The 67,453-nt window shown below is 40.9% G+C and overlaps 1 protein-coding gene across 1 annotated transcript; it reads left to right on the forward strand.

Moving 5' to 3' along the window:
• Positions 1-10,015: 10,015 nt before the first annotated feature.
• COL1A2 (collagen type I alpha 2 chain) lies at positions 10,016-46,588 on the forward strand (the record flags this gene model as incomplete). Its single annotated transcript, XM_084282734.1, has 50 exons — positions 10,016-10,105; positions 13,230-13,265; positions 14,800-14,883; positions 16,227-16,283; positions 18,417-18,461; positions 18,554-18,607; positions 18,926-18,979; positions 19,351-19,404; positions 19,956-20,009; positions 20,288-20,341; positions 21,952-21,996; positions 22,224-22,277; positions 22,389-22,433; positions 24,605-24,658; positions 26,304-26,402; positions 26,485-26,529; positions 26,646-26,744; positions 27,261-27,314; positions 27,416-27,523; positions 28,367-28,420; positions 28,522-28,620; positions 29,441-29,494; positions 29,884-29,982; positions 30,718-30,771; positions 31,470-31,523; positions 31,651-31,704; positions 31,815-31,868; positions 32,666-32,710; positions 33,677-33,775; positions 34,499-34,606; positions 35,502-35,555; positions 36,118-36,171; positions 36,686-36,739; positions 36,830-36,883; positions 36,978-37,085; positions 37,832-37,885; positions 37,980-38,033; positions 38,911-39,072; positions 40,004-40,111; positions 40,537-40,644; positions 41,289-41,342; positions 41,446-41,553; positions 41,743-41,796; positions 42,147-42,254; positions 42,855-42,908; positions 43,037-43,144; positions 43,560-43,806; positions 44,230-44,420; positions 45,474-45,716; positions 46,277-46,588. The coding sequence occupies 50 exons, from the start codon at positions 10,016-10,018 to the stop codon at positions 46,421-46,423; spliced, it is 4,083 nt and encodes a 1,360-aa protein (XP_084138860.1). The 3' UTR covers positions 46,424-46,588.
• Positions 46,589-67,453: the final 20,865 nt, after the last annotated feature.

The raw sequence follows: 67,453 nt of genomic DNA on the forward strand, positions 1-67,453 counted from the left end.
GTGTGGAAAGTGAAACAGCAAAATGAGTTGAAAACTAGAAACGGAAACTAATACGGCAGGGAGTGAATGTAAAGGTGCTCATTGCTTTAATCCGTCTAATTTTGGCAAGGATGTTAACAATGAGAACCAAAGTCCTGTCATTTTAGTAGTGTGGAGCTTGCACCAATGAAACTCTCTGGTGTGCAGTGATAGACTCCCCCAGACATAAATGCGATTGTTATTTAGTTCTGGATCTGTAATAAGTGAGCTTCTTCTCCTGCTCTTACCTTAGCAGCAATTGTTACTTTGGTGAAATAAGAACTGAGTACCTGAACCCTGTACAAATTGATATGCTTCCATATTTAATGAGTAACTTTGCAACTGTCAAATGCAATTCTGTATACAAACCAGTAATTAATGTAGAAGCCCTATATAGATATATATTTACCTAGAGAAAAAAGAATTGAGAAAATCGTGTTGTTGGAAGGAGGATTGTGGGTGCAGGAAAAGTGACTGGGGAGGGAAACAATTAAGCTATTAGGAGTAAAGATTATAAATAAAAATAATTTCAATCATCAGTCTTAGAAAAAGAAATTAGACTAGGTAGTCAGAGATAGTTATTTATTATAACATATTCCTGGTTTTCTAACAGATAAGGAAAACTACGTGCTACCTCCTTTCAGTGTCCTGATAGTTTTCACAGGCAAGTTAATGCTTGTCTGGCATCTTCACTGCCAGTCTTGGAAGAAAGGGTTTCCCACCTCACCACCTTTGAGCTACCCCCATCAGTCAATACAAAAACAAACACAGACAACTGCAGGACAGAATTGGACACCGAATATGTGATATACCTTGAATGGTGCTCCACATTTTGGCAGTTTCTTAACTTCTTAGAGTTTGCTATGAAGTTTTTGATCCATAACTCATTGGAACTTGGAATGTTTGAGGTCTGTCTAAGTATGCTCCTCCCCCTATTCTTGAGATGCTATTCCTGATAAAATAAGTAAATAAATAAATAGGTCTTAGTTAGAAGAGAAAGAGCAAAATTAAATGTTATGGACTTAAGAATAACAGTGAAAGGATAGATTTACAACAGGATTTTTTCTTTACCAAACAAAACATCAATGTCTTAATTCTTCCCAGACATTCCCCCTGTATTTTGGAGTAGAATATGAAAGGCTAGCTGCTCACCAAATTATGATGTCAAATCTTTTATGCTAGTTCATGGACAAACTTTCCTTGTAAAAGCCTGAAGCATTGCCCATGACCTCCTCCGATTCCCTTTTCCCCCAACTTCCCTAGTTGTCACTGGAAGAAGTCCACTGAGTGCACGGAGGCTGCAGGCACAGAGGCTCACAAGGGAAGGAAGACTCAAACTCATCTTTTGTAATTCTCATGAATGTACCAACAGATCAGACCTGGATCAGTATAGCTCAGTGTCCTTATCCAAAGTCAGTTTACTGGGGAGAAGTCTATAATCTAATCCCATGAATCTGGCCATGTGGTCTCTATCCCATAATACTAAACAAGAATGGCTTACATTTTCACTCTGTATGCTTACAAGTTAATACATTACCTGATACATGATGGATTTGTTAGTTATGTATTACATAAAGTTTATCCCTAATTCAGCGTATCTCCTATAGTAGACAAGAAATATTGTTGTTCTTGATACCATCAGCAAACGTCAATCAAAACCTCCTCCTAGAATAAATAAGCATACTATTTTTAACTAACTAAATATTTTTTTGTTTCTCTGTGTGTGTTTTATATCTAATAGTGGGTTGTCTTATGTTTCTGTATAACTCTTTCCTGCTGTGTTTCCTCAAATAGGAACGAGAGGAAACATTACACTGTTCTTTAAATCATCCCATTTTTAAGTCAAACTTGTGAACCATGATAATTTCTCATGAGCAAAATTAAACCATGAGCAAATTAACCCTTGCTAATCAAGCAGAAGGGTTTGGTTTCCACAAAGTTTTGCTGTGGAGTTAAAATAGAAGCAAGCTTACTTCTTTCCTATTTCTGATTAAGGAAATCCTGAGATACTATGAGTTCTGTGACAAAACTCACAGTCTTCACAGCTGATAATGCATAAACATCAAGGCTATGAGACTTTTCTGGGTACAAAAAAATTAAGAGAACATTCTTGTTTTCAGTTTGGATAATCTCTGATGTGATTGCAGCCTGTAGTCCCAGTCCTGTGACCAGCTGCAGGAGAGGTTGCGCAGCTGCTGAATCACATCTCTTGAGGCTATCCAGGCTACTCAGTTTGCAATCCCAAATTTTTCCAGGAAACATGCAGGGGCTGCTTAGGGAATCCATGCAGCTCATGCCCTTGAGCCTTGCACCATAGCATTCCCAACACATGCTCTTCTGTATGTTAGCTGTGGCCACCTCAGAGCAGGGCAGACTGCTCACTGGTGATTTATCCCCACTCATCACCACCTGTCCTACAGGGCAGCATGGCATCAAGTCCACCATGCCAGTTTTTCAACACCATGCCTATGACAAAACCTGTTGGCTTCCTGAGGTGAATACACTAAGATTTCCCAGTGTTTTAGGACTGCCAGTTTGCCCTTTTAAGAGATTCAGTAAGTCTGGTGATCTATTGCTTAACGTGTCAAATATCTTATTAAATTTTCACACATGAAGGTATCACCCTGTGAAAAGAGTTGAGTACACTGTTACAAAAAGGGTGCCTATATCTCACAAGGTTATGTATGACTATAACAACCCAAGGATTAACAACCATTTCAAGCAGGAGAAAGCCATATAGGAGAGAGAATGGAGAGTTACCACTCTTTCCCCATTAGCACTATTTAGTAGGAAGGACAGGTAATACTAAGAAGGTATTATGTGCTGAATAGTGTCAGAAACATTGGAACAGATACTAAAATTCTGCAGGTTTCATGAAACTGGTGGTAGGTTCATGGAACCACCTGATTGTTTTGTGTTCTTTTTTGTTCTTTTTTTCATTGCTATTACAATGAATGATGCCATTAATGCATTATATAAGCTTTTAACAAAGTACAAGCAGCTTTAAAAAGTCTTGTAGGGTGAGATGCCGTGCTGTATGCCACTCATTGATTCTACCACTTAAAAAAGGGAACACTGTGGTATACAAGAAAGATGGGATGTAGCAAGATACTGTGCTCAGATGAGGCTCACATGAGTGATTGCATCTGCAGAGGTTTTATATTTGCCGCTGTGACATGAGCATATGCCATCAGCCCTTGTATTCAGATGGTCTAAGATTTCTTCCTAGTCTGCAGCAAGAAATCTTGTTTGTGTTTTTTCATTGAATGGGGACTAGAAAGCTGTGGGAAGGACATCCGAAAGTGATCAGCACACCGATGATTTCCCCTGAATCTCTACTCTGGAATGAGTGTTTCTAACCCCACAAAAAGCAGAACTGACATCAGCCCATAGCTTTTGTAGGGTATGAAAGCATTTCAGGCCTCTGCAGGATTAAAATAAAAATAATTTATTTATTTATTTTTTTCTGTGGGATGACAAGGAGTAAAATGTTTTAAAGTCAAGAAAAAGCCTGGACTGACGGGGCAATTTTGTTCCTGAGTCTTACTAATATCTGGATGCTTCCTCATCTTTCAAAGTGGGATTTAACTGTCTTTGAAAACTACACCCACTGCCTGTGGGAATTTAGCTGCTTCAGAAGCTAGCTTTAGTGATGCGCGCTGTCTGAAACAAGCCTTCACTTGCACTGCTGCTTATGTTAGACTGTCAGCACGCATACCAAATGGTATCCATATAATGAAGGATCAGTTTGGAAGTGCTTCCTTCAGAGACATATTTCTTTCCTTTAAATCATCAGTTATGTATGCTTTCTTGTAGTGAGAATTTATTGCCTGCTACGGAAAACTAACATCTATTCATGTTCATTGAAACTCAGAATCTGAAAACAACAAAAAGACTGATTATTTTTTGACCAGCTATAAACAGTTCTGGTTGTATTTTTATTATTATTTATTTCCTTAACTGTGCAGTGAACTTTTTCAGTAGTTAATTTCAAGGCAAAGTACCATTATATGGCAGTCTCCTGTAATGTTGCATGTGTGATTTTGATTGCTGTAAAAAGCACATCAAGTAATAACTAGAGCTTTATATGATATTATCCAGAACCTTTTATGCAAATACATTTTCATAAAACCAAATACAGCCCATGATCATGTTTGCTTATGCTCAGTCACTCCACAGATACCTCTCTCTTACATTTACCAGTGCTCATTTTATTTGTGTACTTCTGTGTCCTTGACCTTATCACTTCCAAGCCTGTCAAGTATTTGAAGTCTCACACACATCTGCTACAAGCGATTTATTGCATTTTCTTTTTCTTTTCTCTGTCTATAATGAAAGTGAAATTCTGAAAGTCCCCACAAGTTGAGGTCTTTGTAGCTGTCACTACAGGGCTATGCCTCAAAGATGCAATAGAACTTTTACATTCTCTTATTTGATCTCCATTTCAACAATGTGCTGATTAACAGTGGTATAAGCTTTATTTTAGCATTATTTTAGGTTGCTTTTACTAGAATTCACTGAGGCCAATGACCATTTTGAATGGACCACCTGCCTCGATTTTATTTTGCCTTCTGTTTTTGATAAGAATTGTTCATGCCTTACGCCAAAATTCCAATGCTGGCAAATGGAATGGGCCAACAAAAGATAGTTAAAGCAAACAAAAAATGCCAAAATATTTATGATATGGCTTAGATGCTTGTGATATTTTCCAAGCTTGTGAGGTTTGCAACTGTAGTGAATAGTGGCCTGGCTCTGCTATTACTGAAATCAATGGGAATTTCCCTTCTATTATCTGAAGAAGAACAGAATCAGTGTGTAGGGCTCATTATAATACCTGTGCAGACTTATACTTTATTAAATGGAATGGAGGTGAAGACCAAACGGTCCTAAAAAAAATAGTTTTAAATTTAACTTTCAGATGCAAAATAATCTATTATTTTATTATTGTGTTACTTTTTTGGATGATCTTCAGTGTCATAGAGCAATAGATCAAGTTGATAATGATTTTAAAAGTAGTCTTTGTGTCCTGAATTTGCTTAAGCCTGATAAATAAGTTTGGCTATGGTAAAGACAAACTGGGTTTTCTATCAATATGTGGAATAATCCTTTTTTTTTTTTTTTTTTTTTTTACCTCTTCAATTACTAAATATGTAACCTTTGAGGAGCAACAAACAAAAAGACATATGTATATATATATTCTACATTAGACAGTATTCAGAGAGTGCAGTGACTGTGACTGCAGAAGTTTATCCCATCTGAGAAGGATACCTAGACATCTCAGTTTCAGTGAAACAGACTTGAGTAATCCTCTTTTTTTGTCTTAAGTATAACTGAGGAAATTTTTCCATTAAATTTTCCTACTGACCCCTTTAACAGCACTCCCACATGGAATGCAGAGCTGCAACTCTCTTCCCCATGCCTACCAGCAGCTTCTTCTTGAGAATCCATGACCATTGCTCCCACTAAGAGCAATGAATGATGATTTATTTCAAGTGTCCACAGCCCCCAGGGACAGCAACTAAAGGCAGCAGCTGCTATATCTGTTAATGTAAAACCTATTTGTTTCTCTTTAAAAGTCAGTTTTCTGGACTATCCTCAAAAGACATTTTAGATGATTCTGAAAGAACTGTCTTAGAATACCTGGGAAGTATCAAGAGTCAATGGCTATGACTCTTCCATACCTTTCAGTGACACTGTACAGACTCCTAAATGCTGGTCCATGGACCAGTACAGACTCTTTTTATGTACCTGTGCCATGCTCTTAGACTTCTGTATATCTCTAGTCCTACAAGGGAGTGGTGTCCTGACCACAGAGGCTTTGTGTACCTGGTCCTTCAACACAGTATGCAGAGAATTGGTGGAAGTTCTTTGCATTCTCTCATCTCTCCTCTGGCTGTTCCTATAAAGATTTAGCACAACTGTTTTACTTTGTTGTTGTTATTGTTGTTGTTGTTGTTTTTAACTAAGCAGTCAGGAATAAAAAAAGCAACATGAAACAACAAATTGCAGGGAGGGGGATGTGCTGTACCATTTCTGTGTTTTCTCCACTGACAGAGATTCTTTTCTCCTTGCTATTCAGAGCAAGATACTGTCTGCACATTGCTAAGATGTGAAGTACAGAGTCATAAGCACCTTCACTTGAGCTAGATCTCATTAAGCTAATATGTCTACAAAGCAGACACCAAGTAGAATCTATCCAGGGTTCAGCTTTGTGTTGCATTAATTTGTATAGGCACTCATATCTCCATATATCCTACAAAAGAAAGACCAGAGCACTGCACTAGAGCCAGATGGTGTCACTTAACCATCCCCACCACTAAAAGGAGTCCCACTGGGAAACTACTTCCCCTGTGTAGCTTTCTTGCTATATAGTTGGGCGTGTACCCATTATCTGAATGTGTGAAGCCTTGCATTGAAATAGATGCAGAGAAATCAATAATTATTTGCACCAATTACAAATACTTTGGCTGTCCCATTCATATCAGCCTGAGGAGAACTGGGTTCTGAGAGCATGCTAAACCCAGCTATCCACCTTGGGCTATGAGATTTGCCTAGAGCCTAAAAAGATGTAGATTCTTTCTCTGAGCTCTAGCATTGCTCCATGTGTTCTTGTACTATGGTACTGGCCAAAGACTATTGAACTCTTTGGATGGATGGATGGATGGATGGATGGATGGATGGATGGATGGATGGATGGATGGATGGATGATAAGTTTTAAAGGAGTAAGCAAGGCAAATGCTTCCCAGTGTATTAGAAACAGTTACAGCTTTTGGATTTTTATGTCTGCATTCTAATGAATTGTTCGAAATTACAAGAAATAAATCTGCTTTGACATCACCTGGAGAGTCATCTCTTTCAAAGCTTGACTTAACAGCAAATTTTCCAAAGGTTATTTTTTTTATTATCATTGGTTTCAGTTTAAATTGTGCCGTAGGCATTACTGGCTTCTGTGTGAAATATTTCCTTTAAATGAATACGATGCAAAGAGAAAATGAGTTCTCAGATGTGTCCTTGTTAAAATTGGCTGATCAAATCATTTCAGTTATGCTAATGGCTCCAAAAGCTGTCACGTTACTTCTGTTAATTTAGAGTTCTTGTACTAGTAAAGATACCTGCATGACAGCAAATATTTGCAGTAATTGCAGTTTGAGGAAAGATATTCTCCAAGTTCACACTATAGATCCAAATGCAGTGAGCACACTTTTATATATATATATAAAATATATAAAATATATATATATATGAAGTATATATATACTTCGATTTTTTCTCAGGTTTTGTAAGAAGACTTTTGCTTGCTTAGACAGAGTAGGTGAGCAATGCAACCTACCTTTACAATGGAAGCTGTGACAGTATATTTATGATAAAAATACCCAACTTAATAGGCCCTTGTCACTTACCCTGAACTCATTTAGTGTTGTTTGAATCAGTGCTGATGGTAGAGACAAAAAGATTATTATTTCTTCAAAAATATGGAAAAAGACAATGGATGTGTACTAGTGAACAAAGTGACCAAGGGCTCCACAGATTCTGAAGGTCAAGTATGCATCCAAGAAAGTTATGTCAAAGCTGCCAGTCCTAAAGAATTTCAGTTATGGGTGTTTCAGCATGGTGGGGTTTTGACAGAAACCCTTTGTCATGGGAAAAGTGCCATACCAATGAATTATTATTCTTTATAGGGGCTGGGAGCTTGTCTTTCCTGTGTAAAATTTGAGGGGAAGGAGGGAGGGAAATGATGGTTTAGTTCAGTTCGGTCAGGATATGTATCCACAGTGTTGCACCTCCAAGAGAAATCCTTTGGTAGAGAAGGGCTATCATTTCTTGAAAGCATGCATTTAAGTAGGCAAGCAATAGTTGCCTGACATTGTGTATATGCAATTAGAACAGATTTCATCACAAAATACTCTAAATATTATTATAAGCAGATGATGAATGTTCTGTTAGTGCAACAGAGACTAAATTAATATGAAGATGAAATGAAGAAAATCTCCTATAGAGTCGAAAGATTGATTTCAAGGGACAAGTTTTAAAAACCCTGCTATTCACCGGAAGCAGAGGTGTCAGGAAACATTCATTCTTGGACTCCAGCCTCAGCGCTTTGGGTCTAATTTCAATCATTATTTCAACTTGTTGGAAGCTCGGTGGGCAATTGTAGATTTGTGTCAGTACAAACTTTGAAGCAGTTAACTTTGCTGCCCAGCTCAGTTTCAAAACCTATTTAAATTGATGCCATGGATATGATACGATCTGAAAGAATATGTATGTGCTGTTTACGGGGTATAATTTTATTACAGCGTTGGTACTGTCATCTGTAGGGCTCCCGTTTTATGGGCAGACACACTTTGCTGGACCACCTTTTGCCGATGCCGTTTTTTAGCCCGAGACCAGGTTTAATTCCACGTTTGCCACCCATTTCACCAGCACTCGTGGCAGCTTTCACCCAGGTCCCCAGAGGCAACCTCAGCCCGGCCGGGGCCCCGTGGGCTCATCCCGGCCCCGGGCTGCGCCCCCGGAACAGAACCCCAGCGGGGTGCCCGTCAGACGGACGCCCCGAGCGGATCCCCCCCGCTCTTTGTAACCGAGGCAGCTTGCAGAGGAGGGCCGGGTACGCCCCGGCACCTCCCCGAGGCCAGGCCGAGGGAGAGCGGCCCCCTTCGCCCCGGCAGTGGGACCCGCCTGCTGGGCGAGGGGCCGGGGGAGGGAAGCGGAGCCCGCCCCGACGGAGGGGACCCGCTCCGTCGTCTCACAGCTCCCCATCACCCTCGCCTCGTCCCGGGACTCCCCTCAGCGAGCGGGGCGGGGGCTCGGAGGAGCCCCCCGGGCGGGGAGGCGGGCCGGGGGCGGGCGGGCTGGCTGCGGCTTGGCCCGGCCGGCGGCACCACGTCAGCTCCCCTCAGCCGCGGGGGCCGGCGGGGGGCGACCCCGGGTGACTGCAGCCCCCGGGGAAGGAGGACGGGGCTCCCTCACCCCCAGGGGCAAGGCGGGCGGCTCCTCTCAGCCGCCCCTTCCTCCCCGAGCGCTGTGGGGCGGTCGGGGCAGACCCCCTCCTTTCCCCCTCCCCACACACCCACACCCTCCGACGGCAGCAGCCCGCTGCGGGGCAGACGTGGCAAGCTGCGAGCCCTCCCTCCCTGCCCCGGCCCCGGAGAGCCGCTCTGGGGCTCCGTGCCCCGGCCGTGCCCCGGCTCCACGGCCCCCAAAGCGAGGCAGCCCTGGGGACAGCGGCTGCGGGGCACCCCGGGCTGCTCCCCTCACGGGGACCCCCGCACGGTGCCGGGGCGGCTGCGAAGCTGGGAGGGGGAACCCGGCGGAGACGGGGAAGGGAGGAAGAGCGAGGGGGCGGGGGGGGCTCCGCCGTGGCGCTGCGGGCGAGGGGATGCGGAGGGGGGGGCAAGCAGGGGCACGGCAGGTAGCCCACCCCCAGGGTGCTGGACAGCTCCCGCTTTGAAAGCCCTCGGAGCGCCCCCGGGGGCCGCGCAGCCCAAAAAAAATAATAATGATTAAAAAAAATCAGGGCGAGGGGCGGGGGACGGCATGAAAACTGTATATATATATATATAAATAAATAATAAAAAAATCAGACGGCGAGTCAGATTTTCCTTCCGAAAGCCTCAAAGTGTCCACGTCCTCAAAGCATGGAACCAATTTAGCGTGGCCGCCTCCCTCCCTCCCTCCCTCCCTCCCTCTTTGCCCTCCCTCCCTGCCTCCATCCCTGCCTGTCCCCCCCCCTCCCCGCCGACCCCTGGGCACGTGACGGCCCTGGGAGCCGCGCGGGGCCCGCGCCCGCCCCGCGCCCATTGGCGGCGCCGGGACCCTCCTGCGGTATAAGTAGGGCGGAGCGGGGCCGGGGTCACTGAGCGTGCCGGGCAGCGGGGGTGTGCACAGGTCGGGGAAGCACTTCTCGGGGTCTGTATGCCTGCGTCCCGCAGGGAATAGCTAGCCACCGACCGGGGGGGACTCTGCGGCACAAGGAGTCTGCATGTCTAGCGTCTAGACATGCTCAGCTTTGTGGATACGCGGATTGTGTTGCTGCTCGCAGTAACTTCGTGCCTAGCGACGAGCCAACGTAAGTTGCTTTTTCGGCGTGTTCGTGGCCGGGGTGGTGGCAGGGGGGCGGCTGGCCGGCCGGCTCTCCGCGCTCTGTGGCCGCCGTGCTCCCCGCCGACGGCAGCCCGCGGGGCTTTCGGCGCCCCGGAGAACAGTGCCACCTCCGTCCCAGGGCAGGGGCTAGGCTGGTTAGGGTGTTTTTTGTTTTTTTGTTTTTTCCTTCCAGAGTTAGGAAAGGATGGCAAAAGCACAAGGAGGTAAAATTAGCCCAAGGAGCCCCACCAAAAACAGAACAAAAAAAAAAAAAAAAAAAAGAGAGAGAGAAAAAAGAGAAAAAAAAAAAGAAAAAAGAAAGAAAAGGGAAGAAGAAAAAAAGGAAAGAAAATGGAGAAAAAAAAAAAAAAAAAGCATCCAAAGGAGAGCAGATGCTTAAAGCCCCGGCGAGACGGGAGCGGGGTCTCGGCTTCCCCCCCCGCGCCCTCCGCGGCTCCCCTCGGGCCGCCGCCGCCGCGCCCCCTGGAGGCGAAGCGGGGAGCGCCCCGAGCCGACGGGGGGCACCGCACGGCCCCCCCGGGGCTCCCCGCAGGCTTTAAGCCGCCCGACGAGGGGGGAAGGCGGCCCGCGGCAGGCAGGGAGGCTCCGTGTTGAGCTGAACGGGGCAGCAGAGCCGAGGGGGGACCCCGGCTGCCCCCTGCTGCCGGCCCCGAGGCTTCCGAAGCCCGAGGCGAGCACGGGGGGCCCCGTCTAAGGCCTGGCCCCCGGCCCTTGCCCTCTCCCCGTGCCGGGCGGCGGCAGCAGCGCCCTCGGCTGGCAGCTGCGGGCCGGCAGCGGGGGCTGAGAGGCTCGGGCGAGGAGCCCGACGTCCCCACAGCATCTGCCCTTTCCCCAAATAACAGCGCAGCCATCTGTGTCAGCAGCACCCGCAGGCAGCCGCTTTCTGAACTCTTATACTGAATTACCAAGGGTATTCTGCCCTCTGTTCTGGAGCTTGGTGATGTCCCGCACACCGCCTACTGTGTGAACCATCTGAATTCAGAGCCACCAAACACCCCCAAAGGGACACTTTTTTGGGGGGACGGGCACGCCACACCCAACAACCTGCTAGTAAAATGTCAGATTGTTGGCACTGAAGTGTGGTGAAAGACATTTTTTTACCATGGTAAGTTTCAGCCAAAACCAAATCACTCACTGCTTGAACTCTGGAAAACAGATTTTAAAAGTTGAGTTCTGTATCTGATTAACAAGAGCATACTTAGTAACATACAGTTACTAAGAATACATACAGAAACATAGTTTCTTGCTATTTGGTGGATAATAGCTTCAATCTATTCTGGTTACACAATGGCATTTTACATCTTGGAAATGGGTCCATTAGAGGAGAACCATTCCCCATAAGAAGTGCGAGGGGCCATCTATATTAAAACCTAAAGTTGTGGCTTCCAATTAGTGACTTGACACGTGTCATCATGCCCGGCTTTATTCATCTATTGCATGCACACATATGAGAAAATACATGTATTTCTTTCCAGGGAGATATTTTTAAGCACATTTACAACAGGCTTATAGAAAATAACTGTTTTGTTTTTTTTTTTTGTTTGTTTGTTTTTTTATGTATCAGCCAAATTACTTGTTTTATTTTATTAGCAACTCTGTTTTGACTTGGAAAGATATAGTGACCACACTTGTGAGTCCTTACAGTTTAAGATAATCACATTAAGAGAACGAAATTGCATTAAGAAAATGTTTTTTGCTTTTTAAAAATACATTCTTATTTAAAATACTGAAATGTCAACCTTTTAAACCACTGAATAAACAATCTAATTATCTCTTTTTTTTCCTTTCCCTTCTTCCTGCAGATGTGAGTGAGGTCAGTATGATTATTTTTCATCTTATATATAATATTCAACTTCAATTAATGGGCTAGGCTACCTTTTCAGGGCAATATTTACTAACCTTAATTCCCAAGGTGGCCATGGCAAGGTACCAAATAAATCCTGAAGGGACTGCATGGAAATGTACCCACCCCAATTTCTCAAGTGGGCTGGCCTTTTTAAGAGACTGCCTTCATAGGTGTAAAGATCATGAGGAGAAAATAACTGAGCAGTGGTGTTCGGACGTTATACCTGGCAGTTTGGATTGGAGATGACTATACTTTAAGGCCAGTCTTCCAGGCTAAATTGCGTTGCACAGAAGGATTATGAAAGAACTCAGGTGTGACTTCCATTTATGTTATATTTGTAGGCTTTAATAAGTATAAAATTGACAGTCTTCAATAGAATGTTCTTATGTAGGTGCATATATTTTCACTTGATAGTAAACTCTTAGCCTTCCTAGTAATTTAAAAAGCATAGGGTATACTTACATATATTGTACTGGTGTAAATTACAGAGTTGTAAGAAGATGAGCCTAAATTTGTACAGTAGTTTAGTTTAAAATATTGGGATAATTTGTATCTTTTTTTAATTTTCTGCTTTATCTCTTCCAGGCATCTGCAGGGCGAAGGGTAAGCACTTTCATTTTTCTTTTGTGGCAATGTAGATGACATCAAATATTCCCAGGTAGAGTAATATTTTGTGGAATGTTGGATGACAGAATATTGACTAAATCATTATTTCCAGTGTTCACTGAGATAAGTAGGACATAAAAAAGAGAGAACAGTGGGTGCAACAGGTTAACACCATGGAAAATTCAAATTTTGGTTTTAACCTGCTTTATCCAAGAGCAGAACTAAGCATACCAAGAACAAAACTGCCTCAAGGAAGGATTCTTGTTCCACAAGATTTCCTTTAGAAAGGTTTCATTAGTTGAACTGTACACTAATATCTATACTGGTCTAAAAGGCTAAATAGATTCCCTTGTATTTCTAAAAGTCACTATTGCTAAATTAGAGCAAGTTATTCAGACGAGAATAAAACAAACTGTGTAAGTACTTCTGTGGACTGTGCAGTGATGCTTTGACTGACATAGTGATGATAGTGACTAATCTATTTTCAATAGCGTATTGAAGAAAAACAATATACCATGGAAAATAGGTATAGGACCTCTATATGCAGTCCTCTTTCCCTTTTTTCATGTACACTACTTATTTTTAATGTATCTCTTTCTCTGTATTGTCCTGGAAAATTTCCATGGTAACTCATTAAGTTCTCTTTTCTTCCAGCAGGGCCCCAGAGGAGACAAAGGGCCACAGGGAGAAAGGGTAAGGAATTAGATTGACACATATTTATTTATGGTCTTTGAACAGTTGTTGGAAAATCAGTATGGAAAAAAACAACAGTGTAGGCATTAATGACAGATCCAATTATTATACATACAAGCTTCTACAGGTGCAATTTTGTTAAAAAAGAAATCAAGTTTTCTATGTACCAATGCTGCCACTGGCAATACCACTCCAACCTACTTATGATCATTGTACCTAATCAGATGTGATTTTGGTTCGGAGAACAGCCTAGCACTCCAGATGATGGTTGCAAGCCTTTTTTTTTTTTCTGACTGCTTGTACTGGACACAGTGCAGAAAAATGCAAAAGAGAAAGTTGTCACGTAAAGACAGTTTTTGAACGGGATGGTGTAAAGATAAGCTGTCAACATCAAACCCAAATAGACAAAGGTAGACTAGAGGATCATTCGATACCTGTACCTACAAAGGTGGCTTGAAAAAGCTCTCCTCTTGGCAGCTAGGCATCTGTCATCCACATCTTATCGGTCAAAGTGGACATTGTGTTGTTAAAGGCAATTTTGAATGTAACTGTAGATAGAGGCAGTTGGTATGATAATGTAATTATCATGTTATAATTAAATTGTATTTAATTGTAATGTTAATATTGTTATCTGCTTTTCTGGTTTGCTTCTGAATCACTGCTGCTTTTTATAGTGTTGTAGTCTGAAATTCACATCCTTAGTTGATATTTGCTTTAGGCTGCCAGTATCTACATCTGTTTAATGAAGTAAAATATATGCTTTATCCTGAAGACAAAAAGCCTAAACCTGTCCCTTTCAGAATCCTTAAGATTTTTTTATTATGAATTTTATTTAGACCAAATGAAATGCCTCACCTCAAATACTGTGATGGCAAACCTCGATCAGCTTTGTGTATTGGGGATGATAGAATGTAAGAGCAAATGTTCTGGACTGAACACATGTCCCTTCAAGCTGTTGTTGGAGTGGTTATGGCAGTGATAGCAAAGTGGCGGCACCGAAATGAACCAAAAACCTGTGGAAAATAATACTCTTTCATTGTCATCAAATTTCTGATTATAGCAGCAGATAATCCAGGTTGGTTAAAAACTGGCCTTTGACTTTTTCTGGTTATGTTAGTTCATAGCAGTGAGACTGACCTGCCAATCCTCAGCTTGTCAGGGAAATTTTTTGTCTCTCACAAACAGAATCTGTTGGGCTGTGTGGGTCTGCATGGGTAACCTGGGGTTCATGTCCAAGCTTTGGTTGCTTGAAATGAAACTTCTCAATCTGGAGGTTGTGCTTTGGTAGCATAGTTCAATATTACCCTAGTAATCTTCCCAAATATGAAACTACAGCATGTATCTGATTGAGGAGTGGCAAGGCAATGTAAATTCAGGCTATGCTTGTTTTCTGAAGTTGGACATACTTTGCAACTGCATGTACAGCAGTGCTGCAGTATGTGCTGTAGGTTCCCAGTTGTTAATATATTCATCACTTTAGAGATTTTATGAGTTACTTCTAATATTCACGTTATAATCCTCCTTTTGCCTGTAGGGTCCACCAGGTCCACCAGGCAGAGATGGTGAAGACGGTCTACCAGGTCCTCCAGGCCCCCCTGGTCCTCCAGGTCTTGGCGGAGTAAGGCATCCAAATTTTATGTTACTGAAACTGATAATCTGAGCTTCATGACATCCAAAGGCTAAATGTATATTTGCTGGAAAACACTGACATTCTGCTGGAGAGTAGAGGAAGCATACTCTGAAGAGAAGATCATGCCGACCACTAGAGTCTGCATGAAATTTGTGGTCCCAGTTCCAGTGAAGCACTCCTTAGGATTTCCTCAGGAACTTTGGATTCTATATTCAACAGGGACTTATGCAGAGGAGCAAATCAACCCCATTAATTAGCATTAGATTTGTGCTAACATAATATGTGGATTAGGAGTCAACTAAATGAAACCTGTACAGTTAAGTGGATGGACAAAAGAAATACAAGTTTGCTGTTGTGTTCAAGAGAAAGCAACTGTACTGGAATAAGCTTGAGGAAAACTACCCTTAAGCTAGAAGTCCATAATTAAACGTCAGTACCTCTCTTCCTTTAGAATTTTTCATCTATCCACATTAATGCTGCAGAACACAAGTGGACTGTCACATACACACTTTCTGCAGAAGTGTCCATCATGTATGCCCTGTCAAATGCTGATTTTAACTCTTTGACTTTAGCTTGGGCTGGGAGCATAAAGAAATTAAACAGTGGTTTTTTTAGGTAGTGTAGTAAATCATCTGCCATGGACTCTTGCCCTCAATATGTATAGCAATAATTTATTTTCCTATTAGCAAACAGAAAACTGTTTTTATTAGTTTCTATTATTTTAGTAGACTAAAGAAGCAAGCGAGAAAAGGATTTTTGATTGTGTTGTATAGAACTCTTCCATTTTAGTGAAGAGATAAAATATATGCCACAAAGCAAGAGGTGTATTTGTCTACAAGACTTTTATATAATAAAAGGTCAGAAATCCAGTGCAGTGTTTTTGAGGCTGCATACTCTGCAGATATTTTTGAAGCTGAAGGGCCCATCTCATCCAATAGTGCGTCGGGGCTGGGCCGTGAATTTTACTTAATGTGGTAAAAAATATGCATAACTTCTGTCATTAAGCAGAATGATTTGAGAGATACAGGAATGTTTTCAATTTTTAGTGGGCATCAAGTCTACATCTTTAATTTTCAGTTCAGGCAATTGCATTGTGTTTCTTACTACTGTGTACTGTTACACATTGGAGGCCAATGTGTAAAAGGGTCCTTCTGGAAAGAAGCAAATATGAATGTATTTGTAACAGGGCCACGTTTACCGAGTTTTAAGTATGTTGCTTTAACATATCATGTAACAAGTCAGATGACAGTTACATATAGAATGATAACTATCAATACTTTTTAAAGAAAAAAATGTTCATGCTTTTAATTTCAAATTTTTGTCACCCACAGAATTTCGCTGCTCAATATGATCCATCTAAAGCGGCTGACTTTGGCCCAGGACCTATGGTAAGTATAAGATTTAGCACTTGATAACTTGCATAAACATGTATTTCACATTTTCTTTTGAGTCTAATCCAGCTGCATTAATTCAAAACATAGTTTTAAAATCTGTGTTTTGATCATATATCAAGTAAGACTGTAAACTGATCCTTTAATATAGCACAATGTGAAGTGCTAGAAATAAGTCTTAGGACTGTATCTTCAGCTTGAATATAGCACAAGTAGGTCTTGTGCTTTAATTCTGTCTGTTGATAACATTTTCGTGAATCTGGTAATCCAATATGGAACATCTACTTTGATACAGTATTACTTTACCTGTGTTAAGACAGAAGAAGTTTGTATTGTAGGAAAGAGATCAATTGTAGAGATGCTCTCTAAAGCAGACACAGATCTAAAAAGTAACTCAATATCTCAGTCCCAGTCAGTGACCATTTTATCTCCCATGGCTGTACAACCCTTCTGGACAACCCTTTGGGCATCCTTGTATTGTACAGGTTTGGCAGAACACTGGCCACTACATTTGGTTCTGAGCAAGTGAAAGCTAGCACTTGCTGCTACAAAGTTACTCTGAGGAGGAATCTTTCCCAGTATACTATTTTCAAATGGACACTTAAGGAGTTGTCTGCCTCTCTACATGAATTTCTAAATATTCCTAATGTTAGCAGGTATTCTTCAGTACATGTAGATAGCAGATTATGGGTTAAATTCATTGCATGCATTGACATCACGGACAATGCATCTGATGGGTGAGCAGCAGGATGAAGACTGCCAAGGATTATTCTGGGTCGTATTCTGGGTCAAGTACTTTTTTCTGTTCCTGAAAGTAGTATATCATCAGATTAATTTTTGAAAATACATTGGCATCCATTAAAACTGGATTATTTTTAATCAAGTTTGGCCTTCAGTGTCTGACAATAAATTAGAAAATGTAGATGAGGATTTATATAGCATGTCACCATTTCTAAAAGCTCCAATTGTTGACTCAGTGAGGGTCCATTGACAGCAAAAGCAGTAAATTCTATCTCTTCTACGAGGTTCCATAAAGAAAATGTGAAAGATTAGGAAGACAAAAAAGCAGGAAAAAACAGTTATAGAATATAATTTGTGAAAAGATTCACAGGGTTTATGCAGCACATATGATTCAGGCTGTCCAGTAGCAGTTGTTTTTTCCTAGAACTAGTGCATACTGTTATAGCAATATGATTGCATTAGCTTCCATAGGTTAATGCCTATAATGAATATACATTTATTTCCCTTGAGAAAATTTATTCAGTCTCATTGGGATGGTATATAAGCCATTGAAAAACTGTTAGCCCCCTTGCAATGAGAAAAACCTAACAGGGTTCCCAATGAAATTTTAAAAGCAGGTAAAAGTATAATAGCTTCTGTTGAAATGTCTGGTGAAACATCCATTTGGACAATAGAAGATTAAATTAAATTTCAGTTTAAAGTTTTTTGCGTGCTTAGTAAACCTTAAGATAACTGTGAAGGAAGTGCACTAATCTATGGAAAAATCCCCTTTAGGAGTGATTTTTGACCAAATTTTTCAAGTTGTATGTAAATCTCTAAAATCAGCCAATGAGAGTATATTAGTGATTTATTTTGGAGGTGAAATGAAATAAGTCAAAAACAAGCAAATTAAGATAATTAGAGATAGATCATTATTTGAAATAGATATATGCTCAATATTTGTAAGAGGAAATCGATTTCTTTTCAAAATGACGTATGAACCTCCTAATTCATGGTAACACTTCCATTTGCCCAAAACACAACCTTTCTTAATGTGTTGTTATGACTGTCTTTAAACTCTGAAAGTTCATGCACAGGGAAGAAGTGGGTACATAGAGGAATAAGCCACTGTGTGAAAGCACTTGTTAGTGAGGCAGAATAGAATAAGATGCTTAATCAAAAGGTTCTCAGCCATAATGGTACATTCTTAAGTCATCTCACTGGCTTCAGATTTGTTTGTATTTGAACTGCCTATGCAGATCTCTTAATTTCCTCAACTTTTGTTTGGACATTGCACAATGAAAACTGTTACCTTTACCAGGATTTTAGGAATGCCAGGTACTGGTGTTATAGATGAGTTTATGAAATAGTGATTTTTAAACAAATAAAAAGAATGTTTTTCCTCCATAGGGTTTAATGGGACCTAGAGGCCCACCTGGAGCATCTGGACCCCCTGTAAGTACACTCAATGTATTAATCAGTAGTAGGATTTAGACATACCTATAAAATAGCCAGTTCAAACACTAACAATCTCCATTCTCTTCTAGGGTCCTCCTGGTTTTCAAGGTGTTCCCGGTGAGCCTGGTGAACCTGGTCAAACAGTAAGTACAGGTTTCATTACAGACACTTAGCGTTAGAAATAAGATGCAAAGATAGGCCTGTAATGCTTAGGCCTGTTAATCCTACCCATATGCTTGTTCTTGAATGTTAGAATTGCTTGATCCTGTTACAGAAACAGGAGCTGAGCATTCAGATTCAGACTCCTTCTGATTGGGAACTCATGAAGTACAAAGGCAATTAGGATGGAAGTACCTTGATTCAGTTCAGGCTCCAGCTATGCCCAAGCTCTGTTGAGAAACCAGGGAAGAGACCTACCTGAAGAAAGGTGCTCGAAGTAATACTCAATCTATTTTTAACAGGGTCCCCAAGGTCCTCGTGGTCCCCCTGGTCCTCCAGGAAAGGCTGGTGAAGATGTAAGTTGTTATTAAAACTTTTTAATCTCTTTGAGGGTTATGATTCAACTCTAACATTAGATTATTGTTAAACTAAACATTCTAATGGCCATCATTTCTATATTGTTCTTTATTATCAGAACAAATAAGCCCCTGAAAATTATTTAATAGTACAAAAGATGCTGTCTGTTGGAAATGTACAGAAAAATAGATAACTCTAAAATCTCTCCAAATACATTATTTAGCTTTCTGAAAATGGGAAAAGGAAAGCTAACAAGCTCTTGTCTACCAAAAAGGAGAAGCTTTGATAATGTCTTTTCTTATTAAAAAAAATATGATGGTCTTTTATAAAATGAGCTTTCTTCTCAGTGCATTTTTACCGCGTTTTTTAGGGTCACCCTGGCAAACCTGGAAGACCTGGTGAGAGGGGTGTTGCTGGCCCTCAAGTAAGTATTGATCTACTTTCTGTTATAAAACAGTGCTCTTAGCAAAGAAACCTAATGACATTTCTGAATTGCACCCCATAAACAATCCATCAATATTGCATATATGGATTAATCTCAATATCTCCGTTGTAGTTCTTACCTTCAGGGCTATCATGTAGTTATGTCTTTCTTTTGTTCCCTGTCCCCCACCTCCTTACCCCCATAGTAAAGCAGAAGTAATAGTAACAGGTAACATAATGAGGAGCTACATAGGTGGTGAGCAGGTACCTTGGCATAGAAACTTAAAATAGCTGTCTATCACAGGTTAATTTGTGTAATTTCTGGGATACAGAACTGGAAAATCAGGTTAATTGTTTTTAGTCTTTGAACAGGTCTGATCTTGGGAGGTTTGGGAGTGGACTGCGATCCTCATTGAAATGATTGTGGGTCCTCACTTGAATGATCATGACCCCAATCTACTCATTAATTTTAATGAAAGACTGATGCTTTTTGTTTCTTTTTAAATGCAATGTAAAACATGAGAGACAATCATGCATGTTCTGTGTTTTTAGGGTGCTCGTGGTTTCCCTGGAACTCCTGGTCTGCCTGGCTTTAAGGGAATTAGGGTGAGTCTACACATACCTTTTACCTGAATAGTTAAAACTGACAACACTTTAACATACTGAGAACACCTGGAAACCTCTTCAAAGTTGAGAGTATATATTCTAAATGCTTTAATATCTTTGAAGTTTTTCTCTTGGCAAAAGAGAATGCTTTAAAAAAATGTAAGATTATATTAGAAAATCATCTTGTATAGAAAGAATTTACCTCTTAAGACTATGAGTTTGTGTGTAGCAGTTACTGAGAAAATACATACTAAATATTTTTTTTCTACTCAATATAGGGACACAATGGTCTGGATGGTCAAAAAGGACAACCTGGTACTCCCGGCACTAAGGTAAAGATGAAATCTGAAAATGTTGTGTGCATTTTTAGCTTTTAACTCTTTCTAGGGAAATATATCTGAAGTCCTCTCCAATTGATCTTCCACGTTGTCATTGAACATTCCTCAGTTGCAATGATACAGAAGTCAACAGATCCATGTAAGACAAATACTTGCACCTCAACGTGAGAAATCATGTTGGGGCCTTATTCTGAAGCCCTTAGTCGAGAGATTACTTTAAATAAGTAAGAGCCACAGAACTGGGCTGCTAATAATTGGCTTTCTCTGCTTTTCTACAGAATGTAGTTGGGGTTTTTCTCTAAAGCACACTGAAATCAGAATATCTCATTTTTCTAGAAAAATCTGATATGTTGCTTTATTTTAAGGCTTTCTGCCATACCTTTGGATAAATGCAGTGCTCTTCTGAGTTAAGGATGCTTGATCTTCAGTCTTTTTTCCTTTTTACCTTCCTTAGTTTAGTGCATATTTGAATACTCGGATTAAGAAAGTGTTTTTAAACATGGTATAGAAACATGTTTGGCAAACTCTTCTCTCTTAATTTCATCTCTCCTATTCCACTTCAGTATCTAATAGCAGTGTTCTTAAACACTACTGCACAATCGGGTTGTAGGAAAAATTAATGCTGCTGATTTATTCATGGTAGATTTGTATTCAAAAACTTGTAACAGTGAAAAGGTCAAGTAGTAATTCTCATTATTGCTTGTTTCCAAAAGCTTAGAACTACTTGTTTATAGGGTTATTAATTGTATTGTAGCATTCTCCCGTATCAGTGCAACTTGTTAACCTTCAGAAAAAGTTTGGTAATGAGATAGCAAGCACTTCTCTGGTGTTGGAGATTAAAAGCAGATAAAGTAAATAAGTAAATAAAGGAACAGGTATTATTAAGAGTACTAATCTGACTGGAAAAAAATGAATCAAAGATACTCATAAGATTAAAGCAAAAATTTCAGGAGGTTGCAGCATTTAAGACTAGGTGCATTCAGATATGTTCAGGGTACCAGTGCTCTAGGACAAATCCTGTCATTATAGGCCAGTCTAGACCATCTGTGGGCTTGAGCGCTCAGTCCTAAAGGGAGATAAATCATATTTTAGTGGCTGCCACTTATATCAATAGTACTGGTCTTAAGGATCTACCTCAGATATTTCTGTTGTATTTCCAGATATGTGACAGCACAGGTTAGGAACCTAGTAGCCATAACCAAAGGCAAAAGAAAGTATCTTTCTCCTCTAGCTAAATAAAGCTGTCATTTGATTTGAATTATTAGTTGATTATTCAGGCCTTATCTCTTAGATGTGTGCTGCAGAGTAAATATTACAGAATAAAGGAAGGGGGTAAAGAAAGCAGAAATTGGAAAATGAAACAACTTGCTCTGGACCTCTTCTTCTAAGGTATTTCAACTGGCCCTGTTCCAGTATATAAAGGGACAGTCACTGTCTCTGCATCCTTAGGAGATGACATGCTGTTATTCTGTATGGTGGTGTGAGTGCTACAAAAGACAAGGACAGTAGAATACAGCAATTGAGTATCTCTTTAGATGGTGTTGTGCTGTCTGTCCAAGGAATCCTATGAGTAATTTAAGCCTGTGAACTTTCTTCTTTCTTAGGGAGAGCCTGGTGCCCCTGGTGAAAATGGTACCCCAGGACAACCTGTAAGTATCTAGTACTGTTTTCAAAAATTTGATAGGTATGGCTCAGCCAGTGTTTTGGCCAGTTACCATCAGTGACACTCAAGCTAGCTAGATGCTGTAATATAATAATCTATGAGTATATGGAATAGAATTGTCTGACTGCACCCTTCTTCGTATAGTGACTTAGCAGAAGAAAAAAATATATATCTTTAGTGAACAGGTGTAAATGAATTTAATTTTTCTTTCAGGGTGCTCGTGGTCTCCCTGGTGAGAGAGGAAGAGTAGGTGCCCCTGGACCAGCTGTAAGTGGCTTTCTATCCGTCTGTTTGTAGTCATGAACAGCTGCTTATTGTGGCTTTCTTTGATCTTTGAATCTCTTTCCAGTTTTTACTTACCATGTTTTCTGCTGACAGGGTGCTCGTGGAAGTGATGGCAGTGCTGGCCCCACTGGACCTGCTGTAAGTTCCAGTCTTGATCTTTAACAACCTGCTTCCATTAGGCCTTGTGTCCACTATTTCCTCTATATAGGACTTGAGAGGGAAGGCTCCAGAGAAGTTGATTCTGTGGATGTTTTTAACACGGGTCTCTTTCTCTGATGGTCTGATAAGCAACAGTATAAGTCCATTGCAGACAATATCCTCAGGTTTTATATTAAACACACCTTTGTCGAAGGGACAAAATACTCTCATTGACACCAGTGTATAGGGAAACAGCTGACGAACAGAATCCTCAGTTGCACCAGTGTAACAGAGCAATTCTCATCCCAGATCTAAAGAGACTGTGTACTTTTTAACAGGTAGATTCCATGCACATGTTGCAAAGGACTAATATTACATGTGTTCTGAAAGTATTTTATGCACACTGGGGCACAGCTTTGCACCTGCAATACTATTCCAGTAAGTGCTGATCCAGATACACCCCTTTTAACGGAGTTAGTGTTGCCATAGCGTACCACCAACTTCAGTAAACCTCATTTATTTCAGTGATGTAAATGTAGGCACAAGGGTAGAGTTTCAAAGCTTTAAAAAAATAAATCAGTAATAGCCCAGAATAGTTTTTCTTTCTTGCATTCAAAATATGGGTCAATGATGAAGTCATACTTGGTCCTGTCTACTTTGCCAGAAGTTGATTTTAATACTCCTCGTCACAGCAAATATCTTTCATGCTTCAGCAAAATAGAATGTTTGCAGAAGTATGAGTTTCACTTCAATTCCCCCCCACAGTATTTAAAAACATAAATCAGTAGGTATTTAAAACAGACAAATAGACAACCTGTAGTAGCAGGGGTTTGCATTGGGTCAATTTGTCTATGCCAGTGAAGTTATTTTACGTATACTTAAGTTACAGTGCTGCAAATACTCTGTAAAGCAATTATTTTTTTAAACTAGACAAAAATACCATGAAATTCTTATTCCTCTAGGAATTTAAAATGTCAAGAGTCACCATAATGGAAATTCAGAAAGTGTATATATTCATGCATATTTACAGGACAATTAGTCTCATTTTCTGTATGCAAAACCAGTGAGAATGCCAGGTTCACAGTTTATAATGACTGCAGTAGGTTATAGAATGTCAGAAGCCAGTTCCTATTTGCTATATAGGCTGACCCATTTGAATCTCTTGGAACTGAGGCAGTTTTATAATGGGTATTTATAATTCAAAGATATTAGCTCACAAAAGCAGATGTCAATCTCCAATAGCTATGAATGAGTTGGATATTTCATTAATAATCAAAGAAAAATTATCCCTTTGTATTTTTATACATTAAAGAATAACAGACTATGAATCCATCAGTGTATCTCCTCTTCTGGTGTCTGGCTACTGTATGCTAGGAAACTTGTCCTATCATAATCATAAATTTCGTAACAGTTGCTAGGTTAGGTAGAAGGTCCTTGGCAAGCTGACGTGAAAGGGCACTGTGGCTGTGCATACTTGCAGCCTGAAATTATTCTGTTTATGAATCAAGATTGCTAATCTGTTCTCACCTTAGAATCAACTCCTGCCCTCAGCAGCTGTTACGCTTGATCCAAATTCTAGTAAACATTTTTACTGACTTAATTGAAAGTTTGGTCAAGCACTGGCTTGTAAAGTGGTGCAGAGATCTCACCAATCTTCTTCCCATGTGTGAAGGACAAATGCTGTCAGCAACAAAGAGCTGTTGTGATAGGCCAGAACAGTTACTGCTGTGGAAGTGTACACAGTTGCCCTTGCACAGTAAATGTGTTGGAAACAGCCACCCAAGAACTGCAGTTGCAGGGTGCAGTGCTCTCCTTCATCCATCTTGGGACTGTACAGCAAGACATCGTGCCTCGCTGATGCCTGTTTCAGCCCATCCTCTGTTTTATTCTTTCTCAGGTGTTTGCCCTCAAGGCAAGGTTTTACAAGTCATTGCTTAACTCACACACTTTTAGCTTCACTACAAATGTTTTTCACCATTGACCTTGCTGTCAGCTGTTTGTAGTGAACCAAACCTGTCCATTTGGAGTTGCAAAAGGCAACCAATGTTCTGAAGTGGTAACGTGCAGAAATGTCTACGTAAATGTGCATTTTAAATCTGTTTACTTGAGCAAGCAAGGTATTTGTGCAATCACTGAATGCATTTACTCATATTCTTCCCTTGGTTTCACAGGGCCCTATTGGTGCTGCTGGTCCTCCAGGCTTCCCAGGTGCTCCTGGTGCTAAGGTATGAATATCTCCTTCTAGTGGTACAGTGAATATAAAGTACAGTTACTAGTATTGATAGGCAACAAAAATACACCCTCTCTGAAGTTGGAGTGCTGTCTTATCAAACTGTTACAGATCAGAATGAGCATGAATTCCTACAGTACTTGGAGAACTTGATATATGAAAGTTAATATCAAATACAGCTGTTAATTTCATAGCTGATAGTCACACATACTGAAGTGACTGTATTATCTTGTGTGACAGATGCAGTTCTACATCCAAAATACATGTAGAAAAAAGCTCAGGAGGTCTGTACAGCCAGCAAGTCGTGGCTGAGAGCTGCAGTTGCTAATGAGTTAGGTGGGAGCTGACTCAGAGGACTGGTGCTAGGCAGGTTCAGCAAGATGTATAACCAAATTTTTTCACTGCATCCTATGTGATGCTGCTGTTTTAAGCACCTTTGAAAGGTGATATGGATCATGACAAATAAGCAAAGTAGCAGTTCTTGTCACTTAACATAAGTGGAGAGCAAAGAAGCTGCAGTTGAGTTTCAGGCTCTTTCCAACCTGAGTTCTTGAAATTACAATGCAGAAACTGCATTTAAACTTTCCAGGTTTAGGGCAATGCCATTTTTCTCTTGTAGACTACATGATTCAGTTTATTGCTCGGATCTTAGCATTTTTACCTGGGTAAGGCTCATTATTTTGAATTTTACTGGAATTGCTCAGAAGACTTTAGGCAAGTGTCCATGCACTGCATTTACAAATTTCACTGACTATTTGTCAAGAAGAGCTGCATACACTCATATGTGGTGTGATACTATTTTTCATCCTTAACATGTGTACACAAATTCTATGTTGCAGTAGACAAAATTCTTACCTTGATCTCCTTTTATAGGAAGATAGAGTATTGTTTACTAGACCTCTCTATTAACTGCATGGAAGATGAGGAAAAACTGTTCTTCTGATGGTTATTCTGAAAAAACAAGATTTCTGGAAATCATGAAATCTGTTCTGATACAGATGTCAATGTGGTTACAGCAAATAATTTCAAGAGAAAACCTCTTACATATCCAGGGCGTGGACTCTGGATACTTAATACTTACAGAATTTCTCATTATAAGTTGTCATTATGTTCAGTTTAGGCTTTTATAATAGACTTAGTGAAAACAAAGTTCTGAGAGCGGTACCAAGAACCTTTACCCCTATCATTTACACCACTGTGAGCACTGTTCCACAATACTCTGATCAGCCATAATTTTGCACTTTGCATCAGTGCAAATTGAAGCTTAAGGTGCAAGATAATGGTCAGTTAGGTGTCAAACACTGTAAGGCATCTTCGGGCGCTGCTGGTGACAAATGGATGCAGATAAGACTGGAATCTTAATCCTAACTTTCTAGGCCAACCTTATGTATAATTCTTGATAATAACACAGATAATCTGATAATCTGTTGTTCACATTTTAACTATCAGCTTCAGTGTGGCCTACCTGGGATTCAGTGCCTTCAAAATTCAATGAAGGCTCTCAGTCCCTTGATTCCCTGGTCTCTGAAACAGGAACCTGTGTCTTACTGTTGTCTTAATGTCAGGCAAATAAAGGATTGCTTTGCTATTGCCCTAATGTTGTGCATGCTGATAGAGAGCTTTATCCTTTTCTCAAACAGGGTGAAATTGGACCTGCTGGTAATGTTGGCCCTACTGGTCCTGCTGGCCCAAGAGGAGAGATTGGACTTCCTGGTTCCAGCGGTCCCGTTGGCCCTCCAGTGAGTAGCTTGCTAGTCTTTATTGTTGAATGGTGCACGTGAGACTCTGAATTAACCAGTATCATATTTCCTGTCTTAATAGGGCAACCCTGGTGCTAATGGTCTTCCTGGAGCTAAAGGTGCAGCTGTAAGTAGAGCCATACTTCCACTTGTTTGCTTTAATTTAAAAAGTATAATAAAAATCAGTTAATGCAACAGAAAAGATAATGGGCTCACAATACATTTTCTTTCTCTCTTGGGCAGGGTCTTCCTGGTGTTGCTGGTGCTCCTGGTCTGCCTGGTCCCCGTGGGATTCCTGGTCCTCCTGGCCCCGCTGGTCCAAGTGGTGCTAGAGGACTTGTTGTAAGTGACTTTCTCTTGCATGTCTTCATTTGAAAGCTGGACAGTGTCCATCACTGTAAAAGATTTCCTCTAGATATATTTTTGCATTTAATGTAGACACTTGTTGCTTCACTATAATTAGGCTTTGTAGCTCATTTCTGTGTTACTGTTACTGAGGCTGAGGAGGTTGACTTTGTACTCCCTTTGAGTGCAAGAACTACTAAGCTCTGTCCATGTTGATGCTATCAAGAGACGTGACAACAGTCTCCCAGTCAGGCCCTCAGTGGGTATCCTCAGTGGAGGAACCAGCCCTTAATGCTTCATACTTCCATTACTGTCACTTCTAAACATCTTAACATGTTTGTTTTCGTGCCCATTAGGCCAAAAATACTTACATTTATTGACCATCTATCAGAATAGAGGCAGATGTGACATTGGATGATGAAATATATTTTTGATTCATGAAAGCTGTACAGGTAGAAAAGGATTCTTAGAATGGTATGTAATTCTGTAATCTCTTTTTATGTTGGACTCTAGGGTGAACCAGGCCCTGCTGGTGCCAAGGGAGAAAGTGGTAACAAGGGTGAGCCTGTAAGTATGGCAATGTGTGAGTGTTGTTTCAATGAATAAAGCCTCATAGTACCTGCAACGCAGCATCTGATTTCTTCTTTTCCTTTGTTTGGTTGAAATAGGGTGCTGCTGGCCCTCCCGGCCCTCCTGGTCCAAGTGGTGAGGAAGGCAAGAGAGGCAGCAATGGTGAACCTGGCTCTGCTGGTCCCCCTGGCCCTGCTGGTCTGAGAGTAAGTTCTCTTTTCATGTTCCAGAAGTAGAAACAAAAAGGAAAGAAGAAACCAAGCTAGACTTTGCTAGACAAAGACAATTTAAATTATTTGAAGTCATTAAATGTGTGTTATTGCAGCTAGGCAAAGCTCATTTGCCATTCTGAGCCTTTTGATTAGCTGGGAACAATCCTGTTTTTGCTTTGCATTAATGCTGTTTACTATCTTATCCCTGAATTAATTACAGGGTGCTTTGTATTATCCATTGTTTAATGTTTAGTGAATAATTATTGATTTCCCTATAAACTTTCATGATGGGATTTAACTGCTTGAAGGAGATAATTGGCTCACAAATAATGCGACAAAGGCTTCAATTCAGTGTCTTCATGGGTGTATAGCACCCTTTTTTCTGGGGGAGGAAACAATGCAGTGACTTTCAGGAGGCATGTGGCCTCATGCAGGAGCAGGAATTCAGTGGAAAAGGCTAGGAAATATAGGCAGTGTTTCCACCAGGTTTGATAGAGATCAGGATTCAGTATTGCACCTCATGTAGGTTGTACAGAGTCAGATGAGCTAGCAATGCTCTGCAGAGAAGTGAAGGTGAAACACTACCTGCCAGGTTGTGGAATCCTAGCTGTTGGCCACACCAACTGTTAAATTACACTGAAAATGCTCTCTTAAAGCAGGTTAAAGTGAGAGATTTCTTATGCTGCTCAGTACAAATGTATGTTCTAAATGCTTAGAGCTGCGCTTATGTTATATTCAGCATACCTGCTTGAAGACCTGAAATTTAATAAGCATTATCCACCATACCGGAATAGATTTCTCCTTCCCTTTCTTGATTTGTTTTGTGTTCACTTGCAGGGTGTGCCTGGATCTCGTGGTCTCCCTGGAGCTGATGGCAGAGCTGGTGTCATGGTAAGACTTCTCCCTGAGTCACTATTTCCAAACCATCTTTTTATATACAGACACGATGCTTTTTGCTACCTCTGCCTAATTTTGTGTATTTATTCTGATAGGGACCTGCTGGTAACCGTGGTGCTAGTGGTCCTGTTGGTGCTAAGGGTCCTAATGGTGATGGTGGCCGTCCTGGTGAGCCTGGTCTTATGGGTCCAAGAGTAAGTTTGAACTGTGCAAAAAGAAAATCACTTACTTTTGCGTTTGGGGGATAAAATTATTCAGAACTCCAACTGCAAAAAAAAAGTCTGTGCTAACCACAGTTACGGGATTTCCATCAGTCCATTGAAAAAAATAACTGAGGAAATGATTAATCAGCATCAAAATGTTAATTGAAATTCCTTTCTTTTGTATGTGGTAGCATCTTACTGCCTTGATCATGGAGCAGTATTCGCTTCTACTAGCTACTGCACTGACTTACAAAAGGGGTTCTGCTTATGATTATTTACACAATGTGATCATTAAGATAACAATTGTAGTGTGTGTCCTCTGTAACTAACTAAAAGAAGAGAAAACTCCATTAAAATGATGTAAGATGGCTGATCTCAATTCTTTCAATTTTATTTTGCTCATGATTTCACTGAAAACAGCCATCTACTTCAGTGGTACTAGATCCAGCCGGATTATTTCCATGTCAATGACTTTTGTCCTCTTTAATCTATTCTGTCCCTTTCTATCCCACCTCCCATGAATTGAACACTTTCAATGCATGTGTGAACTATTAAGCATCTTCAAACTCTCTACTAAGTAGAGCCTAAATGAGTTTGGGTGAAACAGGTACTTACCTGTCAGTCATTTTCAGCCACATGGAGGCACACACCACCAAACTGAACTTCAGTTTAGATGCAAACTTAATAGGACATGCAGCCCTGTTTCCACAATGTATATCCAATAACTTGGCATCTGCATGTGTACGTGTGTGTAAAAAAGCTGATTAAATGTTGGATGCCTTCTAAAGACATGAAATCTTTCCTTTCTTAGGGCCTCCCAGGTCAGCCTGGAAGCCCAGGCCCTGCTGGCAAGGAAGGTCCTGTTGTAAGTACTCTGATTTTAGTTCTGTTTTTCCAATGCATGCAAAGCATAAGCATAAACTGAGATTTAAGAAGAAATGGTCTTAACACTGAGGTCTAGTATGACTATGTAAAACCAGTAAGACTTCACTACCACATTACTCAGATCTATAAAAAACTTGCCATTCATTTCTGTGGGTCTTAGATCCAGACTATGTTCTGGAAGAGGAAGAAGTAATTCACAGCTCTATAAAAAAGAGAAAAAGGGAAGAATGCAGGTGCATGTGATGTAATAACAGTGTTTAAAAGCTAAATGGCATTTGCTTCCTGTCAGTACACTTTTCTCCTAAAACTGAACTCTCAGAACCAACTAAATTACCACCGCCATTCAATATGTATTTTTTGTTTTTCTAGGGTTTCCCTGGTGCAGATGGTAGAGTTGGACCAATTGGTCCAGCTGGCAACAGAGGTGAGCCTGGCAACATTGGATTCCCTGGACCAAAAGGTCCCACTGTAAGTACAGTAGAGTCACTTCCTATTTCTATGAAACTATTTCCAGACTAAGCCATAGGTCCCCAGCTCTAACAATCAAATACATCTCTCTGTCCTGTACTGTTTATTGGATGGCATTCACTTACATTCGAGAGTTCCATCTTAAATTGCTTTCCAATTATCTAAAACACGATTAAACAATCAGAAACAATTTTTAGGAATATTTGGACATTAAAGTGATGGTAGCTATATATATGTATTTATCACTTCTGTATATACAATTCCATAAAAGTTCTGTAAAAGCTGGACACAAAGCCTAAACTTCAGTTCCAGGGGATTGTTATTTCAAAGTGTAGTCCAAAGCTCGCTCACCTAAGAAAAGCTGTCAGTGATTTCTGTGGGGCTTTTGACATGTCCCACAGATGAAGCAAGTAACAATAGTTACCTCCTGGATTTGTAGTGTTGCTTTGCATGCACACATAGGTGTGGTGTCTGAAATAGGAAGTTACATGGAATATCAAGGGCTTGGATTGCTATGTCAAAAAAATTGGAGTTTTGAAAAGATGACACTTATTTGCATAATTATTCTATCTAACTAATTTAAAAGGACAGATGTCAGTTGTTTTTCCATTAGGGTTAAAGAAATGTTATAATAAATCTTCCAGCAAGGAGAGTATCCATCTCTATCCAGTAGTTTAGACTGAACCTAATATGAAGTCCTTGTTAACTTTCAGTGTTTTTTCTTTTCAACTTCAGGGTGAACCTGGCAAACCTGGTGAAAAAGGCAATGTTGGTCTTGCTGGCCCACGGGTATGTGGCTATATTTTTTTTATAAAGCTCCATAGAGAAAAACATAGATTTTCAAAGCCTCTTTAGTAAGATAACACTTTCTTGTGCAAACATGAGTAGGTGATGAAACAGAAAAGCACTTTAGAACTCATTCATATAGCTTCTTGTCAGTGGGGATTATTACTTAAGGATTAATATTAGTCTAAATGAAAATTATCCCTACTGGGTATTGTTTTAGTAATTAATTATGGGATATTAGCTTCCTATTAAGAGAAGAAAATAGCACTTCCTGTGCAAATTTTTGAGGAGAGAGTGTAGTTTCTAATTTATTCTATAAATTTCCAGTACTTTCTTACTGATAGTTGTAATTTAGTAAATCTTCCATGTAAGGATTCCAATAATTGGTTTGTTCTGAGAGAAATATAGTCTCCCAGCCAGGTTCCTGTATCTGTAATTCCAAATGAAGTTTTTTATAAGGATGAAGGCACTGCAATAACTAAAACAAATGCAGTGTGAGTATCTCTAGTGCTTTTTGACAGTGAAGCTCTTACAAGCAAATAGGTAAGTCAAATAAACCTAAGATGTCAGCTTAAATGTACCAGTGTGAGTTCAAACTATGCGGCCAGAGACCTTCATTTTTGTCACAGAGGCACTTGAGAGAGATATAACTCATAACAAATCAAAACTTTGATAACAGATTTCTACTTGAACACATTTAGGGTGCTCCTGGTCCTGAGGGAAACAACGGTGCTCAAGGTCCTCCTGGTGTCACTGTAAGTAATAGACTCCACATAGATCCAATACATGATTTATTTTTCATCAATGGGACTTCCCATTTTCAAATCCATTTTCCTTTATTTCTGCTACCAAGTTAATCCCTTGGTTTTTCATTCCATCCAGGGCAACCAAGGTGCAAAGGGTGAACAAGGTCCAGCTGGCCCTCCTGGCTTCCAGGTAAGTAACTACACGCTCTGCCTAACTTTATTTATGTTTTACAAAGCATGAAGTGCTTCTGCCTTAACTTTATTTGTATCCTTTTTTTTTTTTTTTTTTTTTACACTTAGGGTCTGCCAGGTCCCTCAGGTCCAGCTGGTGAAGCTGGTAAACCCGGTGAAAGGGTGAGTGCCATACACAGTACTGCACAAGTATGGGCAGGTATTGCATAGATGTTACACTTAGAACTGCACATGTGGTGAAGCAAATGCTCGTTGAATGTATTTGCCAAACTGATCTGTGTTATATATAAAGTTTAATAGTCGCTTTTGTTAAAGGTAGCCATAAATGGAGAAGGTCCTTTGTCATTTTCAACATACTCACTTTTTCAAAGTTCTGGTGTGAAAAAATAAAAACAGTGCTTTCTTTTTGGGCCATAAGCAGTATTAATATCCCCCACAAAAGACAAGACAGTACATGAAGCATATTTTAGTCCAAATTTCTTTTGAAATCTACAAGGTTCAGTCTTAATTGTCATTACTCCAGTTGTATGGCTTTGCACATAACCAACTGCAGTGGTTTTACAATGGCATGCAACTGAGGTAACTCAGTGATTATTCATGCACCAGGTTCTGCACAGTTAATGTGTGATGGAACCTGCAAATTGTGCATGCTATGCATCATAACCACCCTTAAAGTTGATAGTTACATCATTCCATGTCCCAGTGTAAAAACTTACACTGCATGTGCCTGACATGAGCTTGGAATTTAATAGCTCAAGAGGTACAGCTGTTATCATGTGTGCTTTGAGATTTTGTGCAGTTATGAAAAGCATTTATGTATCTAAAAGATTAATTTTAATCTGAAGATTTTCGATATACTGCTGCAATTTGAGAAGTATTTCTATTTGCTGCTAAGAAACATTCAATTTAATAAGTTTGCTTTTGAAATAACTTTTATCAATCCATCTCCTCTCTTCTAGGGTCTTCATGGTGAATTTGGTGTCCCCGGTCCTGCTGGCCCAAGAGTGAGTAATTCATTTGAAATCTAGTAGAGACTGTCTTAATAAAGTGTTCAGTAATAATATGAACTATATACTTTTACAAGTGATATGGTTTAGTGGAGGACTTGTTAGTGTTAGGTCAGAGGTTGGACTAGGTGATCTTGGAGGTCTCTTCCAACCTAGATGATTCTGAGATTCTGAAGTTTCTCAAGACAGACAGCTCTTCTTGGGTACAGAACACAGCAGACTGACTACCTGGAAAGAGAATTTTCTCTTCTTTCCACTTGTCAGGGTATATGATTACACAATACACACCAGTGTTAGTAAACTCCTAAATAAGCAATACAAATATTATCCAAGTAATGAAGTCATGATGAGCCGATCTATTTTTTTTTTGCATTAACAAACTTCACAATGGGAGTGTGGATGGCAAGAGACTGGTCCTACAGTGTTACTCTGAGGCCTGGTACATAGGAGAATTTTCAGCTCCATTGTCTGTAGGTCGACTTAATCCTGACCAGTTCAGTGATACCATCCCTTGCTAGCCAGCTCCTGCCTCTGATGTAATAGCAGTGTAAACCAGTGGTGGGCAGAATCCAGAGCCTGGAATAGTCATTAGATATTGCCTTCACCTCTCTTCATTCCTGTGCCATTATCTGCCCTAAAATTGATAGCATAAGCTCCATTTGACAACAGTAAGCAAGTCATTATTCAAGAGGAAACACAGTAGCCAAATTCCATGATCAAGAAGTACCTGTAGTTTAATTGTCAGCTGTTATGATACAAGACTTTGATACTTTGCTATATTTGTGTCAAAAGCTAGAGACCGATCTTCTGACCAATTTAGTTAATATGTCCATAATTTTAATATTAATACTGGTTTGTTCAGATGAAAATGCATCATAATGTCACTGCTATCAGTCAGTTCTTTTAAATCTCTAAGCTACAGACCAATTCTAGGAGAAACTCCAATCAGACTGTCTCTTGCAGGGTGAGCGTGGTCCTCCTGGTGAAAGTGGTGCTGTTGGTCCTGCTGGTCCCATTGGAAGCCGTGGTCCATCTGGCCCACCAGGCCCTGATGGTAACAAGGTATGTCTCTGTCTCTTCTAGCTGCTATTGCCTCACTGTTGAATTGCTGATGAGGGCAGTCAAAAGCCTTCCTTACTCAGCATAGGTGATTAGTAGGTAATGGGTAACCTACACACTACAGCCACTGGGCCATTAGTTCAAGTAGTAAAGCTCCGTGGTAGTAATAGTAAAGCTCACAGATAGTCTCCACTAACAGATTTTTTGTTTAGCTTTACAGAGTATAGAAGGGGAGCTCCAGTTTGAAAGCAGTTTGAATACAGCTTGTCAGCGGGGAATACTATTACTCTGAGACAGGGTGGAAGACTTTGGCCAAAATTCATACTAAACTCTGTTTATACCCACCTTGGGCAAGATGTTCTTGAGTTTAGTAAGCAGTATTTTCCCCAAAACATTAGCATGATAATAAGTGATCATCTACCAAGCCAACACTGTCTGAATGCTGAGTGTGGGGCTCAATTTTCAAGATTTACACATGTACTCTTTCTACTAAAGTTTACTTTAGATTGTGGGACAGACTAACTCCTCAGGAGTCCACAGAGTCAGAGTTTGTCTGACATCTTCACTAGCTGAAAAAGTAAAATACATACAATAGCTTGAGACCAAATACTACTACTGAGTCTATTTAAAAGTAAGCAGAATGATGGTCTGAGTAGTAATGACGACTTTGTTCCATATTGTATGAATTATTTCACTCTGTCTTACAAGATATCCTGTTGCTGCTAGGGTGAGCCTGGTAATGTTGGTGCTGCTGGTGGTCCTGGCCCTGCTGGCCCTGGTGGAATCCCAGGAGAGAGAGGTGTTGCTGGTGTTCCAGGAGGCAAGGGTGAGAAGGTAAGATTAGTGGTCTAACCTGCTTTGTTATGGCATACACAGGTTTGGGAGATACTTGAATTACCCTCGCTGAAGAAAAAAAAGTTACCCAAATGACTTTTATTTATGGTGAAACTATTTCATAGTGTTTCATTAATACTCCATTAATACGAGTTTTGTTGGTCCAACAGACTGACAATCTTTTGAGGTACTAAGGCTGGATTTTCATCTTAGCTTAGCATTTTGAATCAGTTTAAGTGGCAGTTGTAACTTCACAGGGTTGGATAACAACCAGCTTATCTTTGCCAAAGTAATATTAAATTTGTGTAGGCTTTACAGCAGGAATAGGCTTACAGATCACAAAGAACTGAATCTTTGATCAGATCCCTAACTGCTTTACTCTAGATGCAGTGCCTATGATATGTAAATCAATTACAAAAAATTGTGATTGTATCAGATATAAATAAAATCAGAAACCATTTTAGCTGGTTTAAGCAGTTAAATAAAGCTGTGAAGTCTAGTTGAGTGCAAGTCCTGTTGCAACTTCTGTTTTATTCATGTAATTATCCTTAATTGATTTCTATCTTGTTAGGTACATCTTGTTCTAAATTCTATTCTGTTCATTATTTAAACTCTATACTGAGATTTCTAGAACTTAGATTTTTTTCAGTCAAAACAATAGTCATTTAGTGTAAATGAAGTTGTAAGGAACTTACGATAAAAATGGCTTACACCTTTTTGTAAAATACTATGCACTGACATGCAGGTTAATAAGTCCATTCTCACACTAAACCCACCATGATATATATCTCTAATGCATGTAGACTCAGCAAACAGCTCAGGGTTTCTTTCTTAGAAACTATTCTGTTCATTGCCAATATAATTGCTTTTTTCCTCTCTGTGTATGATTTTCTAGGGTGCCCCAGGTCTGAGAGGTGATACTGGTGCCACTGGAAGAGATGGTGCTCGTGTAAGTATTTCTTGGTTCTACCTGAGTTTGCCTTGCTGCACTTCAGAACTTAAGTGACTAAAAAGAATATTTGGGGCTTTCATTTTCCAGTGTATTGTATTTCCTCTTACAGCTGTTTGCTTTTGAGGCAAATCAGCATGATTGTGTAGCCCCTAGTCCAGAGATGTTTGAATCACTTCTCACTGTACGTGAGAAGTGATCACTTCTCACGTACACAAGTCAGTGAAATGATATCAGAGATCAATGTATTTCATAGACAGTTTTCAATGTGATATTGGGCTGGGCCTATAAACTTCCAGAGGACAGAGACAATGAAAAAGCAGCCTGTAAAAACACAAAATTATCATTAATTTGACATCTCAGCTGCCTGTCCTAGATAGCATGTTTTGGGAAGAAAACTATAAACTCTTGATAAAATCATGTGTCGTTTATATTAAGTGTTCTTTATATTAAAATATCTGGAAGAAAATCACATTTATCACCAGGAGAAAAGAGAAAAAAAATAAGTAGTCATTCTTGCTTACATATTGTTAGAAATGTTGTCCTGTCTCTTGACTTCTAGGGTCTCCCTGGTGCTATTGGTGCTCCTGGCCCTGCTGGTGGTGCTGGTGACCGGGTAAGTCTACTCTCTGAATGAAAAATCATCTTGCTTGTTTATATAGTTTACCCACAGCAGGAGTATTGATGAAGTGTCTAGTCTAATAAAAAACAATTCCAACTTGTTGAAGTGTAAGTTTTTAAGTTTTTCACATCTGGAAGGTAAGGCTGATTGTGATTTTGCCGTAGCACCCATGCCTCTTCTTAAAAGGACAGGAAAGGGATAAACATCTATATGGCAGTGTTTTTTACTGAGAGAAAAATTTGATTTGGGCCTTATTGGAATTCTTTCCAGTTGAGGTTAATTGCTGTGATCCTGCTCATGCAGTGGGAAGACATTCTGATAACGGTGCCGAAGAACCACGCATTAGCTCATAATGATTCTTTATCCTGTCCAGTTATCATTAGAAATTATTAAAGAAGTGCAGGTCAAAACAGACAAGTGGAGACTTACTTATGCATCTGTACCACAAGGTCTACTGTGTTCTGACTACTGTGGTGTTCCCCCACATCATGTCTTCTATCTGTTTCAGGGTGAAGGAGGTCCTGCTGGTCCTGCCGGTCCTGCTGGTGCCCGTGGTATTCCTGTAAGTAAAATTCCTTCCACTAGTCCAGTGTCAAAGACATGATGTTCAGAAAAATGCCCTCTTAAAGCCAATTCATTGTCCTCTCTTTAGGGTGAACGTGGTGAGCCTGGTCCCGTAGGTCCTAGTGGATTTGCTGGACCTCCTGTGAGTATTGTTGACCTCTTATGGATTCACACCATTCCTTTACTTTCTTTTTATGCTTTTCCAACTCCTTATTGTGTTTCTTTTTGGCCCATAGGGTGCAGCTGGTCAGCCTGGTGCTAAAGGCGAACGTGGACCTAAAGGACCTAAGGGTGAAACAGGACCCACAGGTGCTATTGGGCCAATTGGTGCTTCTGGACCACCAGTAAGTGAACTGTCTTTGTAAAACACGTGGTTCCTAACTGTGCTAAGCAAGAAATATGCTAGCCTGAAGGCCTTGAATTTTAAAAAGGTAATTAAAAAAAGAAACTAGGCTGTGAGGAAAGTCAGCATTCTGATTTTCACACACTATATCAACTTTGTCAATCTATTTATGTGGGCTCAGATCGTGAGTCTGGAACTGAAAGGAAGAGAAATAAGTAAATAATTTTCAACTTGCCCTGAAGATCAGCAAAATCAGTCTATCTTGGACCGTTCAGGGGGTGTCTGTGGGTAAGTTCCTGAGCTGAGGACCCTGATACCTTCCTCTCAAAGACAGAATATGTTGTTGCAAATAAGTTTCAGTCCCAGTCATGCAGAAGCATATGTGCAAATTTGTCTCTGCACCCACTTGCAAAAAGGCTTTTTATGTGCTTACACCTTTATAGCCCAAAGGTACACACTACTTCACCTGCATGCGGCCCATTACTGGGGAGTTGGTGTAAATAATGCAGAAAGTCAGGCCTCAGTCTCTGAAATACTGTAAAGTGTTGCAAGATAACATGGCTCAGGGATCTTACCATATGCTTTAGGGCAATACCAGGCCTTGGAACTAAATTAACTTCTAACTTAACTTAACTTGGAACTAGCTTAACTTTTGTAAGAGTGAAACTGACCCCTTGACATCCACTTTTTGTGAATATAAGCAGTCTTTGCTTGAATCATCTGTCTCTTTCAATCCTTCACACATAGGGTCCTGCTGGTGCTGCTGGTCCTGCTGGTCCTCGTGGTGATGCTGGTCCTCCTGTAAGTCTTCAGGCTTTTAACATTAGTGTTGTTGCTTTCCATAAAGTCATTGTTTCCTTTGAACCAAATTTTTGTTTTTTACTTTTATTTTTAGGGCATGACTGGTTTCCCTGGTGCTGCTGGAAGAGTTGGTCCTCCAGGCCCTGCTGTAAGTAACTAATGGAAAAGTTTTAATGGGAGACAAGTCCAAAGTTGGATTGGTTAGGAATAATCCTCATCTTTGTTACATGGACTCAAATTCTGACTGTGCTGGAATTACTTCAGGTCTTTACCTGGATGAGAGTCACTTAACTGCTTAAATTCCCAGAGTGGGAGTTAGGCATTTAGTTTATTTTTTTTACAAGCCATCAAGCATCTGTCTGCATCTTGAAGTACCTAGCCATTTGTAAAAATTCGGGGTTCTTTTGTTTTTATTCATTGAGAGTAACTACATTACCACTGATTTCGTGTAGAATAAGAAGGTTGTGACCTTCCTCACAAAGTATGGAGAGATTATTTTTTGTCCACACTTTCTAAAGTATCTGCAGTTCCATCCCCTGTCTGAAACAGGGCAACCTCTCCTTTTGTTTAAGAAGGGATTCACTGCTGCTTTATTTCTCAGCCAAAAATTCTTATTTTGTATTGACTTTTGTAAAACTTCCTTTTCACAAGGGTGTTTCAACCATTTGGAAAAGGTATTTCTTTCCTATAGTTAAATATACTTTAAATCCAAGTATCCAAAGCAAAACAATCCTGTTGAAATGTTTTCTTGTAGACTTTATAGTTGCAATTAATGTCTCCAGAGCCAACCAATATTTTCATATAAATTCTGCCACATTCACTATGTATAGTGAATATATATATTCAATAATTCTACCAATTCCAGCTATCCACAGCTAACAGAAGAGTAGCAGTTGCTTCTCTGGAACAGCTGATAACTTGTTTATTGCAAAGTACCATTTTTGTACATGGATGTAAAACAAAACCTGTTATCCCCAGTTAATTGGTCTATATTGTAATGATGTCATGTTCATACTCAATCCTAGGGCATCACTGGTCCCCCTGGTCCTCCTGGCCCAGCTGGCAAAGATGGTGCTAGAGGTCTGCGTGGTGATGTTGGTCCAGTTGGCCGTACTGGTGAACAAGGTATTGCTGGCCCACCTGGTTTTGCTGGAGAGAAAGGTCCATCTGGAGAGGCTGGTGCTCCTGTAAGTTATTAAGTATCACATCTCATTAAAACTATCTCTCTTCAAGTAAATGTTACAGCTTCTAAGAGTGTTTTGGTACCTCTGAGGGGCTTTTCTCCTTTACCCTTAAATTTGGCAAAGCTTTTAAGCAGAAGCTCTACTGAGACTCAAGAAATAGTTTATAAAGATGTAGCTAAGTGGAAAGTCTTTGGTGCACTTGTCAGACATGAATTAAAATTTTGTAGGTGACAGTTGAAAACTTGTTCTATGTCTAGTATCAAACAAAGAATGCTCTAGTTTTATGTTGTAATAAAAACATAGTTGACATAGAGGGCCTGACTAATTAAGGATAATAAATAGGGTGATCAGTCAGGATGATTACTTAGGCCAAGTTTAGTAGCACATGCTCAAATTTAAGGAAATTGAAAAATCTCTTAACTAAACAACCTTTGCCTTTCAATGGGTCAGTGAAGAGCTCTAAGGCTTGTCTGAAGATATTAGGAACTGCCTAGGTATTTTTCTAAGGCTATCTTAGAATTAGATGATCAATTTCTTCACTGTGGAATCCCCTCACACAGTTCCCCTCGCACAGTCATCTTCCCTGTACTGAATGCCCCAGTTTTCCTGTACCACCTGCTGTTAGTGAATGGGAAGGACTCAATGGATCTTGCCTAGTTTTCTAGAAAGGAGAAGTGTATGACAGTTCTTCAGAAAGAGCATTTAACTGTTGAGAGCATTAAACTGTTGTTTAAACAGTTGGGGAGGGGAGGTGTAGAACCAGCATTACCTCCTCACAGACCCTTACCTTTGGTTACAAATTCTTCCATATTGGAACTGGCACTGATGCACATTGAGATCTTTGGAAAGTAGTTACAGAGCAGAACAAATGAGAAGTGTGAAGGGCCTTTAAAACCATTTTTCCTCTGTTAATATAAATGTCTTCATGTCATAGGGTCCTCCTGGTACCCCAGGTCCTCAGGGTATTCTTGGTGCTCCTGGTATCCTTGGTCTGCCTGGCTCTCGGGGAGAACGTGGTCTTCCAGGCATCTCTGGAGCAACAGTGAGTATATGTCTATTAACTGCTTTAAACAGACCAGTGTAAAGAAAAATTAGGTCTCCTCTTAAGGAACACTATGGGACAGATCTAGATTCTGCTGATGCAAACAGATGATACTTATATGGAGCCTACAGACTTAGAGCAGCAGGGGAAATTATTGCTTGCCACAGACAAGATTTGTGTCTGCAGGTGAGCATATTTTTGAAGGGCATCAGGGGTTTCTGTTCTTAGCAAGGCATAGAAGAGGCAGAAAATTTAGGATGAAGGTGACATTTGCTATAGTTAGAGATGTTTCTCCTTGTCTTCTTGTTCTGTTTCACTTCAGAATCGATTAGAGAAATGTTTCTCTTAGATATAGGCTGAAAGTTCTGTAAGACTGTTTTTGTTGTATTATATGTCACATTTTGTTACCACTGTTCCTGTATTAGGGTGAACCTGGTCCCCTGGGTGTTTCTGGTCCTCCTGGTGCTCGTGGTCCCTCTGGTCCCGTGGGTTCTCCTGGTCCAAATGGTGCTCCTGGTGAAGCTGGTCGTGATGTAAGCTGTCTTATTTCCTCTTCAAGATTGCTTTTGTTTTGAGCCAAAGACAAATACACAGAAAATCTGGATACAACTGGTGGTTGTTCTGCTAGTGAACTTATACCTTCCAATTCTCGGTGGCCTTGCTACCAGCTCTTCAGAGCAGTGAATAAATTTATCTATCTAACTTAGCCATCCAGGTTAGTAGTTCACCTTTAAGAAGGGTATCCATACAATGGCTAGACATAACTTACATTATAAGAATAGTTAAAATATAATATATACAAATTATCTTTTATCCTGTACAGTTAACTTTTGTAAAGCTTTCTGTGGGCTTTATCAGGGAAGCTTATTTGATAATTGAAGTACTCCAGTACTAACTTTTCATTTAGAGAAATAGAAGAAAAACAACAAAAAAGTTGCATTCTATATTGATCATGTAAAACCAAAAATATTTGAAGACTGTCTTAGTTTTCTGAGAACACTAATCTATTTAAGGGACTCAAGAGTGGCATCTATAATGAAAGGCTTGATATCTTCAAGATTTTAGCTATCCCACCTTAATGTCTTCTCAATCTCATTGGGAGCAATCAGGCTGACACACAGTTCTGTATGATATGAATGTTGATGGAATGTAATATTTTTAATTGGTATTTTAACAGGGCAATCCTGGAAATGATGGTCCTCCAGGCCGTGATGGTGCTCCTGGTTTCAAGGTAATTTGTTCTTTCCTTCTATTTTATGCTCACAAAAGAAGTATTCCAATATGTGTAAGTCAGTAGTAACACAGTCTCTCCTCTTGTGTTCCCTTGCTTTCAGGGTGAGCGTGGTGCTCCTGGTAGCCCTGGTCCCAGTGGTGCCTTGGGTGCTCCTGGTCCTCATGGTCAAGTTGGTCCTGCTGGAAAGCCTGGAAACCGTGGTGATCCTGTAAGTTGATGAGATCTTGCATTTTTTGATTGATATGGGACTAACATTTGTCCATCATACATGCATACATTATACATCAAAACCTTGCAATATGTGGATAATTATTTAATAAAAGTTCCATGCTTTATATATCTCTGCAGAAAACAAAGTATGATATACAACAGTGACATGCATTTTCTTTTGTTTCAGGGTCCTGCTGGTCACGTCGGTCCTGCTGGTGCTTTTGGTCCAAGAGGTCTTGCTGTAAGTCTGGTTTCTAAATACATTACTACATTGTTGCAATAAGAGAAAACATGTTTTATTATTAAGGGCTCACAACTGTGCTCAAGCCCAAAAAGTAATGCTTAAAGAGCTGTAAATATTTATAGACCTAGAATCTTGATCAGACATCTCTCTCCTGGGACCAATCCTGAGGCTTTTGGAATTGACACTCTTCCTGGGTGTCAGGAAGAGTGTCAACACAGGATGCATATAAATATATCAGGGGTAACCTATGGCATAACGTAGAATGCTTGTTCTTAATTTTTGCTTTGACGGTAATAACTACTTGAAGCTTTGTGTTTTGTTCCTCTGACATCTGTATCCCTTCCTAGGGCCCACAAGGTCCACGTGGTGAGAAAGGTGAACCTGGTGACAAGGGTCATAGAGGTCTGCCTGGCCTGAAGGGACACAACGGATTGCAGGGTCTTCCTGGTCTTGCTGTAAGTAAACGATTTTCAGTATTTTGACTTACTCCAGTCTGCATCATCTTTCAAAGGCCTCTTTAACATTCAATGCTCTCCACATAAAATGGCAAGTTTTCATAATGCCATTGATAGATGATCTTAGAACTGCGAATACTGTGAGCCCTGAAACTCAAGTGCATTTGACTAGTGCAGAATTTTAAAAGCTCTGCTTTTGTTTTAGTATTATTTCCCTTTTTTTCCTCAGAAGTTCGAAAGCTTTTGTATCACAGAGAAGCAGAATTCATTTGTAGATTGTCTTCCCTTTAAATTCTGGTATCCTCTTCAGGAATCTTATTTTTTAGGCTCTTATTTTTAAATGCTTCTCAGAAAATCTGAAGAAACAATGTAGAGACTTTTATATAGGTTATCCATGTAAATATGTCCTTTCGCTCTCTCTCCTCCCTCCGTAAAACAGGCATTTTATATCCCAGCTCCACTAATAAATGCCAGTAGCCCTAGATTTCCATTCTCTGAACCCAAATACACCTGCTGATTATAGTTCCCTCTTGAATCATGCTAATACAATGTGTGGTACTGCATTTTTTTAAATGACTATGAATTTGTCTTTCCCAATAGGGCCAACATGGTGATCAAGGTCCTCCTGGTAACAACGGTCCTGCTGGCCCAAGGGTATGTAAATATAAGAGCATATGCAAATAATTCTCCCATTGTTTTATGCAATAAATTTTTACACTCCTGTTTACGAATCCCTTTTTCTAGTGTTCTCTACTGTCATTAAACTGTTCGTTTCCTTTCAGGGTCCTCCTGGTCCTTCTGGTCCTCCTGGTAAAGATGGTCGCAATGGTCTCCCTGGACCTATTGGCCCTGCTGGTGCACGTGGCTCTCATGGTAGCCAAGGCCCTGCTGTGAGTATAACTTTATTTTGTTGATTTAATGCATTGAGGTCACAGTTGCAAGAAAATAACTTCAAAAACTTAATAGTTTAAATAGATGTGTTTTCATTTGAGGAAAAAAGAAAATCCAAAAGTTGTTTAACATCCAACGTTTCCCGAATAGGGAACATCTCAATGGTTCCCTAATAAACCTGAAGTCCTTGTTCATTTCTTATGGCCAGCTGGTATATGCACAAAGATGTGGCAGTCCTACACAGTCAATCTTCTAGTCCATAGTGGTTACCATATAATGGGTCCATAAATCCTTCCTCAGATTAGAGCTGAGAGTGCTAGGACTTCAATAGGGCAATGCATGTGTGGAAGCAGTCAACTGAAAACCATATTTATAATAGAATGCTTCTTGTCTTTCCCTTTTGAAAAACTTTAGGGTCCCCCTGGTCCTCCTGGCCCACCTGGTCCCCCTGGTCCCAATGGTGGTGGATATGAAGTTGGCTACGATGCAGAATACTACCGGGCTGATCAGCCTTCTCTCAGACCCAAGGATTACGAAGTTGATGCCACTCTGAAAACATTGAACAACCAAATTGAGACCCTGCTGACCCCAGAAGGCTCCAAAAAGAACCCAGCTCGCACCTGCCGTGACCTGAGACTTAGCCACCCAGAATGGAGCAGCGGTATGTTGGTGCCAGATACTTGCCCCTTCTGTCTCAGGGAGTACTTCCAGCTTATTGGCTTTCTTTGATGAATGGTATCCCTGGCTAACAGGTGAAAATACTAAATAACAGGTGAAGGAGTTCTGTTTGCCTTCCCTGAAAATGCCTATCTATGAAGTCATTCTGACAAGTTTTTCTTATCTGTTGTTGTGCAATTATTGCAATAATTTTTCAAAATAATACAAAAATATTTAAGCCTAGTTTTTGAATACAAATCCCTATATATTGACGATCTAAAATACATATTTCACCCAACTGTCACCCTAATATTTTATTTAGCTGTGATATTCATGACCCCTCTCTTGAGTTCCTGTATTAAAACTATTGAATATAAACTGGATGCAAATGTTAGCCTGTCATTCATATTTCTTTCCTCAATTACAGGTTTCTACTGGATTGATCCTAACCAAGGCTGCTCTGCAGATGCCATTAGAGCATACTGTGACTTTGCCACTGGTGAGACTTGCATCCATGCTAACCCTGAGAATATTCCCACTAAGAACTGGTATGTCAACAAGAACCCCAAGGACAAGAAGCACGTATGGTTTGGTGAAACCATCAATGGTGGCAGTCAGGTAAGTGATGTACTGGAGAATGATTGTTTCTGACAGTGCTGTCTGAAGAATTCCCCATCTAATGTGTCTCAGTGAGCAAAACTTAACTTAAGCTCTTGGAGGAAAAATAGGAAAAGGGGGAAAAACCACCTTTTAACCTTTTCTCTCAAGGGAACACAGTTCCATTTCTGAGTTGAATCACAACTCACTAAAATTATTTCTTAGTATTGTTCTAACTCTTCTTGGTGCCTGCAAATGTTCAGTTCAGTATAAGTGGCTATTTCTAAGGGAATCCTGGGCTGGAATATGCTATATTAGTATAAAGACAGTCCAGAAACTGTCTGAAAAAGTAGAAAAACATCTTTGCTTATCCTTTTAATTGGGATTTATTTTTAACAATTGCACTGTTCCTAGATTGGATCTATTATGTGTAATAAAAATATCTAAGTGTATGCTACAGTGACACTCAGAATTGTTGGTCTAAGTAAAACCAAGACAACAGCCTGCTGAAAATCTCTTATGTGTAGTGAAGGAGATCTAATTATGTAACTCCTAAATGAAATTGAATTAGTCTGAAATCAGTGTCCCAAGTTCTTTAGTATAAGAACATAACATTCATCACTGTGTCAGAACAAGGGTAGTCTAGAGTCCTGTTTCTCATACTGGCTAAAATCAGATGCTGTAAAAGGATATAAGAAGGAAACAAACATCCTTAACATCCACAGACGCTATTTTATTAAACTGAAAAAAAAAAAATCAGGATTTTCTTGATCCAGGAGTTGTTTCTGTGTATTTATGGAAACAATAGATTTCTCATCTTCAAACATCTGATCTCATCTTAAAATCCACATGAACTGCCAACAGTGATATTTTGGAACAGAGTTCCACAGCTTAACTGCATGCCCTCATGATTGGTTTTTAGCCTATTTCCTGCTAGTTTCATATGGTGTTCTCTAGCTCTGCAGTTGCAGTAGGCAGACTTCTGTGATTTTTTTTTAATGTTCCTAGAACAACTACTCAAACATCCACCTTTCCCCAGCAATACAATTGACTGTTTTCCTTTCTGTTTTTCAGTTTGAATACAACGATGAAGGCGTGACTTCAAAGGATATGGCCACCCAGCTTGCCTTCATGCGTCTGCTGGCCAACCATGCCTCCCAGAACATCACCTACCACTGCAAGAACAGCATTGCCTACATGGATGAGGAGACTGGAAATCTTAAAAAGGCTGTCATACTGCAGGGCTCCAATGATGTTGAACTACGAGCTGAAGGCAACAGCAGATTCACTTTCAGTGTTCTCGAGGATGGCTGCTCTGTAAGTAACACAAAGGGTGTGCACAGTGATTGCGATAATGACAGCGTTGTGCTTTCATTCAGAATTAGGTTATCAGTGAGATCAGCAGAATTTTACCCACTGAAGATAAGTAGCCTATAGAACTAACTATGCCAATGTTTAACAAGTGGCAAAGACCAGGGTACAAACAAATCCTCCCTGTACTGTGCAGCATGGCATGAAAGAAAAAGCTTTTAAGAGGGATCAGGCCCAAATTCTGTGTAAACTGAAGACTCTTTAGAAAGTAGTTCAGAAGCTGCAGGAGGGGCAGGATCAAGTCCTCAATAGCTCAGGCAAGGTTCTCTGAGGATTTAACATCAGTGTGAATAATATGGTGATGTAGAGCATCACACACGTTACTTCAGAAGATTAAAGTAAATGTTTCCTCTTTATCAGAGATATGAATAGTTTGATGTGGGTATCCTACTTGCAAACAATGGCAGCAGAATTAACATGAACTTCTTTCAGAAACTATCGAATCAGGTAGAACAATTCTCAGTACTATGAACAATGTAATAACTCTAATGAATCATCTCTTGCAGAAAAAGAACAATCAATGGGGCAAAACGATCATTGAATACAGAACAAATAAGCCATCTCGCTTGCCCATCCTCGACATTGCACCTTTGGATATTGGCGGCGCTGACCAAGAATTCGGTTTGGACATTGGCCCAGTCTGTTTCAAATAAATGAACTAAAATTAACTTAAAGCCCCCCCCCAAATTATTCTCTTTGTCATTTCTCTTTATAATGAAAGCTGACTCCTTCCATTCCTTCTGTTCATCTACTTGCTTAAAGTCTGGGCGAAAGAGAAGGAGAAGAATTGATTGGAGCATTGTGCAATGAAATTTTAATACAGCCCCAAAAGGACTTGGAAGTGTTTCAAGATTAACACCTTGCTTTGGGAAATGTCAACCTTTGTAAAGAAAAAAAAAAAATGAAATAAAAAAAATCATGAAAGTTTGCACCACTTGTGGCCTTTGAATATCTTCCACAGAGGAAGTTTAAAACCATGACTTCCAAAGGTTTAAACTACCTCATACACTAAACTAATTGTGATCCACATCCTTTGTAGGCACTTTTCCATATCATATGAGTTATTTTCAGTTCCACTCAGAATACAGTGGTGCTAATTTCAGTATTACACAGTATATTTCCAATACTTGAACTTTAATGGTGCTAACAGAATTTAAAATATTTCTTCTGTTTCTTTGACGTCTGTCTCAAAGCTTAGAATGTCCTGTCTCACCCCCAGCTTAAGCATGTGGATCGTTTTTCCTCATCTTTGTCCTCCAAAATCAGGTGTGCCTGCTTTCAAATCTCATTTTCATCTTCTACGATGGGTAAAAAAGAATCATCACTTCTCAAAAAAGAAAATGTATTTTGTATATGTGAGATGTTTAAATTGTGAAAAAAAAAATAATGAAATAAAGCATGTCCAGTGTTCCAAAAGAAACTACTGAATGAGTAAAGTTACTTGCTTAGATACATCAGCAGATATTTATAGCCAGAATTTAAAGTACATTTCCATTACTGTAAGTATCTTTCTTAGCCCATTGCTGTAAAACACTTGCTTGGAGCATTTAAAAACTGCTTGCAGCTGTATTCAGGGTGTGGTTTTCTACTTGACTCTTCATTTCAACATCACCTTTTGAAAAGTCCCCAAGAAAATTAATAACATCATGCCTCATTGTACAAGAACTTCAAAGCCATAAATAATTATTTGTGTTTTTTTTTTTTTTTTCCAAATTCTAAGCAAGATTAACATCCAAAAGAAGGATCATTTTCTTGTTAAAGGGTAGCAAGAAAATGAAGATTCTGTCTTGTCGAAAGCTGCTTCATGTTGAGAGAGTAGTGCTGGCTGACATTCTGCTACAATCAGCAGGACTGTTTTTTGAAATGATGTGTAAAAGTCAGAGCAAGGCATCTCTAAATTCAGTCCATCTAGTCAGGAAGATCAGGCTTTTTGTTAGGCCCTTATAGTTCATACAGTTGTGTATGAGATGCAAATCTACCCACTGTTAACTTTAGTAATTTAAAATCACAAGAAACACCCTAAGAACCAAAGACTGCTCTTTTCTGAGACCTTTTAAAATACTACTATCATGCAGTGCTTTTCTGAAAGCCCTAAATGAATTGTAGTTTAAACAGCAATGGGTTTGGAATCAGGAAGAATTTGAGAGGTGCTGGAGAGAAACCGCAAAATACAAGGAGGACAATGGCAAGAGCAGGTAAGGGGAGAGCTGAGACAGGCTTAATCAGCAGGATCCTCTGAAGGGAAACCTGAAGAAAATATCCAGCAGAAAGCCCCTGTAAGCCTGAAGACAGCCCCTGAATGTTAGTGGCTAAGAATGCAAAGGCAGTTCCAAACAGTGCAAGGAGGAATAAGCACAAAAAATTGTTTCTGAAGGAAGCTTTTTGTTCTTGCTCACAACTGATTAAGGAAAAAAGGGCAAATATCAAAATATGGCTCTAGGTGCAGCTGCTGTGTGCCTACAGATATGTGTCAAATTAATAGAAGGAGAATTGCCATAATAAAGTATAGCCCTTCTTTCTCTTAAGTGAATAAAACATAGTTTCATGTAAATAACTACTGTTATTCATTGGACCACGATGATTATTTGAGTGTTAGTATTTCAATCATTGTCTTGGTATTTAAAAATCTTTGTTGTTGCTGCTGTAAAGAAAAATTAAATTATTAAAATGTTAAGAGTTTGTTTTCTCACCTGGATTGTCTAGAAGCCAGGAATTTTCTACAAGGACTGAAAAGATACTTCCCTGAGTCCATGTAATTCACTAGGAAGTATGCAAGGGTTACTGCTAGGACTGGGACGTGGACTACTGCTGCCTGTACTTTGGGGGTGGCGGGGAGAGAAAAAAAATGAGATTTTGAAAGGAAACTCCAAGAAGAAAATGCTATCTCTTGTGGCATCTTCTGATTTCTCCTGTTCTCTCTCTCATCTTTTCCACGGCGCTTCCTGACAGCCTCCTGCTAACATCCAAGTTCTTCTGTGTTGTTGTACCCTTGCTAACAAAGTGGGCTCATCTGGAAATAAAACTGGAAGAAAAAAAAAAAACCATAGCACCCACCTCACACCCTGTATTAGCACCTAGAAGATGCTCAGGTTTGGCTCAGGTTTTGAGCTCATTAGAAATTACCACACAATCAAGTATTTTGCTTATGCTACATACAATGTTGAAGATACTCCTTCCTCTCCAAGGATCACAGTTGAAAATAAATGAAATGAACTACAGGTGGCGCAGGGAGTCTTCATACTCTCCTTTCAGGAATATACAATGTTGAATAAACTTTCGGTAAAGTTCAGTCAGTCGTCTTTGGGGGCGGTCTGCCTCTCTATAAGGAATATCTCTGGATAATTTAATCATAAGCAGGTATGCATCAGCAGAGACACAACTAGACCATTAGCGTAAATTGGCTAAAACAATAGGGTTAAAACAGATTAAAGCTGACATTCAGAACACAGAAACCTGTGAGCAAAGTAAAATTACTGCAGTAACCAAGCTAAAGATTAGGTTTGCAGCACCCCTGGCTGTACTGCACAGGACCAGAATTGCTGGAGAATCTGGGTAAGACTGGGTAAGGAGACCATGGAGCTACCCACATACCCAGTGCTCGGCTGTGATATGCCTGTAAATGCTGGTACCAATGCTTTCAGGCCAATTTTCCTCCCTGCAACACTGTGGGACTGGTCACACATTTGTGTGTCCCCTTTTTACTTGCTCCTCAAGTGCAGCTCTTGGGGCCCACCGCCAGGCTGGCATTTATTGCTGCCCTCCCTGCAGGCCCCGCTGGCAGCAAGCCGGGCTCTCTGCAGCACTGCTTCTGCATGAACGTGGCATAAGTAGGTGAAAAATGGAGGTGGTGAGAACATCTTAAATTCAGCCAATGCAGAGAGAAAAGAAACTTCAAAACCTTGGAAAGTGGTTGTAGAAGGGAAAGATATAAGTAACCTGGCTGCTTCGCTGGGCGGAAAATCATGAGCCCCTGACAATTACCTTAAAGATCTGTGTTAAGCAGTTTAAAATATGAATACTGTGCTGAAGATTATGAATAGTCAAATTTCCTTTAACACAAGTAAGAGACAAAATAGCAGTCCTGTTAACAGATCTCTGTTTCCACATTGCCACTTTTGGCATGGTTAGCTTTGCTGCAGTGCTTAGTGGTTTGAGGCAGGGTCTCCTCAAAGCTGTTTTTCTAACAGCCACCTGATCCCGTGTTTTACAGTACCAGAATCACACAGATGGATTTCAAGCAATGAGATGACAGCAAGTTCAAATAAAGCAATTCTCAGACATACTATCAGAAGTAATCTATAATTCATCTCCCTTTACACAAGCTTCATTATCAGCACATTAAAAAAGCATTAATTTTCTGCATTGCTCCCATATAAATCTCAGGTGCAATCCAAATGCAATCTACAGCGCAATGACCTTCCACAGAAATGGCTGTATTTCTGCGTTCCTAGGCTGGAATAAATTAGTCTTTTCCTGGAAAATAGGTGGTTGAAAGCAGGTATTGCATGAGAAAAATTCCCTAAACATGGTTCCAGGTTGAAGTATATCCTGAGCAGGAAGCAATGGCTCTCATTAACCCAAAGATAAGCTTCCAAATAAATGCGACGGATGAATGCCCTTTTGAAAACAAGCAATTGAAATATATCGAATTCAATATAATAATTATTTCATTGTCAACACCATTTAGAAACACATATATATTTCGTTTTCTCTTACTACAGAAATCGTTTCTTTGTGTGAAATGTAACAAGTTTTCCTAAATGCCAATTTTAAGACCCTTAGTAAACAACAGCAAGTGATCCTTCACCATTTCCACAAGGGCAGTGCACCACCTATTGGCTTAGACGGTAATCACCGACCTTTGAAGGGCATTTTTGTTGGTACTTGAATTCAGTGAGGGATCTTTCACTGCCATGGTTACTCTTGAAATCTCCTGAGCCCTGCGTGATCAAGAACATCCCAAGGGCTATTTCTGCAAAATATCAGTGCCACAACTCTTTCTGAAAATCAACTGCCTTATCAGAAATACACCCATCCACACCAGGAAAGCTCCCAGCAGCAAAGTGCAGTCTCGCTCAGGGTAGAAAGGAATCCAGATGAGAATAATTTTGTCTTTTAGTTGCTGATTTATATGAATCCAAAACAGGAGAAGCAAATTCATCCAATTGATAGTTTCCTGATGAATTAAATGCTTGTGAAGATATTTTCTGTAACTTACCTGTCGGTTTCCTGCACCCATCTCTGTGCAATGGTATTGCTGTTTAAGCAGACTCTGCCATTTCAGGCATGCAGTCTGTTCAGTAGTGATCTGGAACAGGTAAGAGCAAAGAGAATTTAAGAGGACTTACAGAGGAATTGCCGAACTGGGCTCCTGTTTGTCCAGACCCCCAATACATCTGTGAGGTTCATAAGGACACGGGGAAGGGAAAGGAACAAAATCCAAGATGAAACCTCACAGGCAGCTCTTTCTTCTTTTCCATCTTCCTGGCAAGTTGCTAGGTGCTTACCCAACTCCCATGGTCAGGGCCCTGGTCTTTGAGTGTACCTTGTGTTTTCAAAAGAGAAAATCAGTTGGAGAGAGGGGGATTTTCCTCTCCATTTTGAAGCTGTTTTGCACTCCTCTGCAACTTTGAGGACATAAAGCAAACTTGTGAAAAACAGGAGGTGTTTTTAAATCTTGTGCCTTGCTTGTAGAGTGGAAGCACGCTGTCAAAGGCAACAGACCAGACCAAAGACCTCTGCTGGTTTTATTAGCTGCTCTTTTGCACCTAGGTCAAGGCCAGCATTTTTTCTTAGCTATGGGTACACCTCTCCACCAGCTAAATGTCTGCCTTCAAGCTGACAGTATTCTAAACTTTTTGCCTTCTGCTTTGAAAACACTCCCTGATATCCCTCAACCTCTCGACCTCCTCCTTGAGTTCTGCCACGAGGCGGACCAGGTCATCCACCTGCTTGCACCACTCCCTTCTGACGCGCCACACCCTGTTTGCCCATCCTGGTCACCACGCTCCCTAGGGGCAGCTTTTGAACGGCTGGGGAGGGGGCACTGCTGGATCTGCCTACGCCTCGTTCTCGCCTTGTTCACCTCCCTGGTGGCTCCCTCGAGTGGGCTCCGTTACAGAAAAATTAGCCCTGCCTGTCCGATCCCCCACTCCGCTGCAGAACGTGTCTGCCCCAGAGCCAATTGCAAGAAAGGAAGACATCTCAGAAAGATTAAATTCTTGCACATACCATGAAAATACACAGATGAGCAGAGAGAGAGCCTTATCAGTTTTCTCTGTGAGAAAGGTCTGACAATTATAAACTGGAAATGGGAAAGAGTGGATTCAACACGTAAGAATTTGTTCTGTTCCTAGGCCTTAGGGAAATGATTTTGTTAGTGAAGTATCTCAATACAAGTGGTTTTAAAGCATAAACAAGGACATTGAAAGAAAGAATTAGATCCATCTGCCTCTCATTAGAGCAATTTTTAAAGTGTGTCCTGCCCAGGACATTCAAAGCTGGAAGCAGACAATTACAGCTGCCTGATGGAGTCCAACTCACTAGGCTTTCACACACATCTTACGGGAATGGCATAACTACTCGGCTGCCTGTTAACTCCTAAATGAAAGAAATCTTTGCTAAGCCTGAGGTGCATAGGAGCCTGTGCTGATATTTAGTGTGTATGCTTCCATTTTAACGTCACAAAACCTCTTAGACTTGTGGGAGCTCACAGCAACCCAACAGAGCACCATACAGACAGATATGGCAGAATAGTGTGAACCCTAAGGGCTACTCTGTGGTATTTTGCTTAAATTGCATTATTTCAATGCAATTCCATCTTTAAATAATGACTCGTGGAAATATTCTAGTCTGTTAATCCATTGCTGACACTTGAGAAAACTAGAGTTTTAATGAGCCCAAGGTTAATATAGAGATATGTTTTCCAGTGTTAGAATTATAATCCTAATAATTTTTAAAAAATCATCCTAAAATAAAATTACCTTCCTAAAAACACTGACTCCAAGATCAAGATACCCTGAAGTAAGTCCTAGTAAACTATAGACTAAACTATGGACTATTTCAAGCTGCTGAAACTACCTTCACGATACAATATTTCCTTGTAGTAGATTATTTCTTATATCTCGGTGATTTCACGTTTAAATGCAAAAGCTACTCAAAAGCACACTGCAAATTCTAATGAGAAATTAAATTGCAAAAGAAATAAGTTCATTCTTAGTGGAGAAATAAGACTGGCTGGCAGGTTCTCACTATTAGTAGTGGGAAAAGAGCCCTGCTCCAAAGGCCTGATCTTTCACTACCAAAATCAGTTGATGTTGTGTATATATCTCTACCCAACCTCAGGCAAACACGTCCAGTTCCATCAAATTTCACTCATTTAAAGAAACTGGGGAAAGTAGCCATAACTCTAAAGATCCAGAGTTACATCATGTTCAGGGGAAATGCCTTTCTGGAGATAGCTTTTTAAAACTGATTTCTCCCATTTCTAAATGGGAGAAAATCACAAAATCAAGTGAATACACGTTAATTTTTCAGAAAAAGCAGACCTGACAAGATACAGAATAATTTCCAAGAAGTGTATTTTTTCATTGGTGTTCATAACAGTCAATTTTAATTTTTCATCTACAGCAAAGCTTGGAGTTTTCCATTTCAGCTTTTGTCCTATAAAATAATCAGACCTTCTCATCTGTACATTTGCTTATAAATTATAAATTCCATAGCTCATTCATGAAATACATGCCAGTTTGACAGTCACTCAGCTCCACTGCCTGAAATACTGCCAGATAACAAGCACAGATGGCAGACTGTTGAATGAGGACAGCTTAAAAGTTGCTCTGTGGACCTGAGATGTTCTCCATGGCCAGCCAAAGGAATGCTCTGCTGCCTCTCTCCAGCAATATTTAATAACCTGGTCAAGTATTTGCCAAGCAACATAGGTATAGCTCATATTCTGGTTTCTGTTTAGGCAAGGTTCTGAAGCACCGAACTGCACAAAAGTAGTGGCAATTATACATGAGTGAAACCTCTTGGCCAGCTCTGGGGTCTGAACTTTTTTCCAAATTCTCAAAGGCAGTACATGTTGCTTCATTTATCATTAATACTTAGATTGTCCTTGATTTTCTTTAACCAAACCTCTTTTATAACATTGAAGTTTGCCTCTGTCCATTTTCAGGGACCACAGTATTTATTTTCCTTGGCTACCCTGGTGTCTCAGGCATTACTGCAAGCAGTAACATTTACTGTGCTTCTTGTCTTCTTTCCTAAAAGAAAAGCTTTGCCTTCTTGTTCTGTTGAGGGATTTTTGAAACAGCAAAGATCCCATGGCTTGCTGCAGCTGAGCAAACCAAGCTACCAGGGCACCTATGAGAAGTTCCCATGACAGTGTTCCCACATCGCCCAATTGAGGAATTTAGAAAAATATTGTTACCAGCAGCTGGCTTCAAGGACAAGGTCTACGTGACTGCTAATCACAAGGGGGTTGCTTTCTTGCAGGTGGGGTTGTTATCTTGTAGTTGTTTGTCTGAGTGCTTTTGACCAATAATCTTGTGTGAGACACTATCTGCCCCTGTTAAGTTCACTATAAAAGTTAGGCTATTCGGGCAATAAAATGGAGCATGATCTGACCATACTAGTGTCTGTCGTGCTTTCGTCCGTTCTTCCTGCAACATATGGCACCCGAACAGGATGAGAGACCTGAGAGACGCTGAGAGATCTGACCGATGCTGAGAGAAACAGAGAGACTTCGGAGACACAGAGAGCCCTGGGAGCCCCGAGAGACGCTGAGAGAAGCTGAGACCTGAGAGACACTGAGAGACCCGACAGACGCTGAGAGACCTGAGACACACGGAGGGACTTCAGAGGCACGGAGAGCCCTGAGAGACGCTTCAGAGACACGGACAGCCCTGAGAGCCACGGAGAGCCCTGACAAAAAGCCTGAGGGACACTGAGAAACTCCAAGCACCGACCCGGACAAAGGAATTGTGGTGAGACAAATTGCGGGAGCAAAGAAGTCGCGGGCGGGACACGGGGGGTAAAATCGCGGCTACACGCGGGGTGACAGGAGTGGCGGTGGGACGCGGGCATCCCGGATCGAGTTGCTGCGGGAGACCAGAGGCGTCAGGGGACAGTGAACGTCAGGCGGCCGCCACCGTGTGGCGAGTTGTCCCAGCAGCAGGGCGGGGATCGCGACCCTGCAGCCCGTCTGGCGTGACCATGGAGGCGGAGGCGGCTGTGCAGCTTCTCTCTGGCATTCTCGCTGTGAGAGGCGTATCTTGCAGCGCGAAAAAGATCAAATCCTTGGTACAATGGGCCCAGAAGGAGGGTTTTCTAAAGGAAATCCCTCTAAGCTTTAGCCCAGATGAGTGGAAGCTCGTAGGAGATCGTTTATGGCAGACAACCACCACGAGTGGAAAGTTCGATAAAGATCTATGTATGACCTGGCGTGCAGTGATTGATGCGCTGTGCGGTCTGAAGGCCGAACGCCAGGTGGTAACGGCAGCGACGCAAGCTCTGTCACTACCATCCGGGGCCGACAAAACGTCAACTACAAAATCCAACAACTCAGGACCACGCCTGTCACTATTGTTTCCATCGGTTCCTGCACCCATCCTGGTTCGGGGTATGACCTCTTCAATAAAGGAATCAGCGGCAGCCATAATTAAGGGACTATCCGAGCACGGTGCAGATGTGGCCTGCGAATTGCCCTCTTCACCTCCCGCTCCAGAAAATCTTGACACAGTGCCCCCAGCATCCATGCTGCTGCCAGGAACCAATAAATCCACCCAAGATGCTTCTCCCTCATTATCCACTGCCCCAACTCCACCGGCACCGATACCAAATAGGTGGTCTGGAGTCATACGTGATGCCATTATAGAGGGAGATTGGCGTGCCGCATCTTTGGCCTGCCCGGATGTTAGCAACCCTGTGCAAGGCACCAGGTCATGGCAACCGCATGATTGGAAGATTTTACGACAAGCTAGAAAAATAGTTATGGACTACGGCTTACAGTCCCAGGCGGCGCAACAGATAGTTCAATGGATTTTCCAGGCAGACTTAATGTGTCCACTTGACTGTCAAAACTTGGCGCGTTTGTTGTTAACTCCTTCCCAACTGTTGCTCTTTGAAAGGGAATGGCTACAGTTGGCACAGGCGGAAGCGAATCGACTGCGTCAACCAGGGGACCCTCTTTATGGCATTACTGCTGAAATGTTAACAGGGACGGGTCCATACTTCAATCCCCAAGTTCAGCTGCAGTTCCCTGCGATTTTTCACCAAACAGCTGCACAGCTCGCACTACAGGCTCTTCTTGCCCTTCCAGAGGAAAAGAAAGCACCTCCCTTTACATCAGTTCAACAGGCCCAAGGCGAACCTTATGCAAAATTTATCGATCGGTTGTGGGCAGCAATCATAGATCATCCGGACTTAACATCGGAGTCAAGAAAGAGCATGTTTAAAATGCTTGCTTTCGACAACGCAAACGCAAAAACCCAAAACATCCTAGCCACGCTACCGAGAACCGCACCTGTAGAAGAAATGTTGGAGAGAGTCGAACGAGTCAATCAGTCCAAGCAAGCAGCTGTGATGGCACAGGCTGTTGCAACAGCCATTGGTGATCCCTCAAGTGCTATAGCGACACAAACCAATAGCAGCCCTCCAAGACGTACCCCCCAGAATCAGCTGCGATGTTATCGATGTGGGAGGCCTGGCCATACAAAAAGGCACTGCATGGCTACTGTCTGGTGTGATAATTGCGGATCTAACACACACGCTACAGTGATGTGCAGGTCCAAGGGAAACTCCAAGAGGAGCGCGATCGGCCGCGCGACGACAACAGTAGCCGCAGTGCGGACGGACAGGGCGGATTTCTCAACAACAATGCCCCAGCCACCAGAGGAAGCCTTGGAGTGGATTTGGCAACATCAGTAAGCGTAACACTCCCCAATAAGTCTGTGGTGGTGATTCCTATGGGAATCCAAGGCCCGCTATCAAACACACCATTAGGCGGCTTGCTATTAGGTAGATTAATTGTTATTCCAGGGATTATTGACATTGATCACGTAGGGGAATTGTTATTCCAGGGATTATTGACATTGATCACATAGGGGAAATCAGAGTCATGGCATACACGCTCAACCTGCTCTTGTTTATCCCAAAAGGTACCAAAATAGCCCAATTTTTTGCACTCCAGAATTATCAATCATGTGCAGGGGCACTGGTAAACTGAGAGGGCGGTTTTGGCTCCACGGACCACGTTGTCTATTTTACCAGATCCTTGGCCTCCCGACCTATGATGAATGTGGTATTATCTATAGGATCCCAACAAATTACTGTCATCGGTATGATTGATTCCAGTGCAGATGTTACTATCTGTAGCTCCATGGTATGGCCGAAACATTGGCCTCTAACATCTCCAGCCACTGGAAATACCGGCATCGGTGGCAGCTCAGCAACATATCTCAGTGCACAAGTTGTGACATTGAAATTCCAAGAAAAAACAGTCTCTACTAGGCTGTATGTGATGCCACTGCCTGCAAACGTTCAAATGCTAATCGGGAGGGATATTCTTTCTCAGCTCAGGGCAGTGATTACTACTGACAACACGGATTTTCCCTAGTGGCCACTGCTGAGCAACCGCCCACCCTGGCCTTAACATGGCATTCTGATCGGCCTATCTGGGTGGAGTAGTGGCCATTGACAATGGACAGGTTGCAACAAGCAGAGAACTTAGTTCAAGAACAGCTCCGGGCAGGACACATACGCCCATCCACAAGTCCTTGGAACACGCCGATTTTTGTAATTCGCAAAAAATCAGGAAAGTGGTGACTCCTGCAAGATCTAAGGAAAGTAAATGACCAAATGCGAGCTATGGGAGCCTTGCAACCTGGTTTACCATCCCCAATCATGCTGTCTGAACATTGGTCCCTATTGATCATAGATTTAAAAGACTGCTTTTTTACAATTCCCCTAGCAGACAAGGACTGCCAAAGATTCGCTTTTACGGTGCCCGCCATTAACAAACAGGCCCTGGCAAAACGCTATGAATGGCTAGTGCTTCCGCAGGGTATGAAGAATTCCCCTACATTATGTCAACTATATGTAGCCTGGGCCTTGGAACCAATTCGAACGGCGTGGTGTGATGTCATTATTTACCATTACACGGATGACATTCTGTTTGTAGGCCAGAATGTTTTGAGGATTCCGATCTCCAGTTTATTCAGAATACTCTGGAAGCAAAAGGGCTGAAGATAGCTCCAGAGAAAGTTCAAAGGAAACAGCCATGGCTATACTTAGGATGGAAAATATCAGACTCTACCATCTGGCCACAGAAAGTCGATATATCTACCATGTTACATAATTAAACAGATGTCCAAACATTTCTGGGTAATATCCAGTGGGTTAGGCGTGTTGTGGGGATTACTAATGACGACTTGGCTCTATTGTTACCTTTATTGTGGGGCAGGAGTGCAGAGCAAGACATTACACTGACGAATGAGCAACAGCAGGCCCTTTTACGCATAGCTTCTAAGGTTGCAGCTGGTCGCTATAGCACTTGTCCAATAATCTTGTGTGAGACACTATCTGCCCCTGTTAAGTTCACTATAAAAGTTAGGCAATAAAATGGAGCATGATCTGACCACACTGGTGTCTGTCATGCTTTCGGCCGTTCTTCCTGCAACATTGTTCCACCTTTTCACCCACTTTCAGGTCTCAAAATGTCATTCCTTCCTTACACCACTTTTATGTTTGTGAGCACAGCTTTGCCAGGAAATCCAGCCATCCTCATTACCTGAGCCTCTTCATGATGTTCCTTTGATCATTTTCTAGGCTTTGTCTGTTTTCTTGTCAATCATACCCTTTTCTTTGGTATGTTTTGCCCTATATTGATTGCTGACCCCATTACAGACTCCAGGCTTTTAAAACTGAAGTGATTCTTCAAAAAATAAGGGAATTAGGAGAACTGCTTTACAGAGCTGCTTTACCTTCAACCCACATTTATATCAACTGCAGGCTGATATCGCTCTTCCATTTTTTCCTCAGCTTGTGCTGTTTCCCTCAATTTCATGCAATCTTTTATTACATGATTGTTATATTTTATTATATCATTTTATTTCATTTGCTATATTTCTTAATTAAAACATTCAGTAAAGTTCTTCCTAGAATTCTCTTGCCTCTCGGCTTCATGTCAGGGTAATCAATAAAAGCAAATCCCCTCTTGCTTGCACAGGTACTGAGCCTTTTCCCAGAGTTCAGCGATCTAACATCCGTGCCAACAGCAGCTGTTTTAGCAGGATATGTTGTGGCCGCACACCAAGCATAAGCTGCCTGAGACAGTGATGTAGGACTTTTTGAACTCAAGGCTAAGTATTTTTTAATGGACCAGCATCAAACAGACTACTAATGCACTGCACAGAATGTTAATGATGATTAGAGTTAATGATTTTTATTAGAGATTACAGTGATAGAGCTGGAAATGATACTCTCTCTCTCTGTTTTAAAGAGAACACGGTAATTACAGGATGACATCTGTACTGCTAGCAGCCAGAAGAAAATGTTCTAATGCTCCCCAAACATGACACAGCTTGGGCAGTAGCTGTGTAGGCTTCCAAAGACTGCCCCATAATTGTACAAAATTCTGAATTTTAAAGAGACACATCTGGGAGCACAAGGGGGAGCCAGGAAGAATAACAAGATGAAACTGAAACATTGATGAAAAAAGACCAATTCAGCTTGACAATGAGCTACGTGACTGCCATTTTCTCTGAAATAAAACTCAAAAAAAAAGAAAAGGAGAAAATAGAAGAGTAAAATAGTACCTCCTACCAAGAAACTCATATAAATTGAAAATTCGGAACCCATTATAGTGATGAATATAAGAATACATTCTTAAGGATAAGAATCTATACAGCTGAAATTAAAATTGATTTGCATTAACGAGCCATGCAGAGTTCCCATCTGATCTCAAGCCTGCATAGCTTGGTGATGACCACATCCCATGGTGCAGAAGGGCGCATCCTCTTGACTGTCCTTAATGGAAGAGTGTTGGGAATTGGCACAAAGGACGTGGACATGAGTCCGCGGAACAGTTGTTCGATCAGAGCTTGTTCTAAATAATCAGGAGTAGGCCTCAGTTAGCATAACTGAGGAATTTAAAAATATCAAGAGAAGTGGAAAAGTACCGAACAACAAGGACAGTGTGTCCTTGAGACAAAAGGGAACTATGTACAGGGGAGTAGCTAGGGAATTATGAGAAAGCTGTGACCGCAAGATAACTGCAAGTAGGAGGGATATGTAAAAATGTAACCTTTAGGCTTAGCAAATCAGCAAGTGACTAGTAGGCATAATTATAATCATCTGTATAAATATGTGCTATCCGGACAATAAAGTGAACTATGCTTTATCACTCATATTGAGTTGGTTGCATTGTTCCTTCAGCCGCAAACCGACAAGTGGTGCCCGAGCAGGGACCTCATCAAAGGGCGGCTGAAGGGTCAAGAGCAACTGAACACTGCTACAACGGCTGGTGTGTCGTCTCCGAAGACCTGAACTAAACAGTTTGCCATCTGCATGGGCTACAGGGCAAAGGCTGCAGGCTGATTACAGGGTAAGGCGCGCATTCCTTTTGATATTGCCATAGTGCAGGATATTGCCATAGTGCAGGAATATATTGCCATAGTGCAGGAATAACAGGGAAATGGAGGACTCAGTAGCCCTAGATTTATTACAGCGCTTTTTGGAAAAGCGGGGAGTAGACTGCAGACAACTAGTGGGACTAGTTGCGATCGGTCAAGCAAAATCATGTTTCACAAACACGGAGTCATTGTTTGAAGTAGCCGCTTGGAGGAATTTAGGGGATGTACTCTGGGATTTGGTAATAGACGATGACAAAGTAGAAAAGAAATTGATGAAACCGTGGAGAGAAGTGATAAATACGATAAAACAGTATCAGGTAGAAAGGAACTTGGCAGCGGTGGCATCTGACAGGTTGAGTGGAGGAAAGGGTGAGTCAGGTTCTGAAGGTGGGGCGTCGGCAGCAGGCGCCGGGGAAGACAGCACTTTGCTTTTTAGTAGTAGTAAGGTTCCCGGTCCTCCATGCTGGGGCTCCGTAGCAGTTACACGAGGGAAAGAGGCTGTTTCGTCGGAGGGAGATCGAACTACGGAAGAATTAAGTGAAGGGCAGGAAGAACGTGTCAGTGGGCAAGAACATAGTAGGACTAGGGATAGAGAAGATGAAAGAAGGGAGAGAAGGACAGTGGGGAGAGTTAATTGGTGGAGGATCGTGGGCGAAGCTTTGGAGGAAAAACAACTAGGAGCATTTACGGACATATGTCAGGATCCTATGGCGTTCCCGGTGATATGCAAAGGGGACAACCAGGGAAACATGCAAGGGAGTCATAGTACGCTTAATTGGATGCTGTTGTCGCAATTACGTAGTACAGTCAATGAGTCAGGGTTGCATAGTGAACCTGCAAAGCAAATGTTGAATTATATGTGGGGAGGGACACTACTATGCCCTGAAGATATTAAGGTGATAATGAGAATGATAATGACCCAGTCACAGTTGTTGTTATGGCAAGCCCATTGGCGGAGGCATTGCGAAATCTCAGTGCAGCGACCGAGGGACCCTAACGATCCGTTACGCGGAGTTACTGTAGAACAGCTTATGGGGACGGGCAAGTTTGTTACCATTAACGCTCAGCTCAAGTTAGGTCTGGAATGTTGCCTTGAGTCCATGAGAACAGCTCGAGCGGCAGTGGAGAATGTTAAAACCACTCCAACGGCCCCCTCTTACATGGCCCCGAAGCAAGGCAGGGACGAGCCCTTTGCAGGGTTTATTGATCGGGTAACTGCTGCCATAGATCAAGCAGATGTCCCGGAGTGGATGAAGGCTGCCTTGTTGCGACAGTGTGTTATGGAGAATACGAATCCAGCTACAAAGGCTATTATATTAACACTGCCGGGGGATGCCACTATTGAACAAATGCTACAAAGAATGAGCAGGATTCCCTTGGGGCCCCAAGCCATGTTAGTAGAGGCGGTACGCAAATTAGGGAAAGATATCATACAAGCACAGCAGCAAGCCTTTGCAGCTCTAGCCCTGCTGCGAACAGAAGATAGGCTCCATCTCGACAAGGGAATCAATGCTTCCGGTGTGGAAAGGAGGGACACCATCGCCGTGACTGTCGAGCAGGGCAAGAGTGGTGTGAAAACTGCAAGTCGGCGAACCACAATACCGTGGCATGCAACCGCTCGGGAAACGGCAGACCGAGCGCACCGAGTCGCCGCACGCACTACGACAACAGTAGCGGCTCCAGCCTAAGTGGAGGGGAATGCTTTGGCTCCGACGGAACAACTGCCAACAGCAGCGTCCCGCAACAACCCGGTTCAGACAGTGTCCTGCAGCCAGCCACAAGAGGGAGCCTCGGATTGGACTTGGCAACAGCAATAGATGTTATCATAATAGATCAGAAGCCCATGAAAATTCCATCTACTGCGATAGGGCCCTTAATAATTAATAATAAATCCCACGGTGCTTTGTTAATAGGACGTTCATCAAGTGGGAAGTAATATTCACATCCTTTTTTACTCCCGGTGTTGCTGTCGCCCGGGGGGAACAGAAATTTAGAGACATTATCCTGCTGGGTAGTAAAACAGGCCAATGCGACTAGTAGAGTACTCTCTGAAATGGCTGAAGAACTGAGTGAGACACAACATGCCGTATTACAAAATCGAATGGCTATTGGTTTTCTGCTCTTGGCACATGGCCACGGGTGTGAGGACTTTGAAGGCATGTGCTGCATGGATCTGGAAGATCGCTCTAGGTCCATCCATAAGGAGATTAAACAATTTATTGACCACTCACAAAAAATTAAGGAAGATGTGGGATTTTTTGGCCTGGAAAGTCTCAAAAATTGGTTTCAAGTGGGAGGGTGGATTAAGGGTCTATTGCAAAGTGTTTTCATGCTCTTGATTATAGCAGTTGTGGTGTTATTATGCTTAAGCTGTGTCATGTCTGATGACATGACACAGCTTAAACAGCATTAAGCTGTGTTCGACGTCTGATGGAAAAAACCTTCGGGCAAGTACTGCTCGTACAAAAAGAAAAAGGGGGAATTGTTGGGAATTGGCACAAAGGACGTGGACATGAGTCCGCGGAACAGTTGTTCAATCAGAGCTTGTTCTAAATAATCAGGAGTAGGCCTCAGCATAACTGAGGAATGCAAAAAAAAAAACCTTTAGGCTTAGCAAATCAGCAAGTGACTAGTAGGCATAATTATAATCATCTGTATAAATATGTGCTATCCGGACAATAAAGTGAACTATGCTTTATCACTCATATTGAGTTGGTTGCACTGTTCCTTCAGCCGCGAACCGACAGAAGAGGAGAAATTAAAGATTTGAAATTCTTCTCTTTCCATTCCCTGCCTCCATCCCCCCAATCTACTTCTATTTCAGATCCACTGAAACGTGAAATGAAACACAATTAATCCTCATGTTATAGACTTGCAGATGCATTTATCTCTTAGTGATAAAGCTAAATATATCCTTTGTGCATGTGATTTCGAAACTACTTGACTTAATATCAGCTTCCATTTAGTGCAGACTATTGAGGAACTTTATGACTTTAATAGAATTAGAAATCTATAAAAGTGGTAATTTGTGATAGAATTCCAAGATCTTATGAGGCTGGTGGTGTATCAGTTTCAGCATTTGGTTGAGACAGTACTCAGAGTACACTGCCTGATTGAACAAGTCTTGTTATTCTTTGTACTCCCTTTTCATTAATGTAACCAAATATTTGCAATAGATGGCTGCCATGCATTCACATGCCACATGGAAGCACGGTGCTTATGGAAAGATTGATTGGTGTTAGGAGGTTGAAAACTCAGTAATTAAAATGTTTGATGTTGTCATTCAGCAAGTACACAAAAGCTGCTGAAGGAAAAGCTGCACGTCTGAAAGTATTACTCTTCCCAGAAATCTGTTAGAAGTCAAGCTTTGTTTCTGGAGTTACAACATGAACAGTGCAAACTGACAGTGATGCACAATTTAAATTAAAACCTGATTTGGTTTGGAGTATGGCAGATCCTACTGACTGATTATTCAACACTTAATCTATAAGGTAACATAGGAGATCTTCCAGTTACCATTTAGCAAGTGGTGTATTCCTAGAATGATACATGAAACTTATATTTTAAAGGTATGCTGTAATGTTTCCTCCTTGTCTGTATCCTTACTGTAAAAAAAAAATAAAAATAAAAAATGTGCTAATTAACCTCACTCCTACAAACAGGTAAAAACTCTGAAGCAAAATTATCATGTGGGAGAACATTTTAATACCACCTCTCAATAATATATAGCCATTTTATCTATTTTTACATGCTTCAGATCCTTGGGATTGCCCTGTGACTGACTGAGGACAGCAGCTCTCTCTATAAAAGCTTGGTTTCTATATAATTACTTGGCTGTAATGTTGAAAACAGGAGAATCAAAAGAACGAGATCTCCTGGGAGCTAAGCTCATCAGCAAACTCAAATGCGCGTGCCTGTTTCAACCTGCAGCACGGAGTTCTTCTTCCATTCGCATTGAGCCTGCCAAGGAAAACAGGAAGCAGTAAAGTAAGAATTATCTCACCTAGATTACAACTGTGTAAATGACATCTGTTCGGTGTAAACTAATTATCTAAATTCAACAGAGGGACATCATTCCTAATAGTAAGTCGTTGACCGTACTAATCTACAAGTAACTGGTGACTTTCTCCCACCGCTCCTACAGTAGGAGTTCAGATAATGAGTTTAAAACTGATTGATTCTTTCTAAGTCGCTGGAGCTAGGTGACATGAACCTCATCTCTCCTGATTGTTTTATTATATTGACACATAGGGGAAATAGTGCTGTGGAAAGCCACAGTAACATTTTTAATTACATTCTGTCATTAGTGACCACACATAACACTGCAGTTAAAATAACAAATTCAGTTAAGCCAAGGCTTCTACATCTGTAGAAAACAGAAATAAGAAATCTCTCCTGTGGCTGTTCACTCTTCATATTCACAGTCATTACCCAATTTACAAAGCAGTGTCACACCCCCTTGGCTCTCAGATGAATTGCTGCTCAGTTTCTGAGTCTTTTCTCCATGACTGCTCCAGGTCTTGCCCTCCCACTGGTGATGCTGGATGCTTCCACCAGAACAAGCAGGAAGCCAGAGCTAAGCATCTGAAAAACAAAAGATGAGGTTTGACTAAGATGAGCTAGCATACTTCTGGTTTACTTCCAGCATACTAAATTTATCAGCAGACGGGAAAATAAAGTAGGTATAAAATGGAAATTAACAAGCTTCTTCTAGATAATTCGTGTCTGGAGTCTGTTTCACAGGGTAGTTAGCAACCCCTAATTAGCCTCTTGAATCACGCCTTTTATATATAGTGGGCTTGGTGTGAATTATATGCAATGATTCCAAATTCAATTAGCTTGTGAGAAGCAAGGGAGTTACCTGCAAGAAGACAGACTGCAGTCACGCAAACCACTTTGAAGTCATGGCACTTTAGCCAAGAACTTCTGACTGAAATGAAGGAGATTACTCTTGTCAAACAACGTCTACAAAGGAACAATGAAGCAAAAGATGTTTTGCTTAAATGCACTTCAATAGTTAATATAAACAGGTGGATAGACTTAATGAAGATATTTAACCTTCAATAGTCTCAATATTCATTGGTACAGTCTTAAAATAAAGGAGATGTAATCCACAAGCAGGGTTTGGGGACATCACTGAAGAAAGCGTTGGTATTTTAGAGCAGGTGAGGACTGCCATTTTATATTCAGGGGCCAGTGGCCAATCTGAAACAGCCCTCAAAAGGCTGAGGGACAGAGTTCCTATTCCTGCCTGCTGTGATCTTCTGACATATCTATAAACAAAAGCATGTTTATTTTGTTACCTTTCTAATTTCTGCTGTTCTTTCATGAGAAGCTAATTTAATTGCAGATCAGTGAAATTCTCCAGAGAGACTATCGTGCAGTAAGAGATGAATTCTTTTTTAATTTGGGGAGAAAAAATTAAATCTCCCTGTACAGGCATTGCAGCAACCCTAAATGAAAAGATGAGTTAACCCTCTGGGAGCTCCAGTTGAATTCTGTGCTTTCTGCATCTATGTTGCTTTTAGCAGTGGGGCTGATTGAACGTGTACATGTTGCAAAGCTGCACTCACCGTAACAAGAGCATCATGAAGATTACAATAGAGCCAGGAAAATTAACACAGTTATAAAAAAAGGCAAAGACTGAAGTACCTCTGTTTTGGTTGGATGAAAAGTCTATTGATTATGAATAAATATTATAAAAATAAATGAAGAAGAGTATCTGTGGTCCTAGATGACTGCAGGGAAAGATGCACATCATAAGACTGTTAAGACTCATTGGGTAGCAATGCAAAAAGTTACAGAAGCTATTAAAAAAAATTAAGTTGCTTATTGAGGTGTATAATGCTTGCATCTGCCACTTAAATGTATATGAAACAACAAGGACAGGGAAAGCTAAACACTAACAAGAATATTTTAAGAAACAATAAGGTTTACTCCGAGTAAGAAAGCTTTGAAAATGTGGCTTTTTGAATGTTGCATGACCAAGAAAATAATACACAAACTGGAATTTTTCATTTATGGAGTAAAAGGATCCATACCATCACCAGCTTGATAGTATCTGTCCACTTGGGAGTTTACCAGGTACCTTTTTTTCCCTCTCTCCCTGAGAGAACAAAACTGAGCATTCTAAAATAGTAATGTGTATCTAATATTTTAAAATATGGCTCAGAAACTAAATGAAGTAACAAACTGATCTGAATAGAAAAAAATATAAATTACATGCTGGCAGATAGTATTGGGTGGGTGGAAAAGGCATATACATTGAGTATACACTAACAGTGCCCACTCAAAGAATAGTTAGAACTCAAATCTTGTATGTAAGACTTGAAAATAAAACTTTGCTTGCAATGTGTGGACTTCCCGGTTTTAATTGCTTGATTTAATGGTGGTTTTGTTTGTTTGTTTGTTTGTTTTGTTTTTGTTCATTTGTTTGTTTCTCCATATATCATTAATTCTGCTTCCCTTTCCAACTTTGTCATGTATTACCAATTATGCATTATGAAGTTGCAAAGTTTCCAGAATGGCATTTGGGGGATGACAGGAAAATGGAAGGATGGTGAAATGAAAACCGTACTTGTTGGTGTTCAAAATCCCAGTATTGCAGCATCAATATTTACATGCTCAGTCAAAACAAACAGAAAATAAAAACCAAACAAATAAATAGTAATAATAAATCATTTTGTTTAACTTTTTTTAGCCAGTGCTAATGACAAGGGTTCTGAGATGAGACAGTAACTGTCCAAACCAGCTGAGCGCGGTTCTTCATCATGAACCTGGGGCCCGATGACTGCTCCTCGTTTATTCCCAGCATTTTTGCAGACAGGTACTGAACGCTTTTGCCAAGTTTTTGTTTCTGTTCCTCCTAACTCTGGTCACTCGGTGCTGTGTACCCACAGCTGCTGCGGCTACAGGTTGTGCAGGAGGCCTCACCGCAGCCCCGTTTCAGGACTTGACCTGCTCCCTGGCATCTTTTTTTCCAGGTATGACTGAGGTAGTCATACCTCACTGTGGAGGCACCCGGGCGTGTGAGATGTCAGCATTCCCCTCACA

The sequence above is a fragment of the Netta rufina genome (assembly GCF_964035555.1).
Source record: "Netta rufina genome assembly, chromosome: 2".
Lineage (NCBI taxonomy): Eukaryota > Metazoa > Chordata > Aves > Anseriformes > Anatidae > Netta > Netta rufina.